Below are 72089 nucleotides of genomic sequence, written 5' to 3' on the forward strand. Positions count from 1 at the left end.
AATTTTTACAGCAGTCCAGACAAAACGCCTCTAGTGTGCCCCATGATTGAGAGACTTTGTCATAGTATAAGTTCTCAGTGAAGGTTACAGTCATTCACACAATAAAATAGTAATATTTACTATGTGTTCACATGAGGTGCTAAGGCAGGGTATTAGTTATTTATTACTGCATAACAAATGACCACAAACTCAGTGGCTTCAGCCAACACACATTTATTATCTCGCAGTTTCTAAGGGTCAGGAGTCTGGATACTACCTGAGACCTCTGCTTCAGAGTTTCATAGGGTTGTAATTAAGGTGTCAGCTCAACTGAGAAAAGATTGGCTTCCAAGTTCATGTCGTCGTTGACAGCATTCAGTTCCTTGCAGGCTGCCAGACTGAGCCTTAGTTTCTTGTTGGCTGTTGGCCAGGAGCTACCCTCAGCTCCTTGCTGCATACATAGTACTCTCCATAGGAAAGGTCATGACATGGCAGATTGCTTCCTCAAAGCCAACAAGGAAGAGAAAGTCTCCTACCAAGATGAATTAAACAAACATCTACATCCCTTCACCTTTGCCGTACGCTTAGTTGGAAGCGAGTCACAGTCGTCCTACACTCCAAGGGAGAGGCTCACACAAGGGTGTGAAACAGGCAGGGATCATGGAACAACCCTAGACACTGTCCACTACACTGAGTGATGCTGCAGCCCTCTCTTCTCTTTCCCTGGCAACACAACCGTGCAAGATGGCTGACAAGATGTCAGAAACAAAGGTGGACACACATGGGATCCTGAATTACCACTTGGAATAAAATTGTCCTGAAGAGTCACCTCATCCACAGTGGATTTTGACTAAGCAAGAAATTTGAGAACTTTTATAGTCTGACTTTAAAAAGATAGAGAAGAAAATCTTGACCTGATCCATGAAGGAAAAGGAAAGAAGAAAGATATGGGCAATTAAGTTATTTAAAGAGAAAAAAAAAAAAAAAAAAGGTGAAAAGTGTGAAGTTGGACAAACACTGGGTCAAAAGCATTGGATGTTCATGGAGAATTCTGATGGAGGGAAAAATGAGGCTGATTGAATGTAGTGAGAAAGAATGAATATCAATGCCCAAAATAAAAAATGTATAATAAAATTCCATATTATTAGTAGTAAACAATATAAATAATTAGAAAAATAATCTATGAAATAGTTTAAAAGGAGTAACATTAATAATATGAAAAAAGTAGTATCCATAATGAATTTTATACTTTAATGGTATGTCAAAGTCAAGGTCAAATCTTTGTTTCTTCCACTCAAAAGCCATTGTATAACATCCAGACAAAATATATTCTGGAGGGAAAACGAACAAATAAACCAAAAATCTAATATTCAGAATACAATAGAATGAGAATAAATTTTGATTGAAAAAATATGACTGATATGTCAAAGTCACTGCTTCATTCCAACTATGATATAGAAACATCAAACTCCTTTTATTCTTAATGGTGTAAAGCCTTGAAAAACTGGCCCCTAAATCAGTGGTTCACAAACTTTCACTTATCATCACCTGATACACCTGAAACACTAGGAAATAGGTAGATTCCTGGGCTCCACCACTAGGGATTCTGATTCAGCAGATCTGAATCAGGGTCTGATATTCTGCATTTCTCACAAGCTCCCTGGTAAAACTTACTAATGGTCCATGGCCCACCCATTATAGGTGGTGGGCCTACAAATACTCAAATGGTGCCGAAGTCAGATGGTTAGTAACTAAATTTTTTCTATAGCTATTTCTGAAGCTATACTAGTTGGAATTCATACCAAAATATCTAGTATGATTTAAGGGACATAGAAAAAATATTAATGAATTGTGGCTGGCTCCCTAGCCATATGCCTTCAAAAATACAGATTTTCAAACTAAAGGAATCCAGCAATTTTACTTGTGATTATGAGATAAAATTGTAAGCTCCAGAAAGGTAGATCAAGTGTCTAGAATAGTTAAGACATTTAAATATTTGTTAATATATGAATGAGTGAAAACAGAAAATCGTGGTTTGAAATGGAAACATATCAAGAATTGTCATAAAGATGAGATAATCTGATCTATTGTGAGATAATCTTAAGACATAGTGTGGTAGTACAGTAGCAAAAATGTCCTCAGTGCTTCATGCCCTTTGCAACGTGACTTTGAAACCGTTCCATCAGGAAACAATTTATTGTTTGAAACCTTGCATCCCTCCCTACACCATGACCCAAGTCGTGTCTTGGCTTGCCTTGGCCAATAGAATGTGGAGGAAGTGATGTTTTATTTTGAGTCTAGACCTCAGAAAGCTTGTGTACTTCCACTCTCTCTCATAACCTATCCACCACTGCATGAACAAGCCCAGACCAGCACCACAGGACAATGAAGAATCCAGCCAAAATCACCCTCCCCAACTCACAGACAACCACAGACACATGAATGGGACCAGAAAAGACCAGAAGAATCTCCTACCTGCAACAAAGAGATACGATCTATAATTAATGCTTGTTGGTTTTTCATCCCAGTTTTCTTTTTGCACCTAAATCCATCTTTACCACTTTAGCATTGTTTATGGGGACAGAGGAAGGAGTTGGCCTTCATCATGAAGTTTAATTTGAGTTTTGAGCTTAACTGACCTCTAACTCAAGAGTCAGGAGAATCCCAATCAACATGCTTCAAGTGTAAAATGTAGAGAAGAAGGCTACCTGGTCAGCAGTGGAATAGGTAAATTAACTGTGGTATATTCACACGATGGAGTATTATGTACACGGAGAACAGACAAACTACAAGTGCACACAGTAGTGTGAATAGCTTCCACAGTACAGTGTTGAGTGAAAGAAACCAGACACAAAAGAGCACAAACTGTATAATTCCATGTATTACAAGTCCTGAATCAGACAGTACTAATCATTGGTGATAACATTCAAGATAGGATTTACTTCTCGAGGCAGCCGAAGGGTACTTCTGGGAACAGGTAATGTCTGACAGCTGAGTTCACAGGGGTGTTCAGAATGTGAACATTCATTAAGTTTTATGCATATAGTGTATACTCTTCATTATTTAATCTTCAGTTTAAAGCTTAAAAAGAAAATACAGAGGAAAAATGACTACCTCAGTGATGAGGTTAATACTTCAAACTCCTGCCTCTTTTTTTCTGCCTCAATTCCATTACTTTTCAATGTTCAGGAGGTAAGGGAAGGTAAGGCAACTTGGGGGAATAAAATAAATGCAGGGAGAAGTGTTCCTTTGAAAGAAATGGCAGAATTATCACCTTCAAGGCAAATAGTCAACACACACATTTAAATTCAATTAAATATAGTTACTGAGCATTTACTAAGCGCCAGGCATTGTTCTACGTACTTAGAATAGATCAGGGAACAAAAATGACAAAGATCCTGCTCACATAGGGTTTATATGATAATGGGGGAGGGGTGGAAAAATTATAAACAACATAATGTGTAAATTATGTTGTAGTTAGAAGATAATCAGTACTTTGGCAAAAAAATGACACAGGTAATGGTGATCAGGAATTCTGAAGGAGAACTGGTTGTAAGTTTTAAAAGGCAGTGAAAATATGTTTAAACAGTTTTGAGGACAATACTAAATGCTCTATATTCCTTCTGTCATTTGCTTATCATGAAAACAAAATTATTTTCTGACCCTTTGGAATGCTTATTGTCCCTCATCCAGACCCTGCATGGTCAATGCACACAGTTGAGTTGGTCTTAAAATATCGCCCAAGTATATCTGAGCCAAATACCTGGAGTCCTGAGCAATGCTAATAAAATCAGTTGAGATATAGATCCTTGTCATTGTACCTACGTTGTTATAGTTTGTTTCCCACTGCTTGCTTTTATCATTAACTGCATCCTCTAAAGTATTTTTTGAGATATGGCCAAACAGAGAACTTGATTGTGAGTGTTTCTTGGTATAGCTTTTGTTATTTATTGACAAGTTGCTTGATATTGTTGGGGTTTTTTATTGTTTTTGTTTTTGTTTTTGTGGTACGCGGGCCTCTCACTGTTGTGGCCTCTCCCGTTGCGGAGCACAGGCTCCGGACGCGCAGGCTCAGTGGCCATGGCTCACGGGCTCAGCCGCTCCGTGGCATGTGGAATCTTCCCGGACTGGGGCACGAACCCATGTCCCCTGCATCGGCAGGCGGATTCCCAACCACTGCGCCACCAGGGAAGCCCAATTGTTGGGTTTTTTAAAAAAATATTTTAAATAGACTAATTTTTAGAATGGTTTTAGGTTCACAGCAAAATTGAATGCAAAGTATAGAGAGTTTCTATATACACCTTTTCCCTCCACCCTCACTATCCACAACCATATCAGAGTGGTACATTTGTTATAGTCAGTGAATCTACATCATTATCACCCCAAGTCCATAAATTACATTAGGGGTCACTCTTGGTGTTGTATATTCTGTGGGTTCTGACAAATATGTCATGATATGTATCCACCATATAGTATCATTGAGAATAGTTTCATTGCCCTAAAAATCCTTTGTGTTTCGCCTATTCATCTCCCTCCCTCCTAACACTTATAAATTACTAATATTTTTACTGTTTCCATGGTTTTGCCTTTTCCAGAATGTATATACAAGCTGACCCTTGAATAACAAGAGTTTGAACTGCACATGTCCATTTATCCATAAGATAGTATTCAATAGCAAATACTACAGTACTACCCTGTCTGCAGTTGGTTGAATCTGCATATGCAGAAGAACCTGGATATGGAGGGCTGACTCTAAGTTATATGTGGATTAACCTCTGAGTTGTTCAAGGGTCAACTTGAATCATTCAATATGTAGCCTTTTCAGATTGGCTTCTTTTACTTAATAGTATATATTTAAGGCTCCTCTGTGTCTTTTCATGGCTTGATAGCTCATTTCTTTTTGGGCTGAATAATATCCCATTGTCTGGATATACCATGGTTTATTCATTCACCTACTGAAGGATATCTTGGTTGCTTCTAAATTATTGCAATTATGAATAAATCTGCTATAAACATCTGTGTGCACATTTTTGTGTGGACATAAGTTTTCAACTCATTTGAGTAAATACCAAGGAGTGTGATTGCTGGTAAGAGTAGGTATAGTTTTGTAAGAAATTTCCAAACTGTCTACCAAAGTGGCTTTACTATCTTGCATCCCCACCAGCAATGAATGAGAGCTCCTCTTGTTCTACATCCTTGTCGGCAATGGTGGTGGTCAATCATTCTAATAGGTGCAGAGTGGTATCTCCTTGCTTCAATTTGCATTTCTCTGATGACATATGGTATGGAGCATCTTTTCATATGCTTATTTACCATCTGTATATCTTCTATGGTAATGTATCTGTTTAGGTCTTTTGCCCATTTTTAAAATAAGGTTGTTAGTTTTCTTATTGCTGAGTTTTAAAGAGTTTTTTATATATTTTGGATACTAATCCTTTATTAGATGTGGTTTTTTTTGGAAATATTTTCTACCTGTCTGTGGCTTGTCTTCTCATTCTCTTGACAGTGTCTTTTGCTGAGCAGAAGTTTTTAACTTTAAAGAAGGCAAGATTATCAATTATTTCTTTAATGGATCATGCCTTTGGTGTTTTATCTAAAAAGTCATCACCATACCCAAGGTCATGTAGGTTTTCTTTTATGTTAGCTTCTAAGAATTTTATAGTTTTGCCTTTCACATTTGGTCTATGATCCATTTTGAGTTATTTTTTGTGAAAGGTGTAAGGTCTGTGTCTAGATTCTTATTTATTTATTTTTGCATGTGTACCTTCAATTGTTCCAGCACCATTTGCTAAAGAGCGTATCTTTTCTCCGTTGTATTCCCTTTACTCCTTTGTCAAAGATCAGTTGACTTTATTTATGTAGATCCATATCCAAGCTCTCTGTACAGTTCCATTCATTTATCTGTCTATTCTTTTGCCAGTACCACACTTGCTTGATTCCTGTAGCTGTATAGAAAGTCTTCAAGTCAAATAGTTTCAGCCCTCTAACTTTGTTCTTTTCCTTCAATATTGTGTTAGCTATTCTGAGTCTTTTGTCTCTCCAAATAAACTTTAGAAGCAGTTTGTCAATATCCTCAAAATAACTTGCTGAGATGTTGATTGGGATTGCATTGAATTTATAGATCAAGTTGGGATGAACTGACATCTTGACAATATTTAGTCTTCCTATTCATGAACATGGGATATCTCTTATTTAATTCTTTTAAAAAATTATTTTATCAGAGTTTTGTAGTTTTCCTATATAGATCTTGTACATATTTTGTTAGGCTAAGTATTTTTTAACGGGGGGGGGGTGCTAAAGTAAATAATATTGCTTTTAATTTCAAATTTACTTGTTTATTGATGGTACATAGGAAAGGGATTGACTTTTGTTATGTTAACCTTGTATCCTGCAACTTTGCAATATCACTAATTCGTTCCAAGATGTTTTCGTTTTTTGTCAATTCTTTCAGATTTTCTGTAAAGACAATCATGTCATCTGTGAACAAAGACAGTTTTGTTTCTTCCTTCCCAAACTGTACACTTGCTTGTTTTTTATGTAGTCATTCGTATAGTAAATAACAGAAAAGGATAATCAATTTTTTATACTTTCTAAGGTTTCAGAGATTATCTCAATCTTAATGTATTAATCACCTTCCTATAAAAATTTGCTGATAGACTGAATTTACCACTAATCTTACAACTCATTCCTTTAAAAATCATCCAACATTTCTTTGCTTAGAAAAGGAAAATGTATATTCTTCATACTGTAACAAGATGTTAAATTGGAAGTTTCATCTAATGTAGCAAGATATGGCAGATATCAGATTCCAATGGAGGTGCCATACTATGGGCAAAAAATTAAGAAATGATTGAGAACCATTTCAGTGACTTTGAATGTGCCACAAAAATAAAGGATAAAGAGTCAGGTGTTTGAAATTAGTGATAGAGTTTCTTTAGTGAGAGTTGTTGTGCTGTAAGGACCAGACCCTATTGAGGAAGGAAGAGGATGCATTTTCCTGCTCCTCAAGTCGAATGGGAGTGGCTTCATCATGACCACTTGAAGAACATGGTAAGTGTTGGTCCTCATGTTAAGAAAAGTACAATCACTGGAGTCTGACCTCCATCTGAGTATTCCAAGGTCAAGAGTATGTGGCTTTCAGATCAAGAAGGCAGAGTAAGAAGGAGTGAGAGTTGAGGACCAAGTTTAGGAAATTACCATACTTCCAATGGAAGAAGGACAAAGTGAGACAAAGGATGCCCATGTCTTTGATGACCTGTATTTGCATCAAACTGAAGGATATGAGCCTAAAACTACTTTGATTCTCATCTAAGGTGACTACTTTGTCACCTGTTGGGAATCCAAGAGTGTCTGTTGAATAAGTGTCCAGAAAACTAGTGGCTGAGGGAAGAGTGGCAGCTTGATGAATAGAATGTGTCATCTGCATCATGGGAGGTGAGTTAGTGAAGTCCAGTAGGATAACCAGCAAAAACCAATGAAGTGTCCATACTTTAAATCTCCACCAGGCCCAAAGAAAGTGAATTTGTGATAGTTATCAGTCAAGTAATAATTGTCTGCTCCCATTGTTCTTCTTCTTGCCTCCCCTTGCTTATTCCAGGGGATGTCAGTGGCATAGCTAGTGAGTAAGAGAAGGAAAAGGGAAAATGAGGAAGACCATATCTTCTCTCCAAAAGCAGGTGGCCAGCCTATAGCCAACCCCAGCCAAGGAGGAAACATATGTCAATATTCAATCTAGTTCAACATGTTAATATTGAATCTAGCTCAGAGTTTGTATTACTGTGCCTATAAAATCATGTTGGTCACCTGGATTTTCACCTGAAGGCAGAGGAAGTATTCACCACTCCCCATCCCCAAGCAGGTTTCAAGGGACAGTGGAAAAGAAAAATAAAGCTCCTTTTATGATCACATCCTCTGAGTCATGCATGTTTAACATGTTGATCCATGAGTAAGACTTTCTGGGCCCACACATGACGGCCAATATGTGGTAGGTATGGTAGCAAAAATAAAAGTCTATAGTGAGTTGTTTCTAGATCTAGTCCAGGTTTGAGTATTGGAGTCAATAACCCAACTCACAGCATTTTACCCTGTGATGTTGGACCAGCTCCTTGGAGTGGCCTGAGCAAATGTTCACTAAACCAATTCTAGATCTAAGATTCTGAAACTGTAGTTGTTGTCATAAGAGTCAGTACTTGATCTTGTTAAACATGAAGATTTCCAAGCCCCCCCCCCCCAACCAGGAGATTCTTATTGGTAAGGTTTGGAGTAGACCATTGTTAATTAGCACTCCAAGTTGTTATGTTGTAGGTGGTCTGGAAGATCTCATTGGGAAACACTGTTTTAGGGCAGTGCTTCTCAAACTTTAATAGGCATATGAATCACCTTGGGATTGTCTTAAAATGTATTCTGATTCATAGACTTGGAATGTGTGAGATTGTGTTTCCCTCCTCAGTGATGCTTTTGCTGCTGGTCCAAGTACCATACCACACTTGCAGTAACGATGGTTGGGACATTGTTTCCCAAACCTGCCTTGTCTTAAGAATCTGCCCATTCTGTTCAAAACACAGATTTCAGATTCCCACCTTTATCCTCTTGACTCATAATCTTCAGGTGAGGAATATAGAAAAAGAGGAGTGTCCTCAAATATTAGCTGGAGTCTGGAGCAATGCCAACACCCAAAGGCTATGTCTAGCAGGATTCTTCAGGGACAGCCTAAAACAGCAGGAACAAAGAAACTTTTCCTCTGTTCTTCCTGATGACTAGATCTCAACAGAGAGAAAGAAGAAAAATTCAAAGCTACTAGTTCTGTTCCATAGTCTGTAGTCCTGAACCATGGAAGAAAATTTTAAATGTCTCACTGGATGGTTTGGCCCTCAAGCTTTGACTCACACAAAGGCTGTCACCTCTACCAGTGGTTTTCAATTTTGACTGCATACCAGATCCATCTGGGGGCTTGAAAAAAATAACAATATCTAGTTGCCACCCTCTAGAAATCCTGATTTAATAGGACTGAGTATCGGGATTATAATCTAACTGGCCCATGTACTGGGATTCTTAGAAGCTCCCCAGGTAATTCAGGTGGGTAGGGAAAATTGAGAACCGGAGGCTTTGAAGATATGGTCTGAAAGAGTTCTGTGTAAAGAAACCTTACTCATTATTTTGTAACTATGGCTAAAATCCTGTACTTGCAATGGTCTGAGGTCAATTTATTGCTTCCAAAGGTTTCCTGTCAAAACTATATGGCCTGGAATATATCACATGGACAATTTAGCACCCATTAAAATGCTGGCAAACGTTTAGTCAATCAAGCCAACAGCCAGTGGCAGAAAGCTTGACGCTATTTTTCTGCATTATAACAACTACTGCTATGAATTCTATTGCATCTTGCATTCCTTTACTACATATTTTCTATTCTTACAATGGTCTGTAAGTAATATTTTATCATTCCTAGAAGATGAAGACACTGTAGCCCAGATTGCTTAACTGATCTCTCTTTCAAGTTCAAGTCCTACAGAGCTAACTGACTAGTTAAAACCAAGAAGGTTAAAGGCACTTAAAACTCAACATGACCATAAGTAAATCAAGATCTTCCTCACCTGGATGGCCTCTTCCAGTCACATGTCTCCATTAATAGCAGGGCTCTTCCTCCAGTTTTGTAACACAGAACCTTATACTTACTCTTGAAACTACCATGTCCTCTCCATCATCTCCCACATCCAATCCTTCACAAAATCCACTTGATTTTACTTCCTGACATCTCCAGAATATACTAATTTTCTTTGTATTCTCCACCATCACCACCACTTGAGTCTAATGTATGATCATCTTTACTTTTTCCATTTCAGTGTCTATCAGTAAATTTTTAAAAATATGCCACCTATGTGTTTATGTATTGTCAATGACTGCTTTCTGCTACAAAGGCAGAGTTGAGTCATTGTGACAGAGACTATATAGCCCACAAAGCTGAAAATATTTACTATTGGGCCCTTTACAGAAAAAAAAAAATTGCTGGAGTCTGTGCTAGATTATCTTAAAGCAGTGCTCTCAAATGTTGAGAGAATATGAATCACCTAGGAATCTTGTTAACTTGCAGATCCTGATTCATTCATTCTGGGATGGAATTTGAGATACTGTGATTCTAACAAGCTCCCAGATGATGTGAGTGCTGCTGATATGTGGTCCACATTTTAAGTAGTAAAGGAGGTAAAGGACCCTTCTACTTTTTAAAGAAAGAAAAGAACACAGCTGATAAACACTACCTCAGCCAGATGATGAAGATCAATGTCAACAATGAATAAATCATGTGGCTAGCATGTACCCTTGCTACAACATGATTAGAACAGCATTGTACCTCTGTGCTGTACCTTGTGGTCTTCCTCCCCAAAACCCATAACCCTGGTCTAATCATGAAAAAAAATCACACAACTTGCCCTGAGAAACATTCTACAAAATGCCTGAGCATTACTCCTCAAACTGTCAAGGTCACAAGGAAAGTCTGAGAAATTGTCACAGCCAAAGGAGACATGATGACTAAATATGGTATCCTGGATGGAACAGAAAAAGGGCATTATGTAAAAGCTAAGATAATCTGAATAAACTATGAACCTTAATTAACAATAAAGTATTAATATCAGTTCATTAGTTGCAACAAATGTGCCTTACTATTGTAAGATGTTAATAATAATAGGAGAAGCTGGGTATGAAGCTTATGTCAACTCTATACTATATTTTCAACTTAACAAAACCTGTTATTAAAATATAAAGTTTATTTATTAAACAAAAATAAACAACAAAAATGTAACAAGTTTTACTAAATACTAAAGGACAAATTCTACTACAAATTTCATAAACTGATAACTTCAGTCCTACAAAAACTACTTCAGAATATAGACAAAGAGGAAACATCCTCCAACTCATTTTTGGGGCATAACATAATCTTGATACCAAAATCAATTAAGGATGTTATAAAAAATAAAACTTACAGTCCAATACCATTCATGAACATTAATATAAAACTATTAAATATTTTATCAAACCAAATTCCACAATTGAAAAGTAAACTATTTTGATCAAATTGGATTTACCCCAAGAATACAAATTTGATTTAACATTAGAAAATAAGATTACAATCTCATGTTATTAACATATAAAAGGAGAAAAACTATATAGGATTATCTAAATAGATACAGAAAAGAGTATTGGATAAAATTCAATATCCATTTGTGGTTAAAAAAAGGAACTTTAAAAACTAATAATAGGAAAAAAAGAGTTTCCTTAGCCAGATAAATGATATATTTTTAAAAACTTTAAAAAATCCTGTAGCAAATATTATAACTAATGTGAAAAGTTATTGATCCACTAACTGGATCAATTTCTGGAAAAATATGGACTTTTTTCATCTTTGGTAAACTACATCTGTTCACTATTGGTGTGGTTATACCAGAAAAAGAAAGAAAAGGAATTAGGACTTGGAATGAAACAAAACAGTGTCATTGAAGATGATATAAATGCCTACTGAGAAAATTCAGCAGCTTAAGGATGCATTTTTAGAATAAATAGGAGGGTTTGCCATGTTGTTGGTTACCAAAAGAATGTCAGGAGCCAACTGCATTTTTATAGCCAGCAACAATCAGTTAAAATGTAATTGTAAAAGTTATACCATATAAAATAGTCCTAAATCTATAGGGGTGTGGTTTATATAAATATTTCCATTTGTCAAAAGTCAATAAATTCTACACTTCTGTAACCAAACAGGCTCTATAGGGCCTTCCTAGGACAGACACCTGCCCCCATGTCTTCCACCTGCCTCTTGTCTATAGAAAAACTTTGATCTCCTAGGCCTTCCCTGAGTTCCAAAGAATAAATTTAATCAAGAAGTGAGAAAATGCAGAAAGGAAAACAGTCAAGCAAAACAAATAATAATAGTTAAGCCATTAAACAAAGTTAAGGGCCTTTAGTTCCTCCTCAAGGGCTATAGGTAATATTCTGAGCCATGTCCATTGAGCTGTTTTGCAGATACTGAATGCCCACCACGTGGAAAAAGTTAACTGTATGACGACCACAGGCACGTAGACCCCAGACCAGTTGGAACCAGAACTGATGATTTTGCCTCCCGATTACCTCACCACCCACCAATCAGAACACTGTCCCGAGCTGATCACACACCTCACAACCCCCTCCCTCACCCTGTCTTTAAAAACCTTTCCCTAAAAGCTTTTGAGGATTTGGGGTCTTTTAAGCACTAGCTGCCTGGACTCCTTGCTTGGTGCCCTACAATAAACACTGTGATTTTCTTCACCACAACCCAGTGTCAGTAAATTGGCTTTACTGCACATGGGTGAGCAGACCCAAGTTTGGTTCTGTAACACTTCTATTTTTGCATTTTGCTGTACATATATTGTACCTCAAAATGAACCTTAAAAAATATTTAAAACGTAAAAGTGTTTAAAAAGAGAGCATGACTTGTCTTTAAACATTTGGGACACTTGTATTTATAAACAAGCGTTAGTTTGGGGATGCTGAACATCACATACGTGTGTGAGTGTGGTATTTTATTTGATATTGTTGTTTTTTGAGATTGTGAGCCCTCTTGCTTTATAAGGTCAGGAGTTCCAATCCCACTGGAATTGTCTGACACCTTACCCCCACTCAGCCTGATCCATTGAACAACTGACATGGAGAAACTGCTCACCTGGGCAAGGAGGGGGAATGGGCATTGCTTGAATCGGGTTAAACCTCAGACAGGACTGATTACTACAGGAGATAACATGTTCATCCACAACGATCACCTCTGAAAACCCAGGCATTATTTGCTCACTTCAGTTTAACACCCAAATAGAATAGAATGGCTGCCTGCAAGCCTATTAGACACCCTGGTATCTCCAGAATAACGGATGGGCTTTAAAATGAAGGTATTTTAAAGGAGATGCTTTTAAGGCTTAGTTTCATCTCATGCTTAGGATGAAGGCTTGGTTTCATCTCATGCAATACGTTGAAGATGATTCTTTTCCAACTGTGCTTCGAGCTGTTAAAAAATCATTATTTAAGCATATCCTTATTATAGTATTCTACAGTACATTTTTATCAAGTTTAAGTTACAATTAAATACAACAAACTGCACTCATTCAAATGATACTATTTGTTATGTTTTGACAAATGTGTAAACCCTGTAACCACCACCACAATCAAGATTCAGAACACTCCCATTATATCCAAAAGATTCCTTTGTCCTTTGCAATCCCACCCTACCTTTAGTCTTGGCCCCATGAGACCACTGATCACCATATATTAGTTTGTTTTCTAGAATGTCACATAGGTAGAATCAAACAACATTATTATTGTGTGTCTAGCTTCTTTCTACAGTACCTATGAAAATCACAGCTGCCACTCATACCAATTAAACATGTACTGATCAAAACAAGCTAATGAAGATCAACAAAAAAAGAAAGCCAATTTTAATCAGCAAATGCAGACCTTTTTTTTTTTTTTTTTTAATTTATTTGGCTGTGCCTGGTCTTAGTTGTGGCACGAGGGATCCTCGTTGCGGCACGAGGGATCCTCGTTGCGACACACAGCATCATCGTTGCAGCATGTGGGATCTTTAGTTGTGGGCATGCGGGATCTAGTTCCCTGACCATGGATCAAACCTGGGCCCCCTACATTGGGAACGTGGAGTCTAAACTACTGGACTACCAGGGAAGTTCAGACTTTTAAAAATATATGGACATTTTATCGATAAAATGAGGCTGGTATTAAGCAAACTTACAGATTATGTCTAACCAAAATCTCATGATAGTCAATGTTAGTATCCATATAAACAGTTAAACTTTGCCTTCACAGGACATAAGGTTCTCTCAGAGAATTTTGAAGTATTGATTGATTTTTGCAGAGGTGTTACAGTAAAATCTGTTCGAAAAAGTAACAGACTAAAGAAAATGAAACCAGCCACAAGTAAAAAAGCAAAATTTGCAAGGGAGAGCAAGAATAGAAAGGATGAAAACTGCACTATTTTCTGTAATTCAAGAAAAGATCAGTCAGAGTCGAAAAGTTACAGAATATTTTTAAGGAAATTATGCTATATTTTTTTTTCAGATGCCCACCATTATTTCTGCTGGCAGACACAGAAAGGAGAGGACCCCTCTTATTATTTGGGTTCATTTTTAAATAATGGAAATAAACAGTTTCTTTCTAAATAAAAAATGGACATTTTCACTGTTTAATATTCACTGTTTAGCACCTGCGATAAGCACAAGAAGAGATTTCCTGTTTCAAAGAGAAACGCACTTTCTGTATACTCAGTTTGCTTTGTGCTTTGCGTATTCTTTTTGTATTTTGATGAGAAAATAACACGCCCTATAATGGGTTGTGTTGTGGTCTTTGGTTAGAGAAAGTTAAATTCTCAATAAAATATAGACTCTTAATATGTTACCGTGCAAACACTGACCCTATTCTGAGAAATGTTACCAATGCCTCTTTCACATAATCTTTTTATAAAATCTACTTTCAAAAGCTCCCCCCACTCCGTTATTATGAGGTCTGTGCTCCGTCTTACCCCACTGACCACACACCAGGACTTGGAGAGGGCTTTGGTTGCACTTGGGTACAAAAGAATGTAATTTTGGTGTTTGAAAGGATGGGGTTTGTGTGCGATCATCAGCCCCTGAGTGCTGCTGACTGCCTGCCCCGCTTCATTCATCCTGTGGTGCACGTCTCATAATGACAAAGCCTTACTTTTAAAATCTGTGGTCTATTTTTTTCTCCCACAACATTTAGATTCCAGGGTAGCCTGGCTGAATTCTTGAAAACTGGAATTGGTGGTTTCCTAAATGTCATTTTTCATTTAGACTAATGCACACATTTTTTTCATATTTTACTATAACTGAAATTGGACTGCATCAGTTTTAATTGATGGTTTCTATTTACCTATTTATTTATTTATTTGCCAGCCAATGGCAAATGTTACCTGCCTGCAAATATTTAAACTAGGTCCGGTCATCTTTACATTGCTTGAGTTCTTTGCATTGTCGGATTACAAATGTTGACTTTAACGGCTCTTTAAAATATCTTCAAAAAAGATTAAGCTAGGATTCATCATTTTAAAAAAAGTTATTAAATACCCCCAAAGGCATGGAGATAGAAGAGCAGGATGTAAATTTGATAATAAATATTCATTATTGGAGGAATTACCACAGTTTCTTATGTATTTACAAAGCAATAGCTGTTTATCATTGAACATGAGAGAAAGTTTTATTACTGCAATTACCTATTGCATACGAAGATCAAGGATAAGAAATCATTGTGTTATAGCTTAATTAGAAGTAGTTTTTCCTTAGTGGTGCATAAAATAACAGTGACTTAAAAATTTTTTTTAATTGAAGTATAGTTGAGGTGCAGTATTATATGTTACAGGTGTACAATATAGTGATTCACAATTTTTAAAGGATGTGTTCCATGTATAGTTATTATAAATTATTGGCTACCTTCTCTGTGTATATATGATACATCTTTGTAGCTTATTTTATACATAATAGTTTGCACTTCTTAATCCCCTTGGTGACCACTAATTTGTTCTCTGTACCTGTGAGTCTGCTTCTTTTTTTGTTATATTCACTAGTTTGTTGTACTTTTAGATTCCACATATAAGTGATATCATATAGTATTTGTCTTTCTCTGACTTACTTCACTTAGCATAATACCTGCCAAGTCCATCCATGTTGTTGAAAATGGCAAAATTTTATTTTTTTTATGGCTGAGTAGTACTCCATCATATATATATATATATATATATATATATATATATATATACCACATCTTCTTTACCCATTCATCTGTTGATGAACACTTAGGTTGTTTCCATATCCTGACAGTTGTAAATAATGCTGCTATGAACATTGGGATGCATATGACTTTTATTATTAAAGGCATCTTAGCTATTATAAAATATGGTAATGAAATTACAGCAACTGCACCAGAAGGAAAATACAACTTTGACGGAACACTGAGAGGCATAGCTAACAGGTGTCATCTTTACTTTTTTCCAAAAGATAGTGCTGTTACAGCTCTTAGGTCAAGTGATCATATAAGTTATTGTCTAAATTGGGACCCTTTTTAGAGTGAAAGGTAATGCTAGAACAACAGACATAAACTAGGACTGTCCCAGAGAAATAAGGGCATATGATCTCATTAATTTGGGCAAGAGACCCTCTCAAAGAAAACTAAATCTGATTTTGCCTCTAAGTCTCTGCAGAAACAAGGGCAAGTCTTAAAATATTATATAACAAATGGAACTGAAAACTATAGACATAGTATCTTTAGGCTACTGTACTAAATAAAGTTATAGACTCTGGTATTAGGGAAGAACATTTCTGGGAATTTAAACAGAGTAGGTCATAGAGTATTTCAATCATGAGCAAAGTTAAAATAAGTCATATGAGCTTTTATTGTATAGATCACCCATATCAAGAGCTGAAATCTTCATATGTGAAAGTCTCACCTTTAGGTCTAGGAAAACAACCCCAACAATTTACTTTCTTAAAGTATTTGTATGTGTGTTCCTGTGTGTAATTGCTCCAAGTTATCAATGGTTAATGTCAGATTTTACTGTCTTACAACTCTCAACTGGTGCCTCTCAACATTTAGCTTGATAAGCATCACACGGGGGGGGGGGACCTTCAAGATGGCAGAGGCGTAAGACGTGGAGATCACCTTCCTCCCCACAAATACATAAAAAGTACATCTACATGTGGAACAGCTCCTACAGAACACTTACTGAGTGCTGGCAGAAGACTTCAGACTTCCCAAAAGTAAAGAAAATCCCCACATAACTGGGTAAGGCAAAAGAAAAAAGAAAAAACAGAGCCAAAAGAATAGGGACGGGACCTGCACCTCTGGAAGGGATCTTTGAAGGAGGAAAGGTTTCCACACACTAGGAAGCCCGTTCGTGGGCAGAGATGGGGGTGGGTTGGGGGGGGGAAGCTTCAGAGCCATGGAGGAGAGCACAGCTACAGGGGTGCAGAGGACAAAGCAAAGAGATTCCCACACAGAGAATCAGTGCTGACCAGCACTCAGCAGCCTGAGAGGCTTGTCTGCTCACACGCTGGGGTGTATAGGGGCTGGGAGCTGAGGTTCAGGCTTCGGAGGTCAGATCCCAGGGAGAGGACAGGGGTTGCCTGCATGAACACAGCCTGAGGGGGGCTAGTGCACCACAGCTAGCTGGGAGGGAGTCTGGGGAAAACTCTGGACCTGTTGGAGAGGCAAGAGACCGTTGTTTCGGGGTGCACGAGGAGAGGGGATTCCTTCCCTGTGTGCCCACAGAAGGCAGAGCACCGCCTAAATGAGCTCCAGAGATTGGCACAAGCCTCGGCTATCAGATTGGACACCAGAGACGGGCATGAAACACTAAACCTGCTGCTGCAGCCACCAAGAATCCTATGTGCAAGCACAGGTCACTATCCGCACACCCCAACCCTGGGAGCCTGTGAAGCCCACCACTGCAAGGGTCGTGTGATCCAGGGACAACTTCCCCAGGAGGACACACAGAATGCCTCAGGCTGTTGCAACATCACACCGGCCTCTGCCTCCACAGGCTAGCCCTGAATTCCAATTATAACTACCATACCCCTCCCTCCCCCAGGCATGTGTGAACCAGAGCCCACAATCAGCTGCTGCTTTAACCCTGTCCTCTCTGGGTGGGAACAGAGGCCTGAAGGTGACCTACATGCAGAGGCAGGACCAAAGCCAAAGCTGAGCCCTGGGAGCTGTGCGAACAAAGAGAAAAGGAAATTTCTCCATGCAGCCTCAGGAGCAGCAGATTAAACCCCCACAATCAACTTGATGTACCCTGCATCTGTAGAATACCTGAATAAACAACAAATCATCTCAAAATTGAGGCAGTGTACTTTGGGAGCAACTGTAGATGTGGGGTTTGCTGTCTGCGACTGACTTGTTTCTGATTTTTATGTTTATCTTAGTATAGTTTTTAGCACTTGTTATCATTGGTGGATTTGTTTACTGGTTTGGTTGCTCTCTTCTTTTTTAATAATTATTATTACTTTTTAATTTTTTTAATTTTAATAATTTTGTTAAATTTTCTTATTTAATAATTTTAAAAAATTTCTTTTGTTTATCATTATTTGTCTTTCTTTTTTTCTCCCTTTTCTTCTGAGCTGTGTGGCTGACAGGTTCTTGGTGCTCCAGCCTGGTGTCAGGCCTGAGCCTCTGAGGTGAGAGAGCCGAGTTCAGGACATTGCGCCACCAGAGACCTCCTGACCCCACATGATATCAATTGGTGAGAACTCTCCCAGAGATCTCTGTCTCAACACTAAGACCTCTCTCCACCCAATGGCCAGTAAGCTCCAGTGCTGGATGCCCCATGCCAAACAACTAGCAAGACAGGACCACAATCCCACCCATTAGCAGAGAGACTACCTAAAATCTTAGTAAGTTCACAGAAGCCCCCAAACACACCACCGGACGCAACCCTGCCCACCAGAAAGATAAGATCCAGCCACATCCACCAGAACACAGGCATGAGTCCCCTCTACCAGGAAACCTACACAACCCAGTGAAATAACCTTACCCACTGGGGGCAGACACCAAAAACAGTGGGAAGTACGAACATGCAGACTGTGTAAAGGAGACCCCAAACACAGTAAGTTAAACAAAATGAGAAGACAGAGAAATATGCAACAGATGAAGGAGCAAGGTAAAAATCCACCAGACCAAACAAATGAAGAGGAAACAGGCAGTCTACCTGAAAAAGAATTCAGAGTAATGATAGTAAAGATGATCCAAAATCTTGGAACTAGAATGGAGAAAATACAAGAAACATTTAACAAGGACGTAGAAGAACTAAAGAGCAAATGAACAATGATTAACAACACAATAAATGAAATTTAAAATTTTCTAGAAGGAATCAATAGCAGAATAACTGAGGCAGAAGAATGGATAAGTAACCTGGAAGATAAAATAGTGGAAATAACTAACGCAGATCAGACTAAAGAAGAAAGAATGAAAAGAATTGAAGACGGTCTCAGAGACTTCTTGGACAACATTAAACACACCAACATTTGAAGTATAGGGGTCTCAGAAGAAAAATAGAAAAAAGAAAGGGTCTGAGAAAATATTTGAAGAGATTATTGTTCAAAACTTCCCTAACATGGGAAAGGATGTAGTCAATCAAGTCGAGACTCCCATGCAGGATAAATCCAAGGAAAAACATGCAAAAACACATATTAATCAAACTATCAAAAATTAAATACAAAGATTAAAAGCAGCAAGGGAAAAGCAACAAATAACATACAAGGGATCCCTCATAGGGTTAACAGCTGATCTTTCAGCAGAAACTCTGCAAGATAGAAGGGAGTGGCAGGACACATTTAAAGTGATGAAAGGGAAAAACCTACAACCAAGATTACTTTACCCAGCAAGGATCTCATTCAGATTTCATGGAGAAATTAAGACCTTTACAGAAAAGCAAAAGTTAAGAGAATTCAGCACCACCAAACCAGCTTTACAACAAATGCTAAAGGAACTTCTCTAGGCAGGAAACACAAGAGAAGGAAAAGACCTACAATAACAAACCCAAAACAATTAAGAAAATGGCAATAGGAACATACATATTGATAATTACCTTAAATGTAAATGGATTAAATGCTCCAACCAAATGACATAGACTGGCTGAATAGATACAAAAACAAGACCCATATACATGCTGTCTACAGGAGACCCACTTCAAACCTAGGGACATGTACGGACTGAAAATGAAGGGATGGAAAAAGATATACCATGCAAATGGAAATCAAAAGAAGGCTGGAGTAACAATTCTCATATCAGACAAAATAGACTGTAAAATGAAGACTATTAGAAGAGACAAAGAAGGACACTACATAATGATCAAGGGATCAATCCAAGAAGAAGATATAACAATTGTAAATATTTATGCATCCAACATAAGGCAAATGCTAACAGCCATAAACGGGGAAATCAAAAGTAACACAATAATAGTAGGGGATTTTAACACCCCAGTTTCGTCTATGGGCAGATCATCCAAAATGGAAATAAATAAGGAAACAAAAGCTTTAAATGACACATTAAACAAGATGGACTTTATTGATATTTATAGGACATTCCATCCAAAAACAACAGAATACACTTTCTTCTCAAGTGCTCGTGGAACATTCTCCAGGATAGATCATATCTTGGATCACAAATAAAGCCTTGGAAAATTTAAGAAAATTGAAATTGTATCAAATATCTTTTCCAACCACAATGCTATGAGGCTAGATATTAATTACAGGAAAAAATACTGTAAAAAATACAACACATGGAGGCTAAACAATACATTACTAAATAACCAAGAGATCACTGAAGAAATCAAAGAGAAAATTTTTTAAAAATACCTAGAAACAAATAGCAGTGATAACACAATGACCCAAAACCTATGGGATGCAGCAAAAGCAGTTCTAAGAGGGAAGTTTACAGCAATATAATCCTACCTCAAGAAAGAAGAAAAATCTCAAACAAACAACCTAAACTTATACCTAAAGCAATTAGAGAAAGAAGAACAAAGAAATCCCAAAGTTAGCAGAAGGAAAGATATCATAAAGATCAGATCAGAAATAAATGAAAAAGAAATGAAGGAAACAATAGCAAAGTTCAGTAAAACTAAAGGCTGGTTCTTTGAGAAGATAAAATTGATAAAATATTAGCGAGCCTCATCAAGAAAAGACAGGAGAAGACTCAAATCAACAGAAATAGAAATGAAAAATGAGAAGTAGCAACTGACACTGCAGAAATACAAAGGATCATGAGAGATTACTATAGGCAACTATATGCCAATAAAATGGACAACCTGGAAGAAATGGACAAATTCTTAGAAAAGCACAACCTTCTGAGACTGAACCAGGAAGAAATAGAAAATATAAACAGACCAATCACAGCACTGAAATTGAGACTCTGATTAAAAATCTTGCAACAAACAAAAGCCCAGGACCGGATGGCTTCACAGGAGAATTCTATCAAACATTTAGAGAAGAGCTAACACCGATCCTTCTCAAACTCTTACACAATATAGCAGAGGGAGGAACACTCCCAAGCTCATTATATGAGGCCACCATCACCCTGATACCAAAACCAGACAAAGATGTCACATAAAAATTAAACTACAGGCCAATATCACTGATGAACATAGATGCAAAAATCCTCAACAAAATACTAGCAAACCAAATCCAACAGCACATGAAAAGGATCATACATCATAATCAAGTGGAGTTTATCCCAGGAATGCAAGGATCCTTCAATATATGCAAATCAGTGTGATACACCATATTAACAAATTGAAGGAGAAAAATCATATGATCATCTCAATAGATGCAGAAAAGCCTTTCTACAAAATTCAACACCCATTTATAATAAAAAACTCTTCAGAAAGTAGGCATAGAGGGAAACTACCTCAACATATTAAGGGCCATAAATGACAAACCCACAGCTAACATCATTCTCAATGGTGAAAAACTGAAACCATTTCCTCTAAGATCAGGAACAAGACAAGGTCGACCACTCTCACCACTATTATTCAACATAGTTTTGGAAGTTTTAGTCATAGCAATCAGAGAAGAAAAAGAAATTAAAGGAATCCAGACTGGAAAAAAAGAAGTAAAGCTGTCACTGTTTGCAGATGACATAATACTATACATAAAGAATCCTATAGATGCTACCAGAAGACTACTAGAGCCAATCAAGGAATTTGGTAGAGTAGCAGGATACAAAATTAATGCACAGAAATCTCTTGCATTCCTATGCACTAATGATGAAAAATCTGAAAGAGAAATTAAGGAAGCTCTCCCATTTATGATTGCCAAAAAAAGAATAAAATACCTAGGAATAAACCTACCTAAGGAGACAAAAGACCTAAGACCTGTATGTAGAAAACTATAAGACACTGATGAAATAAATTAAAGGTGATACAAACAAATGGAGAGATATACCATGTTCTTGGATTGGAAAATTAACATTGCAAAAATGACTATACTACCCAAAGCAATCTACAGATTCAATGCAATCCCTATCAAACTACCAATGGCATTTTTCACAAAACTAAAACAAAAAATTTTACAATTTATATGGAAATGCAGAAGATCCCAAATAGCCAAAGCAATCTTGAGAAAGAAAAACGGAGCTGGAGGAATCAGCCTCCCTGACTTCAGACTATACTACACACCTACAGTAATCAAGACAGTATGGTACTGGCACAAAAACAGAAACATAGATCAATGGTGTGGGATAAAAAGCCCAGAGATAAACCCATGCACATATGGCCACTTATCTTTGATAAAGGAGGCAACAATATACAATGGAGAAAAGACAGCCTATTCAATAAGTGGTGCTGGAAAAATTGGAGAGCTACATTTAAAAGAATGAAATTAGAACACTCCTTAACACCATACACAAAAATAAACCCCAATGGATTAAAGGCCTAAATATAAGGCTAGACACTATAAAACTCTTTGAGGAAAACATAGGAAGAACACTCTTTGACATAAAACACAGCAAGATCCTTTTTGACCCACTTCTGAGAGAAGTGGAAATAAAAACAAAAATAAACAAATGGGACCTAATGAAACTTAAAAGCTTTTGCATAGCAAAGAAGCCATAAACAAGACAAAAAGACAACCCTCAGAATGGGAGAAAATATTTCCAAATGAAGCAACTGACAAAGGATTAATCTCCAAAATATACAAATAGATCATGAAGTTCTATGTCAAAAAAACAAACAACCAAATCCAATAATGGGCAGAAGACATAAATAGACATTTCTCCAAAGAAGACATACAGGTGACCAACAAACATATGAAAAGCTGCTCAACACCACTAATTATTAGAGAAATGCAAATCAAAACCACAATGAGGTATCACCTCACACCACTCATAATGGGCATCATGAAAAAAATCTGCAAACAATAAATTCTGGAGAGGGTGTGGAGAAAAGGGAACTCTCTTACACTGTTGGTGGGAATGTAAATTGATACAGCCACTATGGAGAACAATATGGAGGTTCCTTAACAAACTAAAAATAGAACTACCATATGACCCAGAAATCCCACTACTGGGCATATACCCTGAGAAAACCATAATTCAAAAAGAGACATGTACCATAATGTTCATTGCAGCAATATTTACAATAGCCAGGACATGGAAGCAACCTAAGAGTTCATCAATGGATGAATGGATTTGGTATCTTCATCTACATAGTAAGGATGCTGATGTCTTCACTTCCTTACCTCCATGGATGTAACAGTGATGCTGAAAATGATATCTTTTTAAAATATTTGTATTAGTTAAGTATTAATGTATAACAAACCACCTCAAAACTCAAGGACTCAGAACAATAAGCATCTTTTATTACTCATGAGTTTATACATAAAAGTTCTTGTCATGAATTTCAGTGTGTTTTTTTTCCCCACACGACCAAGCAATTTTCATACAACAACTGGGTGTCCGACAATTCAACTCAACTCTGACACCATCTATGTGGAGATACCATCAGAGTCCACAGGTTAAGGGCTCAGTCCTACGAGATTGCTCTCCCCTTCAGATGCCAATCAAAAGTCCAGGTTGCTACCTGTGCTTCTAGCTGACTGGCTGTAAATCAGAGGTTCCTACAATCAATGACATGGTTGATTCTCTTGGCAACCAGTCCCCATCCTTAGGTGAGGTCCAAAAGTAACTTCATTCACATAACAAAAGACACCTTCTTTTGCTTTCAACACTTACGAATTCCAAGGGTTTTAGGAGCTCCCAGAAAAGAAGACAAAGACAAAATACATATTTCTTAATTATAAATCACAATATAACAACATGCCGGCGGGTGGTTCTGCTGGACTTAGATGAGTTTATTCGTGCATCTGTGGTCAGCTGGAGGTTGGGAGGCAGCTCTGTTCACCTTGGCTGGGCTCTCTCAGATGTTTGGGGGTCAGCTGACTCTAGTATGACTCTAGTCCTTGGCGGAGACTGCTGCCTCTCCTCCTCCAAAAGGCTAGCCTGGGCTGGTTCACATATAGATTGCCGAAGATTCTAAGAGAGAGGGGAAGCATGCAAGACCTTGCTGTGCCACATTCTATTCACAGAAACAAGTCACCAGGCAGTCCAGAGTCAAGGGGACAGGAAATAGACTCTGCCTCTTGGTGGGAAGAACTTCAGGGTCTTAGTACAAAGGGCTTGGATGCAGGAAAGTCGTGGGTAGGACCAGGAATGCCATCAATCCACCACAGCATTTAAGGAAATGGCCCCCACGTGGTCTCCTTACATTCTAGCCTTAGAAGAATTGCCAGTAGGTCTAATGACAAAGTGAGCTGATTTGAGCTTATTCCACTTGCTGGCTTAGCTATTTAGTAATTGAAAGGCTCATAGGATTTAATTACAAATGTTTGAAAGCTGAAGAGATGCAAATATCTACAAAAAAAAATTTTCAGTTGATATTTGTTTTAATTAAGAATAGATTTATGAATCCTCAGTGGGAAACTTGAATCAATGAACATGATAAATGATTCACCACCAAACTTAACAAAGATTATAATATACAAAAGGCTGAAACCTAGGAAATGAAAAGAAAATGTACTCTGAAAGTCACCTTTAGTTAAGGATGCTGACACATAGTCTAGTTGGTTCCCACCTTCCTTGTAAATGTCTATAAGCAAGAGGGGATTGCTTAAAAAGGGATCTAAAAATTAGGACCTCCAGGCTCCCAAAATAATGATTCTGTGTAAACCCGAGACCAAACCTTGAGTTTCTTTCTCAATTGTCCTGACTGGTATACTTTCTGTAGGAGGCAGAACATCATCTTCCCCTGGTCAGGACCTCCTTTGACTGCCAAGAGTGCTTTTCACCACTGCAAGAGATGTCTGCATAAGAAATTTAACATCTGTGCTTCTGAAGGATATCGTTTCAGGGATACCCAAGAGTAAACCACGTGGGTTCAAAGGCTCTTCCTTATACAGCAATAAACATTTGATCAACTGGTTTTACAAGACAGATCCCACTCTCCCCCAGGGGTTTCTCATCACTAGGCTCTCTGGCTTCAAGGTAGCCAGGCTTTTCTAAGTTTACCCTGCTTGTCCTAATTACTTACATTTCAACTTGTTTTGTAATTGTTTCCAAGCAATAAAATGTCATTTATTATTAGATTTTTTAATCTTGCCTCTACCTACTTCCCTAGCCCCGTAAACTATACTCAGCAACACACACAGAAAGGCAGAGATAAACACAAGGTCAACTTCTAAAAGGCAGACGGAGGGCTAGTGGTTGTACTTTTCTCCACCGGAAGGGCCTGAGCATGCCAGCTGGAGTGATCAAAATCCCTTTCCCAAGGAAGCCAGTTCACTTGTTTCCGAAGCCTTGTTTACGTAACTCTTTAAATATAGCATAACCAAATCACAAGTATTTTGCCATGGGAAAATGTAAAGTCATTAAGCAACTTACATACCATCCCGCCCTTTTCAAGCAGACAACACAACCATGAAGCAATTAATACATGTTGAGACATTTCCAATTTTTTGGCACTAATGCCAGTTCAATCATTTGGGGCTGGAGAGCATAGGTGAAAGCTATGAGTTACATTTCTTGATGGGAAGCCAAGTATCTTATATGTTTGTTCTTTTTTCAATGGAATTCCAGTCTCCCCCCAGGATGCACAGAACACCAACCTGGTTGCAAAACAAGATTGGATACTGTTTGACATTGTCTGGCATTTCCAATAGGTGTATGAGTTACATTTGGACTTACACTCTGTTAATTGGATGTCTTCCCGAGCTTGTGGATTTTAAGCATTGAAGTCCTTGGGTTCTGCTGACATATTGGCCTATGGTTTGTTGTGGGTCCTATGGAATGGAAAACTTCCTCTGCTTCTAGTTCCCAAATAAAAACAGTGACCTGCCTTATTTACTTGTGAGAACATGGGCAGCATTAGTAACAGTGAGACATGTTCTCTTAGTGTAATAGTGATATGATGGACATATGTAGAGATGAAGAATAATGAGGGATTTTTGTATAATTTGTTCCTTGAAAATGTTAAGCCACTAAAAAATCTCACACTTGGGATTTTTCCATTTGCTCAAAAATCAAGGGTTCCACTTCAGTCACTGACAGGGGAATACTTACTTTGTAGATAAAAATTATTTTATCCCTATGAGAGGCAAGAATAGACTATTCATTGAAGAACTACTAATCAAGATTTCTCATGGGCTAGGCACTATTCTATGTATGGGGATACAGCAATGAATAAGAAGCATGAAGATCCTGGTCTCTCATGAAGCATGTTCCTGTGGGGAGGAACAGGCTACAAAGAAGTAAACACATAAATAAATAAGAATATGATATAGCAAAAATACCAGGAAGAAAAAAAAACATGATAATATGATAGATCTTAGGGGGCTATTGTAAATTGGCTTATCAGGGAGTGCTTTGATGAAGAGTTGATACTTGATTGAGACTCAGATATTCCACAAAGTGTCTGGGTGTTGAGCCTTTTAGGCAAAGGGAACATTTAGAGCAAACGTGCAGATTACTTTACTGCTTTGGCACTACCAGGCAAATACTAGAGAATTATATATAATACTATATAACTTTAAAAATATTATATAATTGTTTTCTTTAAAGAAGCTATCAGAATGTATTTATATGTGGGTCCCTTCAGACTTGTTATTCCTATTTGAAATCCAAGTTGTTATTTTTTTAATATGTATATATTTTTTATAAATTTATTCATTCTATCCACTTTATTTTTGGCTGCGTTGGGTCCTCATTGCTGCACGCGGGCTTTCTCTAGTTGTGGTGAGCGGGAGCCACTCCTCGTTGCAGTGCGCGGGCCTCTCACTGCGGTGGCTTCTCCTGTTGCGGAGCGCGGGCTCTAGAGCGGAGGCCCAGCAGCTGTGGTGCACAGTCCCAGTCGCTCCGCGGCATGTGGGATCTTCCCGGACCAGGGCTCGAACCCGTGTCCCCTACATTGGCAGGCAGACTCTCAACCACTGTAACACCAGGTAAGCCCCCCAACCCCTGCCAAGTTGTTATTTTTATGGGATCTTTTTAGCATTTGGTGAAAGAATTATCATAATGTTTTCTTTCTTTAGAGAGTTCCCTTCACCTGTTTTCCAACTGGGGTATGTGGCCATGACTGAGATATTCTGACTTTGAAATCAGAGTGGAAAGAGAAGGAACTCCTACCACAGGAACTGTAAGTCCCATTGCTAATGACAGGTGTATGTCTTAGCTTTTGCTGTATAACAATCCACTCTAAAATGTAATGGGTTAAAACATCAAATATTTATTTAGCCCATGAATCCACAGATTGGCTATTTGTACTGTGCTTGGCTCAATACTTCTTCCGGTCGTGATCAGACACAGACAGCTGTGGTCAGCCACAATCAGCAGGACAACTCTGTTTCTGGAGGTTGGCCGGCTGTTAGCTGAGGCAATGGGGTAACTGGACTATGTGTGTCTTTCGCCATCCAGCAGGCTTATTCTCAGAGGATGGATTGTGAGAAAGTTTGCAACGGCTCCTGAAACCTAGGCCCATGATGGGTCCAGTGTCACTTCCTCCGCATTCAAAACATTCAAAACAACTCATAAGTCCGGCATAAATTCAATGGCTGGTGAAATGGATTCCATTTTTGGTCACATTGGAAAGGATTTAGGGAGGAGTTAAGAAATGGCCATATTGGGGCTTCCCTGGTGGCGCAGTGGTTGAGAATCTGCCTGCCAATGCAGGGGACATGGGTTCAAGCCCTGGTCTGGGAAGATCCCACATGCCGTGGAGCAACTGGGCCCGTGCGCCACAAATACTGAGCCTGCGCCACAAATACTGAGCCTGCGCGTCTGGAGCCTGTGCTCCGCAACAAGAGGGGCCACAACAGTGAGAGGCCTGTGCACCGCGATGAAGAGTGGCCCCTGCTTGCCGCAACTGGAGAAAGCCCTTGCACAGAAACGAAGACACAACACAGCCAAAAATAAATAAATTAAAAAAAAAAAAAAAGAAATGGCCATATTTTTTTAATCAGTCTACCATAGCAGGCAAATGCTAACACTGCAGCCTAGAAATGTTTATATTTACAGGGGTTGGTAAACATTATCTGTAAAGGACAAGTAGACATTTTTGGCTTTTCAGGTCAGACAGTCTCTGTCACGACTACTCAACTTTGTTGTAGTGCCAAAGCAGCCCCAGACAATAAGTGAATAAATGGACATGGCTGTGTTACAATAAAACTTTATTAACAAAACAAGCAGCAGGCTGGATATGGCCCATGGAGCTATAGTTTGCTGATCCTTTATCGGTTATTGAGGTGAGATAATTTTGCTACAAAAGCCTTAGCCTTCAAACAAATAGCCTGGAATATAGCGTGGCTTCCATCAGACACTAACAAACTCAGAGAGGAACAAAGTTTATTCACACATCAGACCACAGGCCGTCATATGGATGAGCTTTTGTTCTAGTGCTCGGGGGAAGGGCATTTCTTTGGCTTTTAATACAGCATTTGTTTACGGAGCTACTTACATAAAGTAAGTAAGTTTATGTAAGTAAGCTAATTACATAAACTTACATAAACTATCTGTCATTGGTAGTGGTTGTTTGCTGCCTGGATGTAATAATTGCTTATTTACTTTTGTTTGTTGTGGTTAGTTCACTTTCAAGGAAGAAAGACAAAAATTTCTAAGTAGAACAAAGGCTAAGAGGAAAGAGAAGGGAAACAGTAAAGCAATTAGAGCTCCTCAAGGGCAGGGATGGGGCTCTGTCCAGGAAGCCAGATTCTCCAGCTGGAAGTGGCCCCAGGGATCCACACACTTGTTCTCACCGTTGGGTGCACATCAGAGTCACCTGGGGAGCTTTGCACAATTCTCATATCCAGGCCACACTCCAGGGCAATTAAATCAGACTCACTGTGGGCAGGAACCAAGCATCAGTACTTTTTAAACCTCCCTATGTAATCCAACATGCAGCCAAGTTTGAGAGTCAGGGTTCGACAGTCTTGGCACCTCTTAGTGACTCTGTCTGAGGTCTGGACTATCCCACGAATGCATGTCCCCCACTCACCTGAGTGCCCCCTCTGGGAACTCATCAGCTCCGGGTATTTTCTTCTCGGGAGCTCAATAATACGTAATGACATGATAATCTCTCTGAATTCTGACGCAGCCCCAGGGCCCTGAGCTTCAGTATTTGTCACTTGAAAGTTCATTTCTCTTTTCAAAATCTCATTTTTCTTTTCAGCATTCAGCTATAAGTTTATCATCTCTACCCAGAGTACTCTCTTTTGGAAAATCGATACTATTTCACCTGAAGTATTCTTTCAGTTGAAGGAGAAAAAATGAATAGCCAGAATTATCTTAAGGCTGACTTCGCAAAGAATATATTCAACTTTCTAATAGTTAAAGTCATCCTATATTTAAGTGTCCTCTGGACATGCCACTAACTGAAGTCAATATTTTATTAATCTTCCTGTAAATTGCTCAAAGCAGCATGGCAACCAGACTAATGGATCAGTTATGGTCCCCTGTTATTTCACTCAAGCGATGGGTAGAAATTTAAGATAAAAAAGAAGTGTGGAGGTCATCTGGTTCCCTGCCTTCTTCCCCTTTCATTAATAAACTAACAATTCAAAAGTTAAGTGGCTTTCCTAACCTAGTAGGAAAACACTTTTCTGATACCTTGCGGGTTAGAGTAGCAAGAGGTTTGTTTTCAGATGGAAGGCTCTATGACGCTTTCAGGAAACAGTCTGCAAGGAGCACAAATAATGTTCTCTCTCCTGTCCTCTCACCCCCCCTTCCTTTTGCTGTACCCACTGTAGGGACTGTGGTCCTGAATGACAGTAGCTACTCTTCAGAAGCACCTCACTCCAGTCATCCCCTCAAATCCATCCTCAGGGTATTCTAGTGTTCCAACTTAGTCCCCTAGCTGTCCTTTTTTGCCAAGCTCATTCTTGCCCCTCATCTGCTTGTTTTGGGATCCGGCATCTCCAGGCCCTCACCTTCTCCAGGGCTTCCTCACAGGGGTCACCTGGGACTAACCCACAGGAGAGTATATAACTGGGAGATATCTCATGGAGCAGGGAGCCCCACTGCTGGAAAAGGACAGCTCTTTCTTATTAACGTTTCTATGGTCGAGTCTTTTCTCTCTCCCATGATGTTTCTTTAAAGCCCTTCAAGTAAAGACATCAGTATCTGGGGGACCAGCAGAGAGACTATCAGGTCAAACATGTGTCCCACAGCTGATCCTGCACCTGGGAAGGGATCAACAGCCGGCTTTGACAGCCGCCTGAAGTGCAGAGCCAGCAAAGCCTGAGCTGGAACCTCCCCATTCTTGGTGCTGCCAAATTGTGATGGCCGAAGAACGTCTTTCACAAAGGAACTTTGAGAGTTTGTTGTTACTTTTCCCATCGTCGTGCTGCAAATGGATTCTGCCCATCCTAGACTTGTAGAAAAATCGGCTGTAAGGCAAGCCCATCCAGATTCCAGTCAAAGGTATACACCACGTCCAAGAGATGGGGAACAGCCCAACTCTTAAGTCTGGACCAAAATCACATTAGTCGATAATCTTATAACCAATGATAAATAACTACTTTAATACATAGTTATTTTAATGAGTATTCCAGGAGATAGGACCAGATCACCAAATCCATGATTTCAGTGGACGATGGCTTTTCTTTTCTTGTTTACTATTTAATCTTCAAAGTTTTTAACTATACAGAAAAGTAGAGAGGATAATGTAGTGAAAACTCATATACTTATCACCTTGATTTAATTGCTTCAACTCTTTTTTCGCTATAGTAAGTTAGAGAAATTTACAGACATGTGACATTTCCCATGCAACCCTCAAGTTCAATATAAATTTCTAAAAAATAAGTACATTTTTCTATATGACCACAAAATCATTAAAGTACTCAACAAAATTAATAATTTCTTAGCATCATCTCACAATCCAGTCCAATTGCTCCAGTTGTTACCATAGTATTTGGGAGGGGTTCATATTTAGTCAAGGAGAGCACATCTTGGATTGGGATGCTATGAAAGGACAAGGATCTGGTCCTTTGTTGCTCTGTGAGGGGAAGAGATTGTGGGGTACCACATTAGTCAGGGAAGACAGTGTAGAAGACAGTGAGATTTGGGAGGGAAATAAAGGACAGGTAGTTTTCAGGAGAGATAGTGAGACAGGCTGGGACCTGGGATCTGGGACCCTTTGCTGCAGTGCGTGCATCTAGACAAACATCTCCTTAAGAAACAAACTGCAAAGAAGCTATAAGGGACTAAAAATAACTGTGTGCATGTGCAGATGGGGCAAAGTATGAAAAACAAGATACAAAAAGACGAAAAACCCAACTGCCACTTCTGTGGTGTCAGGAGCAAAAGCAGGGTACTGCGCATGCCCCCTGCACAAAGCACCATCAAGCAGGTGGGCCGACCACCCAAGTCACCCCTCCGACCCAACACCTGGACCCGCCCGCACGCCCCTCACCCTATTTAAGGGACCAGCTCTCAGGGAGCAAGCAAGGGCATCAGTTACTTCTTTTCGTTCCCTTGTGCTGCAGCCGGAGCCCTTTTCTGAATTTCTCATCTGGCCTCTTAAGCAATTTCTATTGATTAAAGTGTCCGAGAACCCCACCAGCTGGGGAGCGAATTCCAGGTAGAGATACCAAGAAGGATGATACATGGGCAAGGAGAAGCTGGTGCATCAGTGTCTGGAAACATTGATATAAATGATTTACTCATGCCTGCTGTGTAGAGAAAGTTTTTGGCCAGAAAGCCAACTCCTGGATGCTTCCTAGTTTTAGAGGAAAAGAGCACAGGAAGAAAGGAATGCTGTTGGAAATGAGGCTGAAAAATTACAACATAATAATTCTAGAAAGCCAAGAGAAGACAGAGTCCCCAAGTGTCTCTGAGCTGAATGTGACAGAGAAGACTAAACATGCCGCCACAGAGCTGCTCGGGGGCCATCTGAATCAGCATCATTTATTAGAAATACAGACACTTGAACCAGCCCTAGACGGACTCCTTGAAAATCTCAGGAATGGGGGCCTGGGAATCTGTGTTTTAATTCTTTCTCTCAGAAATTCTTCTGCACACTCAAATTGAAGAAGTCCTGGTCTACGATACATCTTCTCAAGTTCTCTCCTCAGTGTGTATCCTGCTTCAATAAGTAGCACCTTCAATCTTTCCTCTTGCATTCTGTCTGTTGCAGACTTTCCCCTATTCTTAAAAGAAAGCAAGCAAGGAAGAAAAACACGCCTATCAACCAAATCGGAAAAAAAAAATCCTCCTGTTTTCTACTTTACAGTTCTTCCTTTTATCTTTAATGTCTCAAATTTTATATATGACCTACAACTATACTCTCCATAGTCTCACAAAATATCACTATTTAAGAACCTGAACTCCGTCTTCTACAGAACCCTGCTCCACAGACTCACCAATATGCTCTAAAATCACCAAATGACCTGCTAATCGGTGATTCCCCATCTTTGTTCTTGACCATCAGCAGCAGCCTTGAAATGTAACTCTTTGGGCTTCTTGATATAACAATGTAATACCATTTAACGATGTCATACCATTTAACTTCTCATTTCCTATTTCTCAGACCTTCCACTCCTGCCACCCGCCAATGCCACTAAACAGGTGCATTTCCCCAGATCAACCTTTAACATTTGCTCTTAATTTTTCCATTCTCCCTCTAATAGAGATAACATCCAATGTTTCCAGATACCGGCTAGTGAACAGTCATGATATCTAGGTGCTATTGGGCTCAAGTAGTGCATATCAACTCACCAATTGGACGACTGCAAGTTAGAGGTTCTCTTGTCACCTGACGTCCAAGTATTTTCTCCAAATCCTCAATCCCTTCCCACCAGGTCCCTTCTATCAATAACTTCCTTTTATCTGTGAAAAAGGCTTTCACAACTGAAGCCTTAAACTTCAGGTCACTTCAGCCACCTCTGTAATATGTCACGATCTACCAAACCCTAGGTCTATTATATATACACATGTTTTTTTCCTAGCTTGTTTCTATGGTTCTTGCCAGACTCCCATTACACCCATCAAAATATATTTTTTTTCCTTTTGACCTCACCACGAGGCCTGTGGGATCTTAGTTCCTCAACCAGGGAGCGAACCCGAGGCTTCAGCAGTGAAAGTGCAAAGTCCTAACCACTGGACCGCCAGGGAATTCCCCCAAATATTAAATATATAGAAGTGATAAAACTTTTTAAAGTGGACTTGAACGAAATGTATAAACAAAGTTTCAGATTAGCATCTGGAGTCTTGAGTTGTAATTAGTCTACCTCTCAGAGGCTCAGTTTCTTTGCCTATAAAATGATGGTTTGAGAACTGATTATTTTATAAGACTGTTGGGGAGAATACAGACTTCATACAGCACTTTAAGGTTATGGTTATTAAGAATAATTATATGCTATTATTATTGTTAAATGACTCTTGATTCTCCTTTAGATCAGGATATGACCGATCAGGGTTGAGGTCTAAGTAAAATTATGAAAGAGATGAAGTCAGCTTCCCCATCTCATTGAGCCTTTTGAGTATTTTTCTTCTTGTCAAAGCTGTTGTTGCATGAAGGGCTTAATGTTGGTTGGCTGACAACAACCTGTATTATAAACATAGGATTTTAAGCATGGATTCCATGCATTCGTGTGTGTGTGTGCACGTGTGCGTGTGCATCTCTGCGTGTGCGCAGGTGTGAGTATCACCATGGAGAACAGCTCTGGGGAGCAGCCAACTTTGAAATATCCTCCAAGATTCTCTCTCTCCCCCATTTTCTAATGAGGTAGCCCCAGAGCGTTTGCGAACAAGAACAGAGAAAGCTGGAGTCAGGATTTCCTACTGCCTCATGCCATCCACAGGCTCTGTTCCCCCTCTATTGGAACAACCAGCGAGAAGCCAGGACAGGCTGTTTTTGCCTGATTCATCCATTTATGCCTCAAGATCATCTTTAAGCTTAAGGATGAAAGCCAAATGGCTCTAAGTCCTTCCACAGTATAAAGTTTTGTACTATTTACTCATTAAAGTAATAACTTTACTGCTATAAAATCCCTTGAGGAACCCAACATTCTAAATTCTGTTAATAATTTAGATATGCTGTAACAGCAAAAGAATCTGCAAAACCAAAAGGGAAGAATAAGCACCATAAATATGGTAGAATGACATATAAAGTTCTAGCCTATGTAAAATATAACACTCAGAATATTCATACTCTTAATTAATGAAATGGGAAAAGTTCTTAAGTTCTCTCTCTCTCTCTCTCTCTCTCTCTCTCTCTCTCTCTCTCTCTCTCTCTCTCTCTTTTGGAAGCAAAATTGAGAACGTGATTTTGTGCACTAGTATAATGAAAACATTGTATTTTGCACGTCTGGGACAGTAAATGCAATGTTAGCCATTTTCCACAGTAAGCAGGAGGAACTAACATTTATTGGCACAGAGATCTTTACACACATCTTAAAATTTAATCATCATTAAGGCCATTATAATATTAAATTATCACCATTTTGCAGTTGAAGAACTTGGGGCTTAGAGAGGTCAAGAATATTGTTCAAATCCACATGGTAGAACTGGGTTTGAACTCAAATTTCTCTCATTTCAGAGCTCTTCTCTAAAACCTTCTTATTGAAATATAGTGTTCATACAAAAACGTGTGCTAGTCCTAAGTGGAATGTGGTGAAATCTTTACTTAATAAACACTTCATGTAAGTAGTCCCTGGATTAAGAAAACATTACCAGCACTCCCAAAGCCTCCATAGAAAACTACTATACTCGATTCCAATACCATAGATTTGTTTTGCCTATTTTTGAAAGTAAATAAGTGGACATGTGTAGCAAGTCTTCTTTTGACTTCTTCTGCCCAGCCTTAGGTTTTGTGAAATTCATCATATCCTTATAAGCACTTATAAACCATTGATTCTTAGTGTTGTATAATATTCCATTGTAAGACTACACATTAATAGATTTACCCATTCTATGGTGAATAAAAATGAGGTCTTTCCTCTTTGGTGGTCTTACAAATAATCCTGCTATGAACATTCTTGGCTGACCTTATTTAACATTTCTGCTGATCTGTCTCGAGGAACAGAATCATTGAGTTGTGGAACAGGCATAGCATCAGCTTTACTAAATAATGCCAAACAGTTACCCAAAGTGTCTACGTTTCTATCCATGGAACATGAGAGTTCTAATTATTCTACATCCTTGCCAATACATGCAGTTGTCTGGTTGTTTTTTTGTTTTCCTTTCATTCAGCATATTTTAGGAGTATATTGATATCTCATTGAGATTTTAATTTATATTAAAATTCTGTGCTCTCTTGACTTTCCACCTGTTTCCATTGTATTTGATGGCCTGCATTTTTGAGGTGGACAACCAGCACCTATAAATGCACACAGTGGTCTTCAAACGCATCTATAGCCAGTAGGAGCAATAAACCCATAAACAACAAGTGGAATCTTTAGGCAAGAGCCAGTATACTAATAACAATTTCAAAAAAGGACAGATGAGAGGCAGTGAGTAGAAATATAACAGATTACAAAATCTCCACCCTGCATCCATGCCCTTTCAGCAATGTGACCTTGCTGCTCTTCCCATCAAGAGTAGAGTGTGTTTCCCCAGTATTTAAATACAGACTGGCCTTTCAGTTTGTTTTAGTCAGTAGAAGTAACAGAATGCCAGGTTGGCTTAGGCCTCAAGATGTCTTGAATGTTCCCACTCAGGTTTTTGGAAACCCACTGAGCCAGCAGGCTGGGCTTAGGAAGGTGAGAGACACAGGAACCAGAGCCGAGTTGTCCCAGCTGGAACCATGAGAGAGTTTCACTATCAACTAAACCTGGATCAGGTCAGCAGAACACGGGTCAACTACAGATTTGTGAATTTATAAGTGGCTACTGTTTCCATGACCAAATACAAGGAGGTTGGCCAAGTGTCCTGTTTTACACATTTCCCCAAAAGTGAGCCCCTGCTTTAGTCTGGTACTGAATTTCTCTGCCCGATATTATCTCCCATTCCTAGGAAAGATATTGGGTTGGCCAAAATTTCGTTCAGGTTTTTCCATAACATTTTATGGAAAAACCCAAATGACCATATTGGCCAACCCGGTATCACTCTTGAATCTGTGATGTTCCCAGAAAGCCAAATGGAACGTGATTCTTATTTTTCTTAATCTAACTCTGTGCTCTTGAAGACCCTTGTACAGTTGGAGAGCACTCCCTTAGTACAAGCAGGTAGCACGAGGGAAAGCCCTGCTTTTAATATACTCCAGTTTGCTTCTGGATAGTGACTGCACATCAGTTCCCAAGTCCAGCCCAAAAAAGCTATAAGAGCTGCTGTGTCAGCACATGCAGCTCCACTGAGCTCTGACGTTGTGCTAAACAGTTCTCCTCCCAAAGCAATCCAACCATCCCTTTGTCAGGGATGAAAATGACTGCCTTTGTTGTCTCACCAGCTCTGTGCTAGAGCATTTCCAATAAAGAAAATTACTCTGCAAAGATCCTTCCTTGGTAGAGAGGCAATGTGGCAGAGTGGGCCCAAGCGTTTGCCCTAAAATGCACAGGAATCACCTGGCATTTTATTCAAATGGAGATGCTGGTCAAGTAGGTCAGGGGTGGGGCCTGAGGTTCAGCATTAATAAAAAAAGGTCTAAGTCGTGCTGATGCCACTGGTCCATGGGCCACACTTTCAGTGGCAAACGTCTAAGGTCCAGGTTTTGGACAAATAGGCCTGTGACCCAGTGGCTCACAGCTTCAGCTTTCTCATCTGCTAGTTGGATTGGTATAAGATTTATGTGAGACTGTGCATGTAAGAAACTAATCACAACCCCTAGCACACAGGACAGGTGGAGGATATAGAGTTATTGTGTTATGCAGATATGTAGAGTTGCCCAATAGTTACTGTACAGTCTCTCTCCCCAGAAATGGGTCTTTATTCTTAGAATTTCCATGGGCTCAGTGCCAGGCAGCTTTTGATGTTTTCTGAGTCCCACGTTCTTGTCCTCTCAGCCTTGGAAGCAGTTCTAAAGCAGAGGTAAAGTACAAGTTGTGGAATTTAGGTATTGCTGAGGGAATCTTATTTAGGATGAGAAAGGTTAATAGTAGGCACTCATAGAGAGGTTACGGTGAATCAGGGTCCCTTGATTTGAAATCTATGCTGTTGAACCTTTTCCATGATTCCCATTCATGTCCCAAACCTATGCAGCTTTTAGTCCTATGCATTTACCCTCAGTTTATAAGGTTAAGTTGAAAGAAGAATGAATCAGCCCCATGCGAAAATACTCAGCTGTTTTCCAAACCCACTTTCCCAGACAAATCAAATAATAAGACAGCAGAAAGAATCAGGTTTTATGAGACTTGTCTATTAGATATGTTCTTTAAATCCTTGCTACTCATAGTATGGTCCAGGGACCAAAAGCATTGACATCATCTGGGAGTTTATTATAAATGCAGAATCTCAGGTGCCCCACCAGAGCTACTCAATCAACTCTCTGATTGAGGCCCTGGGTTCTGTGTTTTAGCAACCTCTCCAGGTGGTTCTGAGGCATGTTACACTGTGAGAAGCATGAATTTAGGGCCTCAGACCAAGAGTATCAATTTGGCCCCTTCTCTTTAAAGAAATGTAGGATCCCAGGCCGTAACCAACAACTTACCAAAGTAGAATCTGTATTTTAACAAGATCCTCAGGACATTAGTATGCTCATTATAGTTTTAAAAATAATGCTCAAGGGTAGAACATACTTTGGGCCCAGTCTACCCTCCAGGATACTGACTAGATGGATTATACACCCAGGAAAAACACACAAATTATTGGAATAAGAGAAAAATTCAGATAGAGCTGCCCTTACATTGCACTGACGCAAATAAGAAGGAATGAAATCTTTAGGCATTGCTATTCTGCCATTTACATGGCTGCTTAACCAAAGTTTGGGATGAGCTGGGATTAAGTAGAATGAGTTACAGGTAGTGTTTTTGCTGGAAGACCATTAGAAACAATTCCCATCTTGACAGGACAGTAGGGGAAAAAGAGTTATGGTTTCTTTGTTCCCTCCCTGTTCAGTTTGGTTCAGAGACCAGCAGAAAGGGGGAGGAGGCTTTGTTCTCTGGGTGTGGGTGAGGCATTCTTTCCCAAATTTTTACTCAGGGCCCTGGATTTAAAACTGACTGCTTCTGCCAGTTCTGATTTCCTTGAGGCTCTAGGTATAGAAAGAGACTTCTGTGATTAGAAAAAACCCTTCTGGACAAGATGCTTCAGTGGACACGTCAACCACTGCCTTATCTTGCCCACTGCTTGTACTGCACGGGGCTGACCTGTCCATCCAGGTCAGCAGCTGCACTTTGGCTCATCTTGGATTTTTTTATGATCTAGGGATAAAAATGGGGAAAGTAGACCCTTGTTAGTATCTGACCAAAATCTGGTATTGGAACCATTATCAGAGAATGTAATCATTTTAAAATTTATTTTTAGTTTCAAAGTTATACACATACATGTACATATAGCAACTGCTGACTTAAGCATATAAAACTCATCTGACTCTTTGTCCAGGTACTCCAAGGAGCAGATATCAAGACATGATTAACCATGCAAGGGTATTATTAGGGGAAATTGCCTTGTGAGAAAATAGGGGGGGGAGCCACAGAAGGCTGGGAGAGCTGTGAGACCATGGTGAGGTCTGACACCTGTGAAGGAGAGAATGCAGGAAGGAAGGCTTGGGGGTGTGGGCGGGGAGCATCTGAGATCACTGTGCAGCCTGAGGGAGGTTCAGCAGGGTTGTTAGAGAGTTCCTGAGCCAAACTGGGCTGCCAGAGTGTCCCCCAGAAATGGGCCTGCTTTAGTATTCCTACATTCTGAGTCACTGACTAGGAGTACCAAGTCAGTGGCGATGGATGTCTGTCGTAGTCAGGATCCTCTGTCAACATCTCTTCCTGTAGTTGGAGGAATGCAAGACACATTCTCAAAACCATAACTTTCCTCCTCCCCCTCCCCATCAAAAACATTCAGTGGTAGCTAGTATTTAAAGAGCCATGTACCAGTGTATTTGGCATCTCATGCAGGGTTTCATAAATATGAAATGCATCCAATCTGCATACTCACCTTAGACCTTCCACTGCTATCTGAGCAATTTGTCAACTGTGTATTTGCAGGAAGACTCTACAAGTTCTCTTTGGAGAAATGGCAATAAGAACTTGGGTGTTGTCATATAAAACTTGGAGAATGGAGTCTTGATTCTTAACTAAAGCATTGACTTTTGTTGATCACCTTTGAGAAAGCAGGAGACCAGAGTGATGTAGAGAGTGTGAAGTGATATGTATCCTGCCTTGAAATACCAACAGACAGTTGGAAGTGAGGATTTTTTGAGCAGTTTTCTGAGGTTCTCTTTAAACTCTCCTCCAACATATTCCCTGAGGAAATGGTTGTACATTTTTCAATAAGAAGGATTGCAACAGACATGTTGTTTGTTGCATACTAAAGACATTCAATATTAAGTTAAGAAACCCAAAAGATCCTAGGACTGGGAAGTAGGAGAACTGGGTTTAAATTTTGTGACCTTGCTGTATGACCTTGAGCAAGTCACTAACCTCCATTCAAAGCTGTAGTTTTTTTCCCTTGTGAAGTGGAGATAATAGTACTTGATTGCAATTCACTCGATAGATTAGTTTCCCTTGTTGAATGACATCACATGGGAAATTTTGAAATGTCATATGAAAGAAAGGTGACTGTGTAAGTTGGACTCCTGTCCAGTTAAGCAAAATAAGGTTTATTTTAAGGACACAGATGGATTAGAACTGGAAACAGAAGGTCCCAAGGAAACAGAGTAGAACCAGGGTTGGCTATTTTCTCTCCTTTAGGTTTACCTCTCAGTTTCTTCAGACTGGAAGATTCCTTTCTCCCCCATATTTCAGAGTTTAAACTTTGGCCCATTGTGCAGCTAAAGAGAAGGGCCCTGAATCTGAGATCACCCCACATGGAAGACCCCTCTGCCAAGAGGAGCCCACGGCCGTTTCCTCAGGAAGCAGCTTTGGACCAGGGTATTTCAGTAAGAAGCGGGAAATTGGGCATGACTGGCACCTATATATATCCAACAGGTACAGATTATAAATTTGGCAAGGTGACAACATCCATAGAAATCAGACTGTTGAATGAAAATCTAGAAGTGTGACCTAGCCATTCTCCTTCCAGTCCACAAGACTTGGGACAAATCACATAACTGCTTTAAGCCTCAGTTTTCTTGCTGGGGATAAAAATGGGTTATTGGGAAATTCAAATCAGATAATTTGCATGAAAATATGTTGTAAACTCTGAGATGCAAAGAATGGCCACCAGAGCTTAAGAAAGAATAGAAGCAAGCAGGCTGAGTTACTAACTTGCCAGGGAAGTGAATACATACCAGTGAAGAAATTCACTCAATGGTGAGTAGAAAACATACTACTACTTTTTTTTTTTTTATTATAACATGCACAATTTTTGACAAATTACAAACAGACATAATGGTTGATTAAGTAAGCAGTGCCATGGTGATGGTAAAGGCTATCCGTTCATCTTTTCATAAAAAGTAAATGTCAAAGTTGGGATTTCTTTTAACAAAGAATTGAGAGGGCCTTTAGAAATCAAAGAATCAGATTGTAGAGTCGGAAGAACCATTCTCTCTAAATGTAATCTCCTTTTTAAAAGCTGTGTTTCCGAAGCCTTGCTGGTTGGCAGACAAGCAAAACTGAGAGCATATTCATGAAAGAACAGACTGAGGACTTGCAAAGGCCTTGGAGACAGGAGACCTGTGTCCTGTGCTTCTCCTAACTGGCTGTCTAATCCAGGGTTATTTATTTTCCTTCTCTAGGTCTCCATTTCCTCAGCTGTAAAACTTTGTCTGTAGGCGAGGACTAACGCTAATGTCCCTTCCAGCTCTGATAGATTCTGATTCCAAGGAACTTCATCTGATCATGACCTCAAAAACTATTTTTTCCGTCAGAAATGTTAAATGCCATTTAAAATGTCAAATATGATAATGTTGGTATAGCCACAATATTATAACAAATTACCCCCCAAATTTTGTTGCTTAAAACAACCACCATTTATTTTTTTTTCCAAGTATAAGTGGACGGGGCCACTTGGCTGATACACCCTGAGCTTGGTTGATCCTGACTGGGCTCAGTGACGTATCTGTAGTCAACTGGTGTGTAGTTGTGGGTGGCTGGTCTGTGTTGGCCTCGGCTGGAACAGATAAAATGGCCCAGGGCCTCTCTCCAGTGGATGGGGTCTCTCATCTTCCAGCAGGCTAGTCCAGGATTATTCACATGCCAGTGTAAGTTTCCATGAAAGAGAATGGAAGGATGCAAGAACTGGCACGTTGTCACTTCCATTGTATTTTACTGACCAGAGTAAATTGTAAGGTCAGCCCAGATTTATAAATGATGAAGTAGACTTCACCTCATGATAGGAGGAGCTACCAAATCATATTGCAGAAATGCATGGAAATAGGCAGCAATGAAGAACTGGGGACATTCTGGCCACTAATCAACCAGATGGTAGCTAGATAGATCTATATGATTCTTTCTGAAACACTTTACAATATTTTTTTAAGTCAGACAGTTTAAATCTCCACTCCCTCATGGCAAGGAGAATCACAAGTAGTAGTGGACTGTTTATCTCTTTCTAGAAAAATCCTCAAAACAAACCCAAGAACAGGGACATGGCATTTGCCTTAGGAACAGCAGGTTAATGGCTTGCTTATACCCTTTCAAAAGAATGGTTAGCTTCCCAGATGACCCTAAAGGCTCTTAGCTCTTTTTCCCAGTTCATAAATACAGTCTAGAGATTTTTTTTTTTCCAGGGCAGTCTTCCCGAAAACTGCAACAGATACAACTTACTTTATCAGAACATGAGCTGAGGAACTGCAACTGTGCTAGCTATCCAAAGAAAAGCCCTGCGGCTCCTCTTTCCTGTTGAAGTTGAGTGGTAAGTAGGCCCTAGAGGTGGAGACCTCACTTTCCCCCAGTTGCCTTCCTCTGCTCCGCAGTAGCAGCAAGCCCATTTCAAGTGCTTGGTAGGCACATGTGGCCACTGGACAGAGTAGATACAGAGCACCTTTGCCATTGCAGAAAGTTCTGATGGACGAGGTGATTTGGGAAAATATCTAAGCTATATGGAGAGGGCAGGCCCAGGTGGGGCCTTGGCCAACCCTGGGATATTCATGAAGGAATCAGATACCTGAAAGAAATGCAGGTGATTATCCAGATTGGACATCATGACTCATGTAGTTTGGCCCTAGATCTTTTAACTACAGATTCACTCAATGACCTTGGGTAATGCATCTTATTTCTTTGAGCGTTAGTTTATTCTTCAGGAAAATAAGAGATTAGGGTAAATCAGGGCTTCTCAAATTTATGTGTACACATGAATTATCTGGGATGTTGTAAAAATGTGAATTCAAATTCGGAGGCAGTAGGTGGTTGAGGCCTGACATGCTTTATTTGAAATCAGCTCTCAGGTGGTGCCAGTGATGCTGAGGCTCTTGGTCCATCGACCACTCTTTGAGTAGCAAAGGATTAGGTCGTAGAGCCATTGAATATTGCCTCAGAAAGGATCCTTATAGAGTCCCTATTCCAATCCTGTCTCTAAGGTCCTGTCCAGCCCTAGAGTCCCTGAGGTCTGAGAATAGGCCCTTTCATATCCTGAAGGGGCCCTGGTACCTATGGCTCTGTAAGAATCTAATGGTCATTTGACTTGTTTAATAAAGCAACAAAAATGACTCTGGAGTAACTCCATAGTTTCCTTGTAACTATGTAAGTAAGGAAAGACTTAATTTGTGTCTAATGGCTTCTGTGAAGTGAAGAGCTCTTAGAGCTCATATATTCCACTTACTAGAGACTGGGTAGTCTTTACATTTGCTCCTCAAATGACCTCCTCAAGGCCACTCTCCTCAAGTGTTAATTGTATACAGTAAAATACATCCATTCCTAATAGCATACCTGTTCTTACTTAAAATTGGCAAGTGAAACAGCAGAGCAGAAGTGCAGAATCATGCAGCAAGTGAGATTGCCCCAGAGGCAGTGGTTGAAAACCTCCAGATTTCTCCATGTGGATAAGTATGGCGACTGGTAGAAAAATAAACTATACACTATATATGCCATATACATATACTATCCGCTAATATACTATCATACAGTTCACTTCCATCAAACCCCACAGTGTGCTCTTGAGCTCCTAAGTCATTAGACTTGAATTCAAGACCTGCTGTTTTCTCGTGAACTGAGCAACGGGTGCTTTTAGCAAGCAGCACCACCAGATGATGTGCTGTGGCCTCTTTAATGTAATCCATTCAGTTTGTCCTAAATGGATGGGCAAGTTTCCTGCATTTGCAGCTTGGATTCCAAGGCTGGGAGTAGTAATGCTGAGGAAGCCAGGGTACAAAAGGAAAGAATAAAAGGGCAAAGGACTAAAACCAACAGGGAAATGCAATTACAAGGTGTATTAATGTACACTGTGCAGAGGGAAGGATTTATTACACTTTCAGGGTTTTTTGGTTTTGTTTTCAGGATTTTTTTTTTTGCATGAATGGTAGGGGGAAAGAACTGATATTTGTCAGTCTGAATTGGATAAGTGCAGTTGCAAAGAATAAAGGGAGCTTTTAGAAAGTGGGCAGCTGCGGCAAAGCCTGAAGCCATGGTACTTGATACTGCAGTGTACGCTCTTAGTGATCCTGGGCAGCTTTTGAGAACAGCAAGCAAGGCATTCAGGGTGGAAAACAATGGCAAATGTCAAGAAGGAAAGAAAGAATCTCGAGTTTAAAAGACTGTTGATTGACAGGTAGGACAGATCAAAGAGAAAAATTCGTATCAAGTATTTATAATTATAATGCTAATAGGGATCAATAATCATAAAAAAGAAACTATTGCAGAAAAAAAGGTTTAAAAAATAGCTTTCAATCTTAAAACAAACAAATAAAAACAAAAGAAGAAACTAGCCGAAGACTCAAATATTCACCATTTCATGCATTCAGATTTTTTCACTATGTATTTTGTTACTTAGCTAATCAATGAAAAGAAAGTTTCATTAAATGTGTTTAAGTTTCTCTGCCTTAAAAATTATCCAGTGGAAATATGTTTGGAGAAGCACAAGATGGGGTTCATGTATAACCCACTGCAAAGCAAGCCTCAGAGACCATATCTAAGTGTGAGTTTTTGTGATTCACAGGAAATGTTTTGGGAGAAGCAAGATTCTACAAATACATCACCTGGGCCCAGTGGGCTTGTTTTCACTTCTTTCTCCCTGCCACTCTGTACCCCAAACAGGTATGGATGTGCAAAGCTTCCTCGTGGCAGATTGGGAGGTCAGGCTTGAAGGAAAAACCCTGTTTTGGAAACTTGCTCAGGCTTGCTTGGGACTAGGGTGGTTTAGAAGCCCAGGGAGAAATGTTGAAATCAGTCATTGCAAAATCGCTTTTGCAATAAGTAATGAATAAAAACCGAAGGAAAATATCTTTGCTCCCCAAAGTAAAAATCTACCACAGGACTTGTCTAAACAGCTCTTCAATAATAGAACTTTAAAGGCAACATAAATTTAAAATGCTTCTCATAGCCAAGGCCAGAACCTCTGGCCATCATTGATTGATTTATTCATTCAGTAAATATCTGCCAGGACATGACAGGTAGCAAGCAGAGCCCAGGACAGCACTGAAGAAGAGGAGCCTGGTGACTCATCTCATGGCTCTGAGACACCAACTCACATGTCACCTCCTGAGACAGTCACTGTCTGACACTTTATCTCACCTGGTTCTAACTCAGTTGTTCTTTATCTAAACTTTGGCCCTTCCATCATAGCTCTTGGTACACCTGAATTCTGTTATTTTAAAAAACGAGGCTCTATGTCCACCCACTACAATATCACTGTGAAGATCCATGTGAATTTTTCAGTGTTGTGTGCCCAGCATGTACAACAGTGCCCATATATGGTAGGATCTCAAAAAATGTTTATTAAGGAAACGAATGAAGATGGTGCAAGCCATCGAACAACCTTCCTGTTCAGATGCAATATTATACACAAAGAGAAAACTATAAAGCAGTAACTGAAAGATCCCTAAGAGAAATCAATTTCTATAGAAGTTAAACTTTAAAAAGTCCATTGCTGGGGCTTCCCTGGTGGCGCAGTGGTTGAGAATCCGCCTGCCGATGCAGGAGGCACGGGTTCGTGCCCTGGTCCGGGAAGATCCCACATGCCGCGGAGCGGGTGGGCCCGTGAGCCATGGCCGCTGAGCCTGCGCGTCCGGAGCCTGTGCTTCGCAACGGGAGAGGCCACAACAGTGAGAGGCCCGCATATCACAAAAAAAAAAAAAAAAAAAAAGTCCATTGCTGAAGAAGACTATCAGAGAAGACTCTTCCCAGACCTTAATGAACTTTCATCTTTTGTGGATTCAAATCAGTGCAGAAAAAAATTCAAATCATTGTGAAAGGAATAACTAACTCCTTTTTGCAAAATGACATTCTGGCAATCATATGTTTCAATCAATGTTTTTCATAATTCTAGAAATTGTGCAAAATGCAGATGGATATTGAAAATGTATCAAAGGAGACATTTGAAATCAGTAAAAAAAGTGTCAGATTACTTAATAAGAAGTTCTGGGGGCTTCCCTGGTGGCGCAGTGGTTGGGAGTCCGCCTGCCGATGCAGGGGTCATGGGTTCGTGCCCCGGTCTGGGAAGATCCCACATACCACGGAGCGGCTGGGCCCATGAGCCATGGCCGCTGAGCCTGCGCGTCCGGAGCCTGTGCTCCGCAACGGGAGAGGCCACAACAGTGAGAGGCCCGCGTACCGCAAAAAAATAAATAAAAGGAAGTTCTGGGAAAACTGGTTTGTCTTTCTTCAAATAAAGTTGGATCTGTCTTTCTCTTTATCCCAACACAAACTGCACCTTAAATTACTATTTAATGAAATTAAAACTAAATTCCAGAAGAGAACATTGGTAACAAGTAATATAATTTGTAGTAGGAAATGTATATAATTTTCAAATCAATATTTCAGTATCTAAAGAACAAAGGCAAAAGAGAGATAATAAGCAGGGAAAAGATTTGCAATGCATATTACAGGATCTAATGCTCTCAATATGTAAGGAGGTTTTATTAATCAACAAGAAAACTATCAGATGAATAGAAAAGGTGAAGCAAGGATGTAAGCAGGAAAAAAACAAGGATTTACAGTAAATGAAATGATGTTCAATTTTACACACAATTGAAAAATGCAAACTAAATTAACAACAAGATATTATTTCCTACCTTAAAAATGGCAAAATAACTTTTAAGGTTTTCATTATACAATGTTGGTGAGGCTATGGGAAAAATACACATTCAAACATTAAGTGTAAAAGTGAATTGCTATGATCTCTTCAGAAAGTAACTTAGCAATATCCGTGAGAATTAAAACAGATGTCCTTAGTCCCACCAAACTGCTCTAAATTCTTTCATAGGTATACTTCCATATATACAAGAGTGTGATGATGATGAGAGACAGAGAGAGAGAGAAGAAAAAAGAGGAGGAGGAGGAGATGGAGGAGAGGGATGGGGAGGAGGGGGAGGAGGGGGACCTGGGACTATGAAACATGCTGGTCCTTTGCCATTTGACTCCCTGTTTAGTTCTGTTGATAGATCACTGATCATGGGTATCTTTGGGAAATAATACTGGAGCCTGGGGTAGAAGGGAAATGCTTCCTTCGAAACAAGACATATCAGTGGAAGTTCAGAAAGCTGGAAACACAGTAATCCTCCAGTGGAAACTCCAAATGGGTGTGTTTGCAACACTAGTATTTCTACCTCCTGGACGTGGTAAATATCCATGACATCCTCTTTTTAGGACTATTCTTCAACTTTCCCCAGATTTAATATAAGCACAGGCATACCAGCTAGACAAAGTGATAAATAGGCTGGACTAGTAGAAGAACAAACTTCCAATTTAATAAATGAATTAATTTGAGAAGGCCAATAAGACATTTTCTAGCCCTTAGAAGACAAATAATAGGAAGGATGGCAGTGTCTTTCAAATATTTCTGACCCACAAGGGAAAATGTGTATTTTGCATTATGAACTACTAACACACAGACACACACACAAAGTGAAACAAAAGTTTCATCCAATGGTACCTTAACGTAACTACATATAATTCATGTTGATATTTTCTATCCTTTTCTATTCCATTCCATTCTATGTCATTAGAAAGAAAATGCTAGTCTTGACCAACCAACTTTATTTCACATTCTAATAGTTGTATGAAACTACAATGTGAGCAGACACTGGCATAAAAGAATCCATAAAGGCTTTCTAATTAGACTGACCTGGGTACTAAATCCAGGCTGATGACTTATAATTGTTATAGTAGTTACTTAATTTCTCTAAACTTTGCCTCACCTGTAAAATGGGCCTTTTAATACCTAACATAGAGATGGTTGGAGAATGAAATTGTGTATTGTGTGTAGAGTGTGTAATGTGGTTGTCCACCGTTGGCACCAGTGATCCGCTTTTCCATTCACTGAGCAAAGAGTCCTTGAAGAAAACAGTTGCGGTTCCTGTCCTCATGTAGCTTGGCTTCTCACTGTGCAGTCAGTAAGCTGAAAGCTGCTGACATCAGCCCATAGTGAAAGGTAAATTCACTATAGATTTTTTACAATTTTTTAAAGAAATTGAAGACTCAGCACAAAGCCAATAGAGAGGAAGCTGTATAAACAGGAGAACCCATTTGTCATGAATCCTGATTCTCGTATGGCCGTGGTTCTCAAGCAGGGGCGATTTTGTCCTTCAGGGGATATTTTTGGTTGTCATAACTGAGGGACCACTACTGGCATCTAGGCCTAGAGGCTGAGGATGCTGCTAAACATCCTACTATACTCAGTACAGGCCCCCACAATCAAGAATTATCTGGCCCCAAGTGTCAATACTACCCAGGTTGAGAAATCCTGTGTTACGGGAACTGAACCACTATGATTATTGTGATTGGAAATGCCTTTAGAGTCTTGGTGTGGGAGTCATTCTCACCAGCTTGGGCAAGTCTCTAAAGCTCTCAGTTTCAATTTCCTCATCTGCAAAATGGGTATAATAATATCTGTCTATCTCCATAATAGGTTGAGATATGCAAATCAATCCAAAGATGAAAAGCTTTAAGAATGAGACTGGGTGGCCAATTTCAGATGGGTACCTTTTTATTATTATTATTGGCCTTTTCATAAAATAAGAAATTGCCAGAAAACTTCAAAGATTTTGTTAATTAAAAGAGATGTATCAAAAACACATTAGGTTAATTATGGCACCAGCACCCAATTTTCATCAATAGGAATATGGCTCGTTTGGGGGGTTTGCATTATAACATCATGGGTTCAAAAGGGAATCAAAATTAAATTAGTTTTTTAATAGTGCCAACATTCCAAACATCTGATGTAAAAATAAACAGAGAATATATTATGGTTACACATTATTCATTCTGTTTATAGATACTTCCCTTCCCAATACCATCCCAGACCCAGGGAGCCAATAACACAAAATGTGCCAAGAATTACAAATCACGTCTTGCTCGGTACCTGACTATCTTTCCAAATTTATCAAGGTTCACTTAAAAACCAACTTGCCACTAGCTGTTATGGAACGTGAGAAGATGAGTCAGTAATTTCCTTTTCCCTTGCATGCTCACACCTCGGTATCGGTGCCTCTCTTAGAGAACCATTTATTTTGCTGGTCTGTCCCTCTCCTTCGTAATCCCAGCACACAATCTGATTGTGAGTCCAGAGATGGGAAGATCTTGCCTTATCCATGTTATAGTTTGTAAAGAGTAGGTGTGCAATGTAATCAAGTGAATTGAGTTCTGCAAATATTTTTCAAAATAGCTCTTATTACTTTAATTCTTTCTTTGCTCTCCTGCATCTCTGCAGAGATTCTTGGTGTAAAGTTACAGAAGGAAACAAATATGGACTCTGTTTTCATGTAGGTTATCTTCTCACTTTGCCAGCAGTAAATTAAAAACTTCTGCTGGATCATGCCATTGGGCCATAATCATAGTCAAACTCACCAGAACTCTGTACAATTTTTTTCAGTGAGGACTCTGTTAGTGTTTTTGGTGGAATATCACAGGATCAGCACAAGCCCCACAGTACAGAACAAGTTGGAGTGATTTCCTAAATCCTTCTGCTGTGGGAGGAACAGGACTAGGTTCTAGGGGTGCCTGGAGCTTGAACAATCACATGGGCTGGGATGGTTGTAGGGAGGAATTAAGATAAGAGCTGAAAGATTGGTGACTTTTAAGTTACTTAAGCCAAAGGACAATATACTTAATAGAGTTAAGCCATTCTTTGAGACTCTTTCCAAAACTCTGATTAAAATAAACAATGACTATCTTGATCAATAGAACCAAGCTTTCCTTCAGTGCTTATTCAGTACTAAATCCTGCAATCTGGTGGATTCTAGTATTACAGCGATGAAGAACACTTGGATAGCTCTGTAGTATCTTCCAGCTTTCTGCACAGTGACCCTGGAGGGTAATATGTTTCAAGTGGCATTGCTACAAGGTGTAAACAAATGGTCTGAAACCCTGCATCACTGCTTGGAAAAGTGATTCCTGGGAATGCTGCTAGATTAGCAGTGAACTTTGTATGAGTAAGAGATCAACTTTCATGTTAAGCCTCTGAGATAAGGGAGTTTGTTTGTTACTGTACCTTAGCAAGACTCTCTGACTAATATACCATCATTTCATTAAGAATATACTTGCAAACTTTAAAACTGGAAAGAAAATAATCCCAGAATATGTATAGTTCTGAGAATTCAGTAAGTTTAATATAATAAAGACATCCCTACAGCTCATATTTTCCTCATTTGACTATGGATTCAAAAAACTAATTTAAGACAACATTATTCACTAAAATTAAAAGAGAATATAGATAATTTTGCTAAAAGGGGGGCACCGAAGGTGTTGAAGTGGGAGATGGTTGTACCATGATTAGATTTATACTGAGAAAGACCAATCTACTGCCCACTGGAGGTGAGCAGCAGATACCAATGAGAAAAGATGATGCCAAAGATGAGATGTCTCAGAAAAGCCATGGAGGAGATGAATGTTGTGTGTAGAAAGAGAAAATGTGGCTTACTGCCAGGAGGGACCAGCTCAAAGTCTGTCAGTACTGGCATCTTGGGAATAATTTTTAAAAGTATTATTTCCAGAAGGTGCTGGATTTTTAAAAAATTGCTAGTTGGTGTGCTACCTACCACATGCTCCTGCTGGTCACCTTCCTGAGTCACTGCATTCATCAGGCACTCTGTCATCATAAGCTCCAACCCTCTCAAAGAGCTACCTAATTTGCTATACATTATGGATCATTCTGAACCAAAAGCTTAATATGAAAGCTCTGTAAGAGGACTATACCCAGACTCTATGTTTTATCAGTGGTTTATAAATTCTGGCTCTTATGTGTAGGCAATCTAATTTTTTAAAATATTTTGAAAGTACACACATAAATATATAGAGTTCTAATTGCAGAGTTTTTTTTACTAAATTCAAATTAGTATTCTCCAAGTAGAAAAAGACTTATTTTAATGTCTTAGGAGAGTAGCACTTTCTAATTGTTATCAAATAGCAAAGGGCTTATTGGATCTAGACTCTAGATTTTTAAACTCTGGATTTTGGCGCATACTGGGGCTTAAGTGAGAAAAGGTGTGAGTACCAGAGGGCATTGGGGATCCATATTTAAGTGGACATAACCAGATTGCCTTCCTTACTGCTAGTATTTTACCTTTGCAGAGGAGTTCAGAGAAAAGCAAAATGCCTTCCAGTGAACTGGATATTTTCCCTTGCCATCTCGACAGCCAGAATTTCATACAGGAATGGAGGAATGGATGGGAAATCCTGACTGCCTTATCAGTTCTAGCTTCATTATTTCATTTTAAGCAGGAACAACCAGCATTTTGCCAGTACTGCGATGAGGAAATCTGTAATTCTTAATCTCATTGTGAAAATTGTTAGAGCAATTTCACCAGTTGGAAATGTGGTTTTAATGCATTCTTGTCTCCTAATTTCTCTTACATACTTTTATGTATACTTTGCTCCTGTTAAACTGTTATTCTCTCAGCATGGACGGTCTTCTCCATCTGTACCTCTTTATTTGTGTGTGGGCGTGCCCCCCCCCACAATCACACACACTGTGTATGGCATTCCTCCTCATCACCTTTGCCATTTCATGCTCACTGGCTCATCTTCCAGCTGTTAGTACTTGCCTCTCTTTGCCCGAGGGCTTTTATCTGGCCATGAAGCCTGTTCCGACTTTGCACAGGCAGGCAAAAAGTGCCAGAGAATTAATACCTCCTCTTTCAAGAGCAACCTCAACCTATGGGTGTCAGGAATGGTGTACAAAACCACAGCTTCCTCATCCTTTGCAGGGAATTAGTCTTAGGTGCTTGTTCAACACTGCTTCCCAGGGCTTCCCATTGGGATGTAGGCTGCCCACTGTGCCAAATGTCTTATTATCTACACTTTGTTGACTACCCTCCCTTCCTGCCTCACTTCTCTACCTCTCTACTGGTCTCCGCCACCTTCCAAATAAACTACTTGCACTTGACTCATATATATCAGGGGCTACTTTTGGGGAACCTCAAAGTAACACACACACACTGTCTAATTACAACCTCTGCAAGGAAGCTTCATCTGATGGCTCAGGCAGAAAAAACTCTCTTCACAATCTTAATTCCCAAAGCCTAGGATTTGTGCCGTTCTCTCTGATATTTCATGCACTTTTGCCCATACCAACTTCTCTGCAAGACTGCAAATTACTAAAGGGCATTACCTACACTACTTCCAATGTGTACGCTCTGTAACACCAGCCTCTATTGGCAAAGAAAAATTAGATAGTAACTTGATTTTGAAATATAAACTCTATCCATGCTGCCATTGAAATGCAGTCGACAAAGAATGAGTCATTTCAAATGAATTTATTATTTTTAGAGGATTCTTTCTAAGACAGTGCATCTAGATTTCTTAAAAGGCATTTGACAAGATTGCACAGGACACACGAGATTTAGTTAAATCTGGGAAGGTGGGCTTTCAGTTGTGTGAACATAGAGTGAGTTGAAGAGTATACTGGTATACGGCTCAATGCCATCCCTGAATAAAATTCCTAAGATGTTTCTGATCTCTGACATTGACCTATCAGATTTTTTGTAGGAAAAAGTATTTATTTTTCTCACTAGCTAATCTATAGGTTGATTGGGATTTCCTGATATTGGCTGGGCTTAACTAAATGTGGCTCTAAGTTGAGGCCTCTTACAGTTTATATCAATAAATAATATAAAGATTTAGTAAGTGCATTTATCAGATTTGTAAATTATGAAGACTGGGAGAGAGAGTTAAGCTATTGGTAGAATTATGAGTCAAAATGTCCTCTATAGATTAGAATAAATAACTGAAACCAGCTAGATGTGTTTAAGAGAAGCCAATGTAAAGGTCTATGTCTGGGATCAAATAATCAAATAATCATTTGTATTGGGGTAGAACAGCCATGCATGACTGACTGTTATTATTACAATAATTACCATTATGCATCCCAGGATTATGCTGCATATACACAGAAGACTCTGTGTTGACCTAAAAAAATATACACATCTAAGGATACTTACCTGTTAAGATGGTGTCTGTACCAACCGCCCAGGAGTCTTTGCTGGCAGATGTTTAGACCATGTATGATATTTTACAGTAGTGAAAGCCAATACCACAGGAACAATGTGCAGTTCTACTTAAGCCACTGGAACCTAAAGTTTATTATGCTTCCCAGAGCAATCTTTATTTACTGTGTGAGGACAACAAGATGGAAAAGAACTCTAGCTATCTTCACTAAGTAGAATTTAATTTATTCCTGAAGTTTAGTGACCAAAGTAACCGAAAAACTAGAATAGTAAATTTGTGAAGCAATATTAAGTATAAAAGTATTTTTGAATAAAGAATTTTTAAAACCTATAGTAATTTTATTAAAACTATTTCTTAGAGAAAATTACTCATATTATTATTATTATTATTATGGAGATGACCATCACTCTATTTTCTCTTTTGGTCCGTACAGACTCTACCACATTGTCTCTGGAGCCATTTAAGAAGCCATGATAAGGTAGTGAGGGTCTATAAGAGGGAAACCTTGCAATATGTGTCCAAGCTGAGGGATCTGTGCATTTTCTCAAATAGTCCTAATTAGACGGACTATTTTTATATAAGTATGTGAACTTGGATGGACTCTTTGTAGCTGCAGATGGTAGATTCTGGATGGATGTGTAGAAATCACACAAAAAATTACTAACAATTTATTTGTCTCAAAACACAGCAAACTACTTTACAAATTAAAGCCCTTTAGACTTCAAAGGAACCTTCCAGTTGATGCTTTTCTTTTCCTTTTTTTTTTTTTTTTGCAGATCAGGATACAAATCCAGACAGGTTAAGAGATATCCAGTTCCTCTTAGGAAATATCAGAGGCAGAGCTAAGAACACAGTTCCTGATTCATTGTCTAATGCTTTTCTCCCCACAGTCTAAGCTGACTCCTTTGCCCAGTAGTGGTCCATCTGGCAAGGGTATGAAGTCACCTGTAGCAAGGCTTCTTAAGTTCTGTGGTGAAGGACCATTTTCTCCCTCATACCCCTCATGGACTTTGAAAATATTTTTCGTCTAATTATTTTTACTTTAAGTATATTTGTTCCAATATTTTTGTTCTATATCCAGTTAATGAGTACAGTGATCATGCATTTGGATGTCAAGCAGTATCAAATTTCTTAAGGCTTGCTTTCAATTCCTGTAATTCTCTCATGCAGACCAGTAGCACTGGTGTGTGTGTGTGTGTGTGTGTGTGTGTGTGTGTGTGTGTGTGTGTGTGTGTGTTTAAGTCTTTGAATGTTTGTAAGTTGGATATCGTTCTGATATAAGCACAGTGTGTTCTACAGTGGTTTTCTTCTTTAAATTTCTATAGGTATATCTGATGGATTGAGTTTGGGGATAGTCTGGAGAATTTCCCTTTGAAAATGTTTTTATTCCCCTATATGGTATGTGGTACCTAATATAGTCCCTAATGACCCTCACATCCTGGCATTCAAGCCCTGTTCAGATCACCAATCCTAGAGTGTGAGCTGGACTTATTAACTCACTTCTAAGGAGTAGAATACAGCAGAAGTGATGGGGTGTCATTTACAAGACTAGATTATAAAAAGGCTTTGACTTTGGTCATGCATTCTCTCTCTCTCTCTCTCTCTCTCTCTCTCTCTCTCTCTCTCTCTCTCTCTCTCTCTGTCTTTTTCTCTCCCTCCTCCTCCCTGTCTCCCTCAGATCTTTGCTCTTGGGATGGAAAGATGCCAAGTTGCCAGTAGTCCTAGATATAGACCCACATGAGAAGCAGCTGATGCATTCAGCCAACAGTCAGTGAGGACCTTTTACCAGCACCTGTGTGAGTGAACTTGGAAGCAGACCTGCATCAATCAAGCCTTGAGATGACAGCACGCCCTGCCAACACCTTAACTGTAGCCTCACGAGAGACCCTGAGTCCGAGGCACCCAGATTAAGTCATGCTTGGATTTCTGGCTCAGAGAAACCGTGAGATGATACATATTTGTTGTTTTACGCCACTAGGTTTTTTTGTAATTCATTGTACAGTGATAGATAACTAATAGACCTTGCTATGAGCATAGCCAGATAAGGCTATAATCAACATCAACAATTAGCATAAATAAGTGTACTTTCTCTTTAGCTCCACAGGTGAAATGTAGTAGAGCAAATGTAACGCCCCATCCACTCTGAATGGGCACAGTGGCTACTCTTCAGGAGCAATGTATCCGTCCCCTAGGTGCTGGTAGCAATAGATACTGATAGTCATAGCTTTCCTCCTAATTGGAACTTCCTTCAGCTGTAGGGAATTTTGTCTCCCAAGATCATGCCTGATTAATGCAGGGACACAAGGGTCTGGCCTACTTGCCTCAACTGGGACAACTTAGAAGACAGTCCCAGTCCCAGAGCTACCCACAGGGTCAGCCAAGGCCTCTTTTATTACTGCACCATGGGTCAGATTTTCTCTCTGCCCAATCCCCCTTCCTCACAGATCTATCTCCCATCATGTTACCGGTTGAATTCATTGTCCAGGGCATTGCGTGATGAAATCTTCCTAAGTAAGTCGATATATTTCTCTCAAAAAGCTCTATGGGTTTATTATCTTTCTAGGATAAAACCCAATTCCACCTTCCTTATCACTATCTGCATGACCCTCACCCCCACCCATGTGCTTGTCACTCAAGCTTGTCACGTGTACTGGTTAACTTCACAGAGCTGGGGAAATAAGGTGGACTGGTGGATTTGGTGGCTTCCTGGTTTGTAAAAAATCCCTGAGCCACTGGCTGGCTGCAGTTTCATTCTCCAGAGCTGTTCTTATAGTTCTAGTCATATCTGGGCTAGGAGGGCAAGTCGTAACTGAGTCCATGTTTGTATTGGCTGGGCCAAAGAATCCACTACCAAATTGAACATCACAGGCAGGACTGTGTTTGGCTGAGAAAAAGAAAAGTTGTGGACAAGTTGTTCTTTACTCCCTGAGCCTCCTGCCGTTTCAGCCAGTTGGTCTCTGCCTGCAACTTAAGCAAAGAGCTTTGTTTTGTTTTCTCGAATAGACTTTGTGAGAGACAATGTGAGATCATCTCTCACATTTTCGCCTGAGAATGAGAATAAAATGGAGGTTGGAAGGAATAAATATCTGTTGAACAATAACCCACTGAATGCTTGCAATAGCCTGAGGACTCCTGAAAATTATCTCCATTCAACAAATGAGGACATGAACATTGAGAAAATGAGTAACTTGGCTAAGGTCCAATGAACTAGGCACCACTAAGAAAAATTACCCAAACCTTGGAGTTAATACAAAAGATCCCTGTATATTCTTTCAAAATCCTGCAGGAACATTGTCTGATAGGCCCACTCAGGATGATTTAATTCTCTAAGGCAGGGGTTGGCAAACTTGGCTCTACCAGCCAAACCTGACCCATAGCATGTTTGTGTAAATAAAGTTTTATTGGAACACAACCCTTTTCATTTGTTTATGTATTGTTTATGACTGTTTTCATGCTACAGTGGTGGAGTTGAGTAGTTGCCACAGATAGCCATTTGGCCCACAAGTCTCAAATATTTACTACCTGGCACTTTACAGAAAAAGTTTTTGACCTCTATTTGCATTACTATTCACTACTAATTAGGGACCAGACTTGAAGTTACTTGTTAAACTCAGAGAGCTTTGTCTGATAGAGATGTAAATGCTTTGTGTTAAAAATAAAAACAAAAACAAACAAAAACAAACAAACAAACAAAAAACTCCAAAGTTTTTAGTCTTTTTACATGTGGGACTAGCCAGTTTTGCATCTAACCTAACAATTTTATTTCAGCATTCTTTCGGTGTCTGTATATGTACTCAATCTCGCAAATTCTCTCTGAACCAGCTTTACCACCTTGCTGGTTCCCTTATTTGTAAGTTAAATAAATTTTTGACTCATGCTCTCTATATATTTTATCAAATTAGTGTTCTTAAGTTTGTGAAAATTATACTTCAACATAGGCAGACCTGTGATTTGAAAAAAAAAAGTGTCTGATTTTAAAATCCGTTTTCATTCTGCTGCCTCCTCATCTATGGAAATTAAAAATTAGATGTGTTGATGAAAGCTTTCACTGTGATGGTTAAGATGGTAGAGCCACAGATCATAAAGATTGTTTCCCATTCACTCAAGTTTGATTCTTTGGCCAAGAGCTCTTATGTAAGTCTAATAAACACATCTTAACAAATAGCTTCATTCAATGGTGATGGGAAAAAAAGCAAGTTGCCTTTCAAGCCTCAGCAAGCACAAATTGATTTGGAAGACAAATCGAGTGGCTCAGCTCTTTTTGTTGTTAATTTTCCGTTCTCAGAACATTACCAGTATCTTCAGTCCTTCCAGTCTCCAGGGTTCACCTGGATAAGATTACATAAAGCCTTTGGGGAAAAACTTCTTGCCAGAAGGTGGCTCTTGTAGGAGTTGCTTGTCATTGAACCATGTAAAGCGTTTGGGGAACAGCAGGTCAGGTGAGCTTTCTCATAGCCTAGTCTCTACCTTTGACTGGCATCAAGTGAGATTTAATTGTCCTCTGTAAAATCAGGCTTACAACCCTTATGTTGTAGACTTGTGAGAAATTGAACAATCTATTCAAATTGCCTACTGTTTAGTAGATGCTCAGTAAGTGTAACTATCATAGATGCTTCCCTCCCATTTAATTGGGCCCCATCATGTGTATAAGCTTGCACCATCTTGGTTTAGTCCAGAAGACTATGAGAGCAGATAGAAGTTTAGTAGAAGGTCTAAAATATTCTTGAACAGAGGACTTGGGTGCAGTCAGTAGTTTCTCCTATTCTGCCAGGAAGGTCCCTTAGGCTGTAGTATTCTCATTCTGATGATTCTAAGATATTATCCTTGCCTTTGTGTATTGATGCCTAAAATGATCATTTTTATATCTGTGTTACTGGTGGAGTGATGTATTATGACGGATCACGAAATCCCATTCTTGCCTTCCGTCCATGGAGTGAATTCTTATGTTCTCTATTGGCAAACACACATCTATGAGATTTGTCCTTCCTGACACACAGAATAAAAATGCTTCCCAGACCACCTGCAAATCTCAGCACATGCTCACTTGTGTTTTTCTTTGACATGGGAAAGTCTCTTAGAAAACCTCTTCTTTCTTCTTCCTGTGCCATTTTCTTGTATAGTTTATTGACTTTTCAGTTACTGCAAGGACTTCTTATGTCTACTTTCTGAGGCTCAGAAACCTGACAGCCAACATCACAGGCAGGTATTTATATATGTTTGCTGTCGTCCACTTCAACTTTTCTGTCAAATGTATCATCTAGTGTGTAGCCCAGTCTGGGGCATTGTCTCTGCACCACTCAGCAGGAGACCAAAAGTCTCAGAGGTTTCTTCCTAGGGTGTGCCTTGAACGCCCTATGAGAGGTGAAACTACCTAGAACACCCAAAATGCATATTTCTATTGGGTAGTTGGTCTTACCCTCCAAAGGCTCTCGACCTTTGTTTCCCTAAGGTTTGTAAAATCCATATTCCAAGAAGAATACTTGTGAATTCCTTCTTGAAATTGCTTCTCAATCGGGAAGGGAGTTACATTTTTTTGGATTATGTGCCAGTTGTTTAACATGTTATCTCATTTTATCCCTATACAACCTTGTAAGTTATTATTATTGCCACTTTGTAGGTGAAGAAACAGAAACTCAGAGGGGTTAAGGAACTTACCCTGGATTCTGGATCATAGGAGGCAGAGCTGGTGTTCAAATCTAGGCCAAAGTCCATAGCCCATGTTTTTACTTCATTGTAGAGCATTGCTTTGCAAATTTAAGTGAGCATAAAAAATCACTTGGAGAGCTTGTTAGAATATATATCCCTGCATCCCAATCCGAGAATTTCTGATTCAGTGTGGCTAGAGTGAACCCTGAGAATTTGCTCCCTAGTATGTTGATGCTATTGGTCTGTGGACCACACTTTGAGAAGCACTGAGCTAAACCATGTTGTTTTAGCAATACTTTCAACAATCTGATAGCTGACCTCCAAGTCTCCTCAGAACTGAATCCTTCAACTTCCATAATGTTAGTTACATTTGATTATAAACTCAGAAGGGTAAATACCTATTATATAACTGTTGTCCTGTCACTTGACATAATGTTGTTAACAGTATTTTAGGGCTTTAAAGGACCTTGGAGATTGTCTTATTCAACCTCTTCATGTTACAGAAGAACAAGCATAGATTGCTTAAATTTATTGGAGAAATAAAATTTCTGGTTCACTAAAGTTGTCAGGAACACAGTTGATGGTTATTCAGCTCATCCATTTCTGGCCAGCTGAATTATCTCAAAACCAAAGCAGTTTAGGCCAGTTTGTGATTAGAGCCCACCTTCCTATAGTTTCAGCAAATGGATGTTTGTGAATCCAGCCTTTTCATTCATATACCAAGCAGAGAAGATAAGTGGTCTGGGATGGCAATTCTTTCAGAAACTGGTCATGGAATCTCTTTGACTGGTGTATGTGGGAAGAGGTAGGTGCATCCATACAAGCTATGGGGAGTTTTATTGTGTTTTTCCTGAACCTGGTCCAGAGATCCTGACTTGGCCAGAATTTCCCATCACTGGTTGCTTTAAAGTAACCCTACCCTAGTGTTTCACTTGCCCCTAGTTCCTCTGTACTTTATCTTACCTAGAACTTCTAAATTATATACAAGCAGGTCAAGAAAGCCTTATTCATATTCTTTTCATTTCTAAATACAGAATAAGAAACTTTTTTTCATGGATGATCTCATTTTAATGGGGTTTGCTCTTGTTAGTTATGCATCCTAGTGTCAAAAGTTTTCTTCTAGGTGTTTGGGGAGTGGAGGCTATAGTAGGGCTGATCTGACATTAAACTGGGAGTAGAAGGAGATTGAGTCTAGTTAAAGGGTTAATGAGGCTCATTAACAAATGTCAAAACTGGGGAGATGCCTCGCTGGGCAGTATGGATGAGATTTTGTTTTTTGGTTGCAGTGATCCTCATGGATGAGAAGGAGGTTGTACAGAGAAACGAAACATAAATTTACAGTGGAATGGAAGCTTTCCATCCACAGTCATATTATGATTGTGAGATGATCACTAAGAAATTTTAACAGTGGAAGCCTTCAAACAGAACTAAGGGACAAGGGCTTTGGGGTGAGAAGGACATATTTTTACTGTATAATTTTTGGCAACTATTTGTATTTTTTATTATATAAATGCATTACTTTTCCCAATGAAAGAAAACCAAACGTTTATTTTCACAGTGGTGTAACCACAGTGGCAATAGTGTGTGACAAGGGACTGAACAGTTATCCCCAAAGAGAGACCGTTGGTCACAAACGGAAAGTAAAGTGCCCAGTCGTGATATTCATAGCCCTAAAATCCTTCATAGCATCTTTTTTTGTTGTTGTTTGTTTGTTTTATTTTTAACATCTTTATTGGAGTATAATTACTTTATAACACACACAATGGTGTGTTAGTTTTTGCTTTATAACGAAGTGAATCAGTTATACATATACACATGTTCCTATATCTCTTCCCTCTTGCATCTCCCTCCCTCCCACCCTCCTTATCCCACCCCTCTAAGTGGTCACAAAGCACCGAGCTGTGACAAGGTTGAGAGAGTGGCATGGACATATATACACTACCAAACGTAGAATAGCTAGCTAGTGGGAAGCAGCCGCATAGCACAGGGAGATCAGCTCAGTGCTTCATAGCATCTTAAATTTTGCCTTATGGGAGCACATTGCTTCCAGAGATATCAGCTACTATGACTGAACTCCAAACATGCATGAGGCTCCAGTTTTAGAAAATATAACACATTCTCATACAAAAAGGTGGTTGAGATAATATCCAGAAATACACGATACTTCCACAGGTCAGAGAAAAGCGGGCTCAAATCTAAGAGGGAGCCTCATGATGATTGTGGAAGCAACATGAATGAGGCAGAGCTTAACAATTTCCCAAAGACTCCGTGGGGTGTCAGAACACATGGGTGGAGGGAAGCGAGCCCTTGAGGGCATTGACCCCCACTCAGGATGTGCAAGAATAAGATGATGGCGTGAATTCCCCTTTGGCTACATTGGCAAACACCAATTGATAGATTTCTTGGGGCTAAATTTAGAGTTTGTGGGAGGGACTTGAATGTCAGTGAGGAAATTTGCAAGGAACTATGCATATAGTTTGGGTCAGGGGAATGCCATGACCATGGTAATATATTTACATTGATTATATTTTCTCCTATTCGCAGAAGAGCTTGGAGGAAAAGCAACTGGCAACTGGGAGGGGAATTCCTGTCGCCACAGCAGTGATTAGCACATTTATTTGGGGGGTCATCTGGAGAAGATGAAAGGGAAGGGGGGGGGTGTTCCAGGCTCCTAGATCCTGACTCAGTAACAGCAGCAATGCTTCGACTTGCCTAGTGTACTGGACTTCCATTTGACACATCACTTGAGGAAAGCATTTTTCCCCTAAAGGAGGTTTTAAATTCATTGTCTGAGTGTGAGCCCACCAGGGTCTGATCTGGGCTGGAAATAGGGCGCTGGACAGAGAGATGGGTGTGGAGGGCATGGAGGAAACATGAGCACTTGGAAGGAATTTGTGAGTGACTGGACATGCCTACAGGAGAAAGAGCTATAAAATGACTCCAAGGATTTGTGCCATGGTCATTTGGTGACTGTTTTATCTGTGTAGAATTTCTTCAACATTAGAGCATCCAGCATAAATGACTTCCAGGAATTTTAGAACCTGAAATGAAGCCTGGAAGAAGCAAGTGGGTGAAAGATGTAATTTGGAAATCTTGAGTAGGGAAGATTGTGAAGACATGGGAAATGGTTTTCAGATGTGTTTTTCAGACTGTGAATGAGAAGCTAACAATAATTACAGTAGTTGCAATACATTGAGCACATATGCTCTGCATTATAAATGGTTTATTTTATTTGATCATTAGCACTTTAGGATGTGCATATTACTATCTTGATTTTATAGCTCAGAAACTGTGACACAGAAACATACAAAATAATGTCCAGAACTACATAGCCATTGAGTCAGAGTCCTAGGATTCGGACGCACTAGTCTGTCTCCAGAGCATGTATACTCTCAGAGGGTGGGTGCAAGATTTTAATATGACATGATAAAGTGGCCTAAAAAGATCAAGAACTTGGGCAATGAAGCAGAAGGCAATCAAGGCATTTGGAAACTTTCATAGCAGGGCCATTTGCTATAGCAAGAAATTGGACACAACCTAAGTGTTTATCAGTTAAAGATTGGCAAAATGAAATATGGCTCATACATTTAATGGAGTACTATGCAGTAATAATAAAAAGATGAGGTATGTCTGTATTATTAAACTAGATAGATGTGCTTGGCATATTAATAAGTGAAATAGCAAGTGACAAAACATTTCCTTTTGTATAATACCACTTATGTAAATTATATAGACATTGTCTGTTTAAGCCTAGAAAGGTATATAGGAAGATGATCTTTAAAATATTGAAAATGGTTAACTCATTAATAGAGTTATGATGAGAGGAATTTGGATGCTTTTTACTTTATTTTTATTTCTTCGTGTATTGCACGAATTTTCTAAAATCACTACAAATTAGCTGAGTAATAAAAGAAACAATAGTCTTTTCACTTTAAAGCAGAAATAAGAATGGTCACATGCATAAATGTTTTAAGGAACATAAAGACTGAAGGGAAAAATGAAATTTGGTTTCACTTCAAATATTGTTTATTCTTCTCCAGTGAGATGGGACCAGTCAGCCACTCATTTCCTCTATTCTCCACTTCTTTTTTCTATGAAAAATGGCAATAAAATTTAAAACACAATCCTTTGCATAGGAAGACCAGAACACAAATGATCTTGGTACCTGTTAAAGGACATTTGTGATGGAATTCATGAGTCAGAGACTACAACCTCCCCCATTCAGAAAATTAAGTGCTCCCATTCAGATCATTCAACTTTCCACGCTGAAACTTCTGTCTGTTTTATCTCTCTCTCTCTCTCTCTCTCTCTCTCTGTGTGTGTGTGTGTGTGTGTGTGTGTGTGTGTGTGTGTGTGAATTTCTTCTGCTTTTGGTCACAGTTCATATAAAGTCTCCCATCACCTTGTTATCATCAAATATGTCTTCCTGCCTCAAAAGCGACTTTGCCAGCTCTGTTTATGAAAATAAACCTGTGTACACAGAGCTTTCACACATTTCACTTCTGAACCAAATGCTATTTTGTGCTTGCATTCCTATTTAAGTTAGAGCTTAGATGTCTATAGAGCTCATGGATCAATACCATCAGAGAAAATCTTAAAAATCTCCTTCAACTGTGGTGTAAGTCAGAGGATTTATACAAAAACCATATAATATCATCTATATGTGGAATCTTAAAAAAAAGGGTACAAATCTGCTTATTTATAAAGCAGAAATAGAGTCACAGATTTGGAAAACAAACTTATGGTTACTTGGGGATAAGGGGGAGGGGGAGGGATAAACTGGGAATTTGGGATTGGCATATATACAATAATATATATGAAATAGATAACTAATAAGGACCTACTGTATAGCACAGGGAACTCTATTCAATACTCTGTAACGACCTTTATGGGAAAAGAACCTAAAAAAGAAAGGATATACCTACATATATAACTGATTCACTTTGCTGTACAGTGAAGCTAACACAACATTGTAAATCAGCTATACTCCAATAAAATGTTTTAAAAATTCCAATGTCAACCAAATTGAAAAAAACATAAAATATAAGCACCTTTTGCTACACATGCCTTCAAACCCATATACTACCACTGCAAAAAAAAAATTTTATAGCAATTGCAGAACATTAGATGAAAGCCCTTAATGTCTCAAGGAAATGTCATCCTTGCAAGGTAAGACCAAACAGCATATTAACAGCACAGATAAAAGTAATTTTTAGACTAATGAATCCCCCTTGATTTTACTTTTCTTATTACTGTGTTTTAATCTTAAAAGCTATTATTATCATCTTGACTGGATTAAATTATTTCATAAGTAGCTTTCATGTAAACAGGTTCAAAAGAAGCTAACTTAGTAACCAGCTTTCCAGTTTTAGGAGGAAGGGAGGTCACACCATAGCTGAGGGAGGTAATTTGTCTCAGAAGGGAAAACATTTGAGTATTTGAGCCTGATGTTTTTTTAGACCAAAAAAGTAGAAGGATTTTCAGCAGACCCCAGAGCCATCACTGGTTTTGAACTATGGGAAAGAAGTTCATCTATCAGGTCTGTTATCCTACTTGTCAACTTTCTATATATTTACTGCGTATTTCACATGGTATAACTTTACCACTGTTCATAAATAGACTGTGTTGTAGCTCCCTGGAGAGCACACTGTCTTTTTCTTTTACATAACCTCATTCCTGGTGTCTTTTCTCTTCTGTTAGGCTTGATGAGCTTTTAGGACATATGAATAGAACTTGTAGGAATGGCAGGTAGGCTGACAAGCTTGACTAAGTCATTCAATAATTTCGCTAGCATCACTGACACTATGAAGTAAGGCCTCTGTTTATACTCGCACATTAACCTTTGCTTTCATGTTTTTGGTACTCACTTTTATTTAAATTTGACTATTCTTGAGCATATTTGGAATACCACTGAAGAAGAGCATGGTATACCTTATGTTTAACTCTTGGTCAATAAAGGACTTTCATGGAATTTGGCATTGGGATTGAATTTACAGAACCAAATGGCCATATTTAACATAATGTCTCCATGAGATTATCTGACTAACCTGTGGCCTGTGTTGCTGGATGTGATGTTTCAGGGAAATGGCCTCATGTTCCAGGGCTCCTTGGTCTAATGCTGGACTTTCTTGGCTTTGGTAATCACAGCTCTTTCTTGGGTGTGGTGATGGTGGTCAGATACTACTCACCTTCTCAGCTGTAGACTGTGCCACTGTGTCCTCCATATTCTGCTCAACTGCTGGACAGTGTTGAGCATTTCCATGACTTTCCTGACACCCAGAATGAGTCAAGGAGCACTTTCCCATTTCTCTCATGTTATCTACTCTTTTTGTTCCATTCTACTCTGAATGGACAAACACACACTCGCATACGTACATTTATAGGCACATGTCCCTTGAATAGATGATGAATTTTTTTTTATCACAGTCTGATGTGTGACATTTGCTAATATTAGGGCCAACATTTTAAGCCATTTCAAATACTTTCTGAGCTATTGTCTAGCAGCAACATTAAGGAGAACATTATCGTTTTTGGAGAGATACTGTGAGCCAGGCCTGGAGATATATACTTCATATACACTATGTTAATTCTTTTTTTTTTTTTTTGATCTGTGACTTTATTTTTATTTATTTATTATTTATTTTTGGCTGTGCTGGGTCTTAGTTGTGGCACATGGGATCTTCGTTATGGCATGTGGGATATTTAGTTGCAGCATGCGGACTCTTAGTTGCAGCATGCTAACTCTTAGTTGTGGCATGCAGGCTTCTTAGTTGTGGCATGCATGAGGGATCTAGTTCCCCAACCAGAGATGGAACCCAGGCTCTGAATTGGGAGCATGGAGTCTTACCCACTGGACCACCAGGGAAGTCCCGTATCTTACTTAATTCTTACATAGGCATTGAACATTAGATGTCAACAGCTCTATTTTATACAGGTAGTTCAGAAAGGACTTTGTCCCAGAGTACATAGCTAAAGACTGATAGAACCAGGACTGTCCGCCTCCAAAGCCTTGATCATTTGCACTTGACAACAATATAGCCTACCTCCACATTGCTTTTTAAACTTTGAAAATTGAATTCTTGAAAGGATTAAAAGTTGTCAAGAAGGAATGGAGAACTGGTAATCTTTACCATACTCTCTATCATTTGATCCATCACTCCCTCAGACCTTCCTCCATCAGCCTGTACTTTCCCATCTCCAAATCTTCTTCCTTTCTTTCCTCCCTCCCCTCAAAACATCTTTCCCTTCCTCCATCAGCCACCTTCCTTCCATCACTCCCTTCTTTTCTCTTTCCTTCCCTTCCATCTCCTCTCCTTCCTAGCCTCCTCCACTGCTCCCTTCTCCCTCCAGTGCTCCATCTTTCCAGTTCTTCATCTAACACACATTTAATTTACAGAGGACTTAAAATGTGCCAGGAAGTGTGCTTTATTTATTACATGGATACACTTATTTAACTATCACAACAACTTTTGCTCTAATACGTGTTTGGAAATTGACCCTCAAAGAGATTAGGTAACAAGCCCAAAGCCATACAGTGAGTGAGTGTTAAAGCCAGAATTTAAATCTCAACAATGTGACTCTTGATCCCTCAATCTGAACACTATGCTCTACTTTAAAAAAGGTTTCATTTTACTAGGTAGAAGTAAAATAAATGCAAATTAAAACAATCATGTATTGTTTAAACTATGATATTTGACACTGGCAATTGTGCAATGATTCAGAAATCCTTACATTATGGGGAATGCAGCTTGCACAGTATTTCTGGAAAAAATTTTATATCAAGAACATGTTAAAACTCCATATGGCTTGGCCCAGTCTTTCTTCTAGGAATTTATTCTGACAAACCAGTAAAAAAAACATATGCATAAAGATTTGTCTGTAGAAACACTGTTTTGAGCAGGAGAAACAAGAGAAGGCAATGTAAATGTTTAGCAATGAGGTAAATCATTAAATAAAATATTGTAAGTCCAAATCTTGAAATGCATTGTAGTCATTAAAATAATACAGTTTTTAACCTTTTGGCTATGATATATATATAGCATACTTACCAAAAAGTCCACCAAAACATACAATTTAATAAATTATTGTAAAGAAAATACCTATTTATATTTCATTATGCAGATTATGAAATGGCCAACAATGTGGAAGTCTCCCACTTTCCTGATCACCGCTTCTTCTGACCTTATTATCATCATCCCCTTGCTATCTAAGGATGCAACCCTAAGTAAGGTGCCTTAATTGTTCTTGTTATTGAGCCCTAATAAGTGGGATCCAGTCTGTAGGTATTCTATTGTGTCTGGCTTTTTTCAGTCACTCTGTTTATCCATTCTACCGATGATGCAATTTGGATTAGTTCCAAGTTTCAGGCTATTAAAAACAAAACAAAGCTACTATGAATATTCATGAACTTCCGTCCCTGTGTGCATAAGTACACAATTTTGTACCTGTATTGCTCCCTATACCAATGGTATTACTTGGTCATAGGGCCTATATATCTTCAACAAGAACTCATGCCAACAATCTGTTTTCCAAAGTGACTGCAACAATTTATTCTCTTACCAGCAGGGTTTGAAAGTTTCTATTACTCCATTCTCTCACAAATCTGCATACTGTTATTGAGGATCGATTTAAATCTTTTGGCTCTTAGGTTGTCTTTCTTTTCCTTATTAGTTTATACATGCTTTTTATCTATCCTCAAGACAAGTCATTTTGGCTGTATTTGTTGAAACATCTCCCACATGTGATTTGCCTTTCTACTCTCTTAATGGTGACTTTGGATTAACCACAGTTGTTCATGTACAATTTATCAATCTTTTTTTTTTTCTTATCTTAAAATTTTTTCCCTTCCTCATAGTCAGGAAAATAATTTCTTATTTTCTAAAATCTCTATTTTGTTTTTGTTTTTGTTTTGTTTTTTCATTTAGGACTACACTCCAATTTAATATGATTTTTAAGAATAATGTGAAGTAGGGGTTCCAAATCATTTTTCCCCTGTAGTACCTACTTGTCCCATGACTGCCATTAAAAAGATACTTCCTTACTACTCTACAGTGCCACCCTTTATAAATCAACTGTGTTTTCAGTTTTGCATCATTGGCCTATTTATCTATCCCAGTCTTAAACCAAATACTACCCTTAACTGTACTACAAACCCAACCCTAAGACAGACATTAAACCTAGTCCTAACTTTGACTCTAACCCAAATCCCAACACTAATCCTCACCATAAACCTAATATTAGTTCTGGTCCCAACTCTAACACTAAAACTAATACTAACCCTAATCTTAAGTCTAACACTAATCCAAATTAAACCTAATCCAAATAGTAACCCTACATCTAAAGCTAACCCTTAACTTAAAGATAAGCATAGAGCTATTCCTAACTTCTGACCTAAACCTAACACTTACCTTAACCCTAAATCTAACCACAAACTTAACTCCAATATTCTGAAACTTTCTTTGTAGTCCTGTATAAGGTCAGTTTTTATAAATGCCCCATGTAGATTGAAAGGAATATGTACTTGGCAGTTGTTGGCTGCTGTGTACCACACATGGCTATTAGGTCAAGTTCATTAAACAAATTGTTCAGATCTTCCCTTTTAATTTTATTAATGTTGGCCTGCTTTTTCTATTGGAGAAAGATGTGTTAAAATTGCCTATGTATGACTTTTATCCCTGCAGTGTTCATTTATCCTATTTCTGGTAAAAATTTGCTTACTTAGTTTTCTATAATTTTTAGCCAGTGTGTGTGGGTGTCTGTATGTGTGTGTATGTATGTATGTATGTATGGAGGTAGGGAAGTGAAGCAGAGGAAGGAAGAGTTTCTCACTCTCTTGAGATCATCACCCACCATGTGAATAAGCTTGGGCTAGCCAAATGAATGATGAGATCACATGGAACAAAGCTGAGGTTATCCATCCTAAATGTCCATCAACAGACGAATGGATAAAGAAGGTGTGGTATATATATATATATATATATATATATATATATATATATATATATATATATATATATATATATAATGGAATATTACTCAGCCACAAAAAAGAATGAGGTAATGCCATTTGCAGCAACATGGATGGACCCAGAGATTATCATACTAAGCGAAGTAAGTCAGAAAGAAAAAGACAAATACTATATGATATCACTTATATGTGGAATCTAAAATACGACACAAATGAACATATCTACGAAACAGAAACAGACTCACAGACATAGAGAACAGACTTGTGGTTGCCAAGGGGGAGGGGGTGGGGGAATGAAAAATTGGGAGTTTGGGATTAGCAGATGCAAATTAGTATATATAGGATGGATAAACAACAAGGCCCTACTGTATAGCACAAGGAACTATACTCAATATCCTGTGATAAACTGTAATGGAAAAGAATATGAAAAAGAATATATATATGTATAATTGAGTCACTTTGCTGTATAGCAGAACTTAACACAACACTGTAAATCAAATATACTTCAATGAAAAAAAAAAAAGAGCTGAGGTTATCCATGACTGCCCAGCCACAAAGCAGTCACCAAACAGTAAGAGATCCCCACTAATATCAGCCAAATTGTTTTCCTGGCCCATAGCTGAGTTCACATGCATGAGGAATCCCAGGTGAGGTGAGCCCAAACTGACAATCAACCCAATCATGAGCAATGATAAATGCTTATTGTTTTTAGTCACAGAATTTTGGGATGGTTTGTGATGCAGCATTGCTAATTCCTGTATCGTTCATACCCCAACATAAAATACCACATTCCTGGTATTTTAAATAGAATTCACACGCTTCATGGATGGGTGTGTTCCTCACAAATGTATTTACATTTTCATATCTTCCTGCCTAACAGTGCCCAGCAAAGGGTGGGCTTTCTTCAATTTCACCATGAAAATTTAAAATTATTTGGTCATCCACTTCAGAAAACAACCACCCAATCTAAGTCACTGTTACCATACTCAAACTTCTATTCAAAGTCCTAACTTAGAAAAATTCTGTCTCATGGTGGAGGGGTTGAAGGCTATTTCCTACAGATCTCAAAATTCTTGAAGAACACAATTTCACATCTCAGCTTTCACTCGTGTCATATTCTGATATTACATATGTTTTCTGGAGATAAATCTCTCCCTTTTAAGCTCACGCAATACCCCCACAAATCAGGAGCCATGTGCTTTATTGTGTGGTAGCAATATTTTAAAATATGTATTCATAAAAAATACTAAGAAAAAGAAGAAAAAGAAACTCAGTCAAATATTTAATGTCACTTCTAACAGTTGTTTCCATTTCTTGGAAAAACTCCTAGTATAATAAATGAAGCAAACATTTCCATCATAAGTACACTTATTATTTCCACATGGTGTATGTATAACTAGTATGTGCAATTAGGTTTGCTTTCAAATTAGAAATGCTTTAAATCTCACACAGAGTCATTTCTCTTTCATCAGGGGGCCCTGCCAGCCAGGATTTTCTCACGGAAACTGGGGAGACCCAAAGCAACTCTACAACTGTGCTCCATGGAGAATAAAGGTCATGTCTTTGGTACTTTAATAGCTTCTTTTATTTTTTTAAAACCATGAAGGAATGTGTGTGTGTCAGATTCACTGGGTTTCTATATCCTTGCCCGTCCATCTTTCTTTCTAAGTTGCCTTAGTCCTTGATGGGTACTTCTCTTGTCCCTGTAGTGTTTACCCACCTAGAACCTATTTGTGTAAGGTGCCATGGGTAGACTGTCACATGATATATGGCATTGTCTCATGTCCCTGCCCCCCAGTGAGCAAGCAGATCTAATGATCATCACTCTGTAGCCACACTCTGGAGGTCAGGAACGCTAGCTTCAAATTACACAAGCAGTCATTTGAACACTTGCTTTGTGACCATGGAGTTACTCAACTTAATTTTTTTTAATCTGCAAAGGAGGTAATAATGCCTGTGTGGCAAGATCATTCTGAAAATAATATTTTTGAACTAGTGGTAGAACCTAGTAAAAAATCATTGCTCTTATTAGCAATAGTAGTGTTAGTATAGGGAAACCATTTTTTTTACAGTAAAATATCAAAAAGATATAAATTGCCTAGGCCACCCTTTGAAATCTGTTACTTTACTAAGTTGGCTAACTCTGCAGCCAGGGAAAGAAAGTGTACTGTAGAGGTAACAATACACCCGAGGTTCTGGAATAAATTTACCATGGTAAAAAATCTCTCTTTTAACAACTTTGCCAAACTTCTCACTAAAGATGCCCATCCTCCTCATCATTTCTTTTCACCTTCTATTTATTCTGCAGACACATGCTTCCATTGCTCCACTTAACCTGCAGACATTATAAATGTCACCCAAATTTCCAAGCACAATAGATGTGTTCTATTTTTGTACCTAAACTCTCCATATTTGACAACTGACAACTACTAATTTTTCACCATTTTAACCATTTTTAAGTGTACAGTTTAGTGACATTCAGTACATTTACATTGTTGTGCAATCATCACCACTATTTATCTCTGGAACTTTTTTCATCTCACAAAACTGAAACTGTACCTATTAAACAATAACCCCTCTTTTGCCCCTCTATCAAGTCACTGACAACTACCATTCTAATTTCTGTCTCTGAATTTGACTACTCTTGGTACCTCACATAACTAGAATCATGTAGTGTCTGTCCTTTTGTGATTAGCTGATTTAACTTAGCCTAATGTCTTCAAGTTTCATTCATGTTGTAGCATGTGTCAGAATCTCATTCCTCTTTAAGACTAAATAGTATTCCACTGTATGTATATACCACATTTGATTTATCCACTTATCTGTTGAGGATGCTTGAGTTCTTTCTACCTTTTGGCTAGTATGGACAAGGCTACTATGAGCATGGATCTACTAATGTGTGTTTAACTTCCTGCTTATAATTCGTTCGAGTACATAGTAGTGGAACTGCAGGATCATATGATAATTCTATTTTCAGTTTTTTGAGAAACTGCTATACAGTTTTCAGTAGCAGCTGCAGCATCTTACACTCCCACTGGAAGTACACAGGTATTCAAATTTATCTACATCCTTGCCAACACTTATGTTTGTTAATGACAGTCATTCTAATGGGTGTGAAGTACTATCTCTTTGTGGTTTTTATTTTCATTTCTGTAGTGATTAGTGATGTTAAGCGTATTTTCATGCAACTGTCTGCCATTAGTGTGTCTTCTTTGGAGAAATGTCTATTTAAGTTCTTCCCTTTTAAAATTATTTGTTTTGTTGTTGTTGTTGTTGAGCTGTAGGGATTTTTAATGTATTCTGAGTGTTAAACCCCTATAAGGTATATGATCTATAAATATTTTCTCCCATTCTGTGGGTTGCCCTTTTACTCTGTTGATAGTTTATTTTGATGCACAAAACTTTAATTTTGATACAGTCTAATTTATTTATTTATTTTTGCTGCCTGTGCTTTTGGTGTCATATCCAAGAAATCATTGTCAAATCCAATGTCATCAAAATTTCCCCTTATGTTTCCTTCAAAGAGTCTTACAGTTTTAGTTCTTACATTTAGATCTTTGATCCTTTTCGAGTTGTTTTCTGTATATGGTGTAAGATAAGGATCCAATTTCATTCTTTTGAATGTTTTGTTGAAAAGACTGTCCTAACTCATTGAATGGTCTTGACATTTTTGTTGAAGATCTTTTGACCATATATGTAAGGGTTTATTTCTGTTTTGCTATATCCATTTTTGAAGGTGGGATATTGAAGGCTTCTGTTATTATTTTACAGCTGTCTATTTCTCCCTTCAATTCTATCAATGTTAGCTTCATGTATTTTGGAACAATGATGTTTGCTGCATATATATTTTC

The 72089-nt window shown here is 38.8% G+C and overlaps 1 long non-coding RNA gene across 1 annotated transcript; it reads left to right on the top strand.

The window, feature by feature from the left end:
- Positions 1-26791: 26791 nt before the first annotated feature.
- LOC136792471 (uncharacterized) lies at positions 26792-54925 on the top strand. The gene is made up of 4 exons (XR_010836301.1): positions 26792-27008; positions 27099-27202; positions 41819-41943; positions 54304-54925. It is a non-coding gene; the product is annotated as an uncharacterized lncRNA (long non-coding RNA).
- The last annotated feature ends 17164 nt before the right edge of the window (positions 54926-72089 follow it).

The sequence above is a fragment of the Kogia breviceps genome, chromosome 14, assembly GCF_026419965.1.
Source record: "Kogia breviceps isolate mKogBre1 chromosome 14, mKogBre1 haplotype 1, whole genome shotgun sequence".
Taxonomy (NCBI): Eukaryota; Metazoa; Chordata; class Mammalia; order Artiodactyla; family Physeteridae; genus Kogia; species Kogia breviceps.